Consider the following 60,948-nt stretch of genomic DNA (forward strand, 5'->3'; position numbering starts at 1 on the left):
CCTGGGATGGGACTGTGCCACCACCCTGAGCCCCTCTGGGATGGGACTGTGCCACCACCCTGGGATGGGACTGTGCCACCACCCTGAGCCCCCCTGGGATGGGACTGTGCCACCACCCTGAGCCATCCTGGGATGGGACTGTGCCACCACCCTGAGCCCCCCTGGGATGGGACTGTGCCACCACCCTGAGCCCCCTGGGATGGGACTGTGCCACCACCCTGAGCCCCCTGGGATGGGACTGTGCCACCACCCTGAGCCCCCCTGGGATGGGACTGTGCCCCCCTGGGATGGGACTGTGCCACCACCCTGGGATGGGACTGTGCCACCACCCTGAGCCCCCCTGGGATGGGTCTGTGCCACCACCCTGAGCCATCCTGGGATGGGACTGTGCCACCACCCTGAGCCCCCCTGGGATGGGACTGTGCCACCACCCTGAGCCCCTCTGGGATGGGACTGTGCCACCACCCTGGGATGGGACTGTGCCACCACCCTGAGCCCCCCTGGGATGGGACTGTGCCACCACCCTGAGCCACCTGGGATGGGACTGTGCCACCACCCTGAGCCATCCTGGGATGGGACTGTGCCACCACCCTGAGCCCCCCTGGGATGGGTCTGTGCCACCACCCTGAGCCATCCTGGGATGGGACTGTGCCACCACCCTGAGCCCCCCTGGGATGGGACTGTGCCACCACCCTGAGCCCCCCTGGGATGGGACTGTGCCACCACCCTGAGCCCCCCTGGGATGGGACTGTGCCACCACCCTGGGATGGGACTGTGCCACCACCCTGAGCCCCCCTGGGATGGGACTGTGCCACCACCCTGAGCCCCCCTGGGATGGGACTGTGCCACCACCCTGAGCCCCCTGGGATGGGACTGTGCCACCACCCTGAGCCCCCCTGGGATGGGACTGTGCCACCACTCTGGCAAACGGGGGCTCAGCTCCTGCTCTCACTCTGGCAGTGGTTTATTTTGTATTACTACATTGTTCATTTTATATTTATTTTCTTTCCTGATAAAGAACTGTTATTCCTGTTCCCATGTCTTTGCCTGAGAGCCCCTTAATTTCAAATTTATACCAATTCAGAAGGAAGGGGGTTTACATTTTCCATGCCAGGGGAGGCTCCTGCATTCCTTAGCAGACACCTGTCTTTCCAAACCATCCAATGAGATGTGGTCCTTTCCTTAAGGATGCACCCATGCCTTGGGGAGTGGAGAAAAGGTCTGGAGGCTCCAAGTTCATGGGAGCACTCTACTCCTCCACACACACCAGCCCAAAGGTCAGGACCATCCCAAACCACCCACCCCACCCTGTTTCCCTGGTGAGCTCCACACTCCAAAACCTGAGGCTGTGCCAACCCCCCAGGACAGGAGCACAGAGCCCTGGGAAGGGGATTGCTCCCCCACTCCCCCAGCCCAGGGCTGACTGCTGAGCAAAGGGGGTGTCTCTGCCCCTCCCTTGCAGAAGCAAGAAGTAGAAACAGGGACAAGGCTGCCATTATTATTATTATTATTTGAGGTTTCAGAACCGGGAGGGGTGGGGGAGGCTGGAAAATGTCACAGGCTTCTTGGGGACGTGACACGGGCTGGCTTGTGGGCAAATCAACACGACTGGGAGAGCTGGCTCAGGCTCATCAGGGTAATGAAATGTGATATCCACTGGAGGAAGCAGGGGCAGGCACAGCTCCACTCTGCTGCAGCAGCAGCCGTGCCCTTTAGACAAAAGACTCCCTGGTGGAATGCAAAACAACTCTTGGACAGAGTGTGTTCAAACAGGATCCGAGGATAGCACACCCATAACCCCCCCTGAGCAGATCCCTTCTGTTCATTTCTGGGCTGCACCAGGATGTGCCTGAGAGTGTTTAGGGAGCAGGCACTCAGCCAACCTGCCAATTTCCCTTTCTCCTCCCTAACAGTCCTGGTGTTTAGGGTCCAGACCAAAAGGTCTCACCCCAAAAATCCTTGCTGACTGCACAGGCACAGGCCATGTTCATCAGCCACAGGTTCTTTAAGAATGATTTACAGCAGCTGCTGCACCACTCAGAGGGGCAAATCCACCTGGCAAACAACTCTGCCCATCCAGACACTTCTTTTCTCCTCCAGATCAACCCAAACCTCATTTCCTGTGAGGACAGACACATTTCAGCTCCTTTCACACTCTCCTGTCCAAGACCACTGGCCTGTGTCATCTCAGGACCAGCAAGGAAATATTCCTTGCCAACAACTGGGACTGCCATTCCCACCTCTTCAGAAATGCTTTTTGGGCTATCCCTGCCTCTGATCCCATGGCACATCCTTCAAACAGCTCCCAGCCCTCGTGACTCTCTCCAGGCTCGCAGATGAAGACTTGCTTTTTGAGATATGATAGTTTTTCTCTAAATCAACCTTCTCTCAGGGCCCTCTGCCTTGCCCTTACTTCCCCATCTTCTGTCATTACAACCAGGTTAATTTTTCTAGGAGCAGGATTCCTGGAAAACTCTTTCAGAGGAAATTCAAGGAGATCCTAGGAAAGGTTCTCCAAACTAGATCTACTTTTGCCCTACCATGGCTTGAGCATTGGACACACACATGGAGAAAGAAAATTCCCATTATCCCGTGGATAGCACCACCTGAGAGCTCCTCTGCCAGTCTGCTGCAGCTCTGAGTAAAAGGGAGTCACCAGCCCTGGGGAGAGGGAGGAAAAAAAACAGGGATCACAGCTTTAACTTCACTTTTCACACTTTCCTTCACAGAGGAAATGCTGCATTAAGGCGTTGGGTGAAGGATAACACATCCCACACTCCCCCTCTCAGCTCAAAATGTGTAGCTCCCTCTTCCAAAATCCCAAATTGCTGCACTCAGGCAGGTGGATAATTTGCTAAATCATATCTTTGGTGCTGCCTGGACTTGAATTAATTTTAGTGAATCCATATCCAAAGATGCCAACCCTCGTCCCTGAAAGCCTGAACTGCTGTGACATTCTGTTTGCCTCAAAACCACGTCCTTGATACCAGCAACACACAGAGATATTTTTCTCCACACAGCTTGTTTTGGAGTTTTTTTAGGGCTTTAAATAAGCTGTTGCAAAAACGTTGACTTTGCAAACAAAGTTTCCACACGGAGCAATTTGTCTGCTGCGTGGCACCTTAATTTGGATGTGTGTGTTGAGAAGGGTTCTGCAGGCAGAGGCAGCAGCAGCAGCCAGGCTTTGGGAAGTTACATAAATCAGAGCATTATTCAGGTCTGCCTGTGCTAACAAGGAATGAATGCCTGCCTGCCTCCCTCCCTTCCATTTGTGTGTGCCACAGGCACTGCTCCCTCTCCCCACCGTCTTCAGGACACGAGGACAGGAATGGTCCCATGGAATTACCCTGATCAACCACCCGCTTTGGTGCCCTCTCTCCTGCCATGCCCCACACCAGCTGCCAGGGTGTGGGGCATGGCAGGAGAGAGGGCACCAAAGCTGTGGCATGGCAGTGATGGAACAGCACCAGCACCACCAGGGACAGATTTCCTCTGCATTAGGGGCCCCCTCCTTCCCTTCTGTGTTCTGTCACGTGGATTTTCATCCTGCCTCACGCTTGGCAGGGACGTGGCAGCATCAGCCATGAAGATGTTCTGAGGGCTAGAGCACCTCTGCCACAGAGACCTGGGGTTGTTCAGCCTGGAGAAGGCTCCAGGGAGACCTGAGAGCCCCTTCCTGTGCCCAAATGTGGGTGTATAAAAAGGAGGGAAAGTGACTTTTTACCTGGGCTGATAGTGACAGGACGAGGGGCAATGGTTTCAAACTGACAGAGGGAGGTTTAGATGGGATATTAGAAAGGAACTGTTCCCCAGGAGGGTGGGCAGGCCCGGGCACAGGGTGCCCAGAGAAGCTGGGGCTGCCCCTGGATCCCTGGCAGTGCCCAAGGCCAGGCTGGACAGGGTTTGGAGCAACCTGGGACTGTGGAAGATGTCCCTTCCATGGCAAGGGGTGGGAATGGATGGGCTTTAAGGTCCCTTCCCACCCAAACCATTCCATGATTCTTTAAAAAGAAAGATTTTAAAGCAAAGAGGGTTCAGATTCTCTCAATTTCCCTTACTGGTTCCTTTCCCTCAGCTGAACAATGCATCTACTTGGTTTCCTGCTGGCAAAAAAAAACCCACAAAAATTAAAATCCCATAACAATCTAATCTAACAACCACTCCTGGGATAGTGGAAGGTGTTCCTGCCCGTGGCAGGAGGGTGGAACAAGATGGTCCACCTTTAATGTCCCTTTAATGTCCCTTTCAATCCAGACCATTCTGTGACTTTGGAGTTCTGCAGTCTGGCACATTAACTGTGACTGATTCCTGCACTGCCCCTCAGCTGCAGGTGAGCATCACCTAAACCTCCCAAAAAGAGCCACCTACACCAGGGCAGGGGGTGACTTGCCAGTGTCATTCAGTGACTTGAACACCTCAGGTACTGCTCTGTCTCTTCTGCAAGTGAAATTTGTCTGGCTCTGCATGCCCAAGACACAGCACTGACGGGAATTCTCCATCCCACTGACAAAACCTTTCCTTGATGTCGTGGTGCTTACTCATTGCTTGGAAACCTGCATAGGCTTTGTCCTCCTAATCAATTTTTAGCAGTGGCTTGGTGACATTTGCCTTCCCCTAATCCTTCCCAAAAAAAAGCCATTTCTTCCAAGCTGGGCAGTGCTTTCCCCCTTGGTCCAGCAAATTATTGATAATTGTTTTGAGGACACGAAAGTTCTCCATCGAAATCCCCAGAACTATACATTCTCTTGTGTGTGCCTTGTTCCTTGCAAGGCAGGGAAACATCTTGCTGTGCTGGATCAAGCATTTCACAGCAGAAGAGAAGCACAAGAGTCTTTGTGTCACATTCATATTTTCTGGAAAATCCCTTCACCCAGGATTTTTCTCCTGGGAAGCTGAGAAGCCTCATAGAAAAAGGAAAACAATTCTTATCTCAGTTGCTTCTCCTGTGTTGTGCTCATGTGGAATGTGTTTGGAGACTGTTCATCAACAGGTGATTGTTCTATTGGTTTTTGCTATGAGTTATTTTCACTTATTGGCCAATCAGGGCCAAGCTGTGTCAGGACTCTGGAAGGAGTCACAAATTTTCATTATTATCTTTTTAGCCTTCTGTCTGTATCCTTTCTCTATTCTTTAGTATAGTATAGCATTCTTTAATATAATATAGTATAATAAAATAATGAATTAGCCTTCTGAGAGCATGGAGCCAGATCCATCATTCCTTCCTTCATCAGACACCCTGCAAATACAACATCCTTGCAAGTGGAGCACCCTGAGGAAGGACAATTTAGAAATGGGATGCTTGCAGTGGCAGGGAAGCCTTCCCTTGCCTCTGATCACTGCCAGAGCCCATCTTCCCAACATTCTGCCTGTGCTGGATCACCCTCCCTGCCTGCTGGAGGGCTCCAGCTCCCACTGACACATCCAAGAGCTCCTCTCACCCCAGGGCAAGGAAAGGAGGAGCCAGGCCAGGCTGAGCCAGCTGGAATTCTTCCTCCTGTGCACCAGGCATGCACACAGCCCCGTGACCCAGGTGAACAAAACCCACATTCTGGATGTTGCAGGGGTCCCACAGCAAGGAGGGGATGGGGCTGGGGTTGGGGCTGCCTTGCAGAGTTCAGCTTTCTGCCTCAGCCAGGAAATTTGCAGCGTAATTAAAATGAAATGTTGGTGTCTGTGTTGCACGTTGAAATATTGATGGAGGGAGGCATGAAGCATTTTATGAAGGGAGGCTTCCATTCTGTGATTTACTGCCCCCAAACACAGCTCTCACAGAACCTACTTGGGAGGGAAAGGGGAGAGATGAAAGAGCAATCGGGGTTTTATCACTGCAGAAAATGGGAAGGGAATTGGGCAAAGTTAAATACGATGTACTGAGATAGTCTTTGGCTCTGAACTTCACATCCAGCAGGGGCTCACCCACTCCTGGAAAAGGTCCTCTGAAGTCTGTGGACATTTTTTCCCCCTTCCCTCGTGCCATAGCAATGCTGGGAAGGGGCTGCACTGCTGTTAGCTGCAGGTAAGAAGAGGTCAAGCCCCTGTTTGTGATGGTGCTTGCAGTGAAGTACTCACAGCTGTGTGGGAAGGCACAGGAAGGACCCCCCATCTCCTTTACCTGCCACTCTCTCGTCATTCCTCAGCCCACCAAGCACAGCCAAAGGGACTGTGGCTCCATCCTTGCTTCAAAAAAGGGGAGGAGGACCTATTTGGAGAGTATTTAATTAATGACCTAATTACAGCACAGGCCTTTGCTATAGCTACAGCAGCAGCTAACTCTGCCTGAAGTATATTTGCCACAGAAATGAGTGCTAAGTTTGCTTCCAGGATGAGAGAAATCCCAAATCTGAGTCCAAGATGGGACAGGCACAGAGGCAAGTTGAGTCTGCAGGTGGTGGCACCCAAGCCACCCAGAGCCAGGCACTGTCAGGTCCAGCTGAGGTCAGGGACAGACCCTGGTGGAGCAGCTCAGCACTCCCAGGGTGTGAGATAAGGCACCCAAGTGCTTCACTTCAAGGGTCTGGGCTGGTTTGGGCTCAGCCCAGCTCCCCCAGCTGCAATATTCTCTTGCTGCTCTATGCAGGCATAACCTTGTCTCATTGACTTTAATCCCCTTTTCTTCCAAAAATGAAGTTCATTAGGCTTCAGCTTTACATTTCCTACCTATGCTACCTTCAAGTTCCCTTTCCTCTGCTAAGCTGAAGAACTTGGCTCCCTGAGCTGACTTTAAACCATTAAATTTTTGACCATACCTTTGAATTCAAGTGTTTAGAGGTCCAGTTTTGAACCCCTGGCACAAAGCAGCTGTTCTCCCACAAGCTCAGGCAGAAGAGGAAAAATTCAGAAGCAAAACCAACCAGGTTGAATATTCAAAGCTGGCTGGGAGGAAGAGCCTTTACTAACTACTCACCTTGTGAAAATACATTTCATTTTAAGGTTTGAACCTGTTTTAACATAGAGATGGGATTCATCCAACAGGGCAACTTCCTTGCAAGATGAATTTTTATATTCCATGCTCCCTTTACAAGTAATTCACTCAGAGCCATGCAACAAAACACTTTATGAAGCCCCTCGATTTACTGGCTCCTCAGCAGAAAATATCAGCGAGGGGTCTGTGGAAAATTAAATATATGCACATATTGAGAAAAACAGTAAGTGATAGATACCACTCAATGAAGTTTTATGTGACCAATTGCTGTTGGTGGATAGGTGATTTAAAGGTTGCATTAAACATCTGAAGCTTTAACTAATCACTGTATAAATAACTTACAGTGGTGGCTCCAGGAAAACCACTGATATTTATCTTCTCAGCAGACCCACATCCACAGGGGTGGATTCAAATTAAGATCTACAGGAGGGTGGAAAAAATAGTAATGATTCCAGGAATGCTACTGGAAAACCAGAGAGCAAGGCTGAGTACAGCAGCCTGCAAGGAGCAAAAATACCATTTGTTGTTCATCTCCAACAGCCAGAGTGCCACGGGGAGCAAGGCCCAAAAGGTCTGAGAGGCACAGGGAAATCCTGCACTGCACAATCCCTCCCTGGGATGGTCACCAGGACCCATGGGATGGTCACCAGGAGAAAAATCCACCCCACCCAGGACATTCGTGGGGGTTGGAGGATCACACTGGATAACCCAAGCACAGGAGACAAATTCAGCATCTCAGGAGGCATCACTGAGTCCTTTTAGCTCTTCAGTTTGAATGATTTCAATCTGACAGAAAGAGGAACAGCTTCAGGGCAGATTCACCTGGCAGGAAGGAAATGACACAACTTCCCAACGTGACCAAGTCCTTGCTGTGTTGCAGGAACATTCAGGAAATAACCTCAGGGATGAGCAAGGACAGCAATTCCCTCTGGTTCTGGGGAGCAGGGCTGAGCACACAGTCCCAGGAGAACACCAGATGTTTGCCTGGGTCAGGAAACGCTTCCAAAGAGTGTAACCCCTCCTTCCTGGTGTTGGGGTTGTGCAGGCAGCTTTGGACAATTCAGGGGTACCTGTGTGCAGATGGGGCTCCACCTCTGGCCAAGTTAGTTGTTAGGGGGAGGAAGGTAACTGGGACATGGATAAATATTCATTTTCACTTTCCCTCCTGTGGCCCCAGAGACATTCTTGGATCCCTTACAAGTAATCATACATGATTTACCACCTTTAAAGAGCACCCGGTCTCCTTTTTCCCCCAAGGGTGGTCACTTGGGATGAGGAGAGGAGCTGAAGCTCCTGCCCATCTTCTCCTTCAACCACCACACAAGGGGCAGGGAGGGGAAGAAACAAAAATATCATAACCTTGTCTCATTAATTTTAATTCCCATTTCTTCCAAAAATGAAGTTCATTGGACTTCAGCTTTACATTTCCTACCTATGCTACTTTCAAGTTCCATTTCCTCTGCTAAGCTGAAGAACTTGGCTCTCTGAGCTGACTTTAAACCATTAAATTTTTGACCATAGCTTTGAATTCAAGTGTTTACAGGTACAGTTTTGAACCCCTGGATTAGGAGAGGAGCTGAAGCTCCTGCCCACCTTCTCCTTCAACCACCACACAAGGGGCAGGGAGGAGAAGAAAGAAAAATATCATCAAGGTCAGTTTTCAGTGGGATGAGGAAGAAAAGTGCCCTTTCGCTGTCCCTTTTGGCTCCTGCTCCTGATGTTGAAATCCAAGAGCTAATGAAGATAGATGGGTTCATCCATCCTGGTGGGGTCTGGATACTAATGAATATTATTTAATGGTCAAGGGCTGTCACGGGACACATTGATTAATTAGCAGAGTTAGGAGGAGAGTGACTCCAGCAGCACAAATCAGCTGCCAAGAATAGAACCCAAATCAGCCGGGAAGGATGAGGCAACTGTAGGCTCACAGCTCACCTTCACCACGAGAAACAAAGGCAAAAACCCTTCCAGATGCCTTTTGTGCACCTCCCACCTCCTGCTAGGAGGAGATGGGCTGTTACAGGGCCAGCTGTCCCCAGGGAGGTGGAGGTGACTGATCCACGACCGTGGCTGTGGGAGCTTGTCCTGGAGGGCCAAGCAGGTTGTATTCTGTTTGCAATCTGTGTGGCAGATGTCTTCTGCTCTGTGGGCAGTTTGCCTTGTCTCTTTCACAAGTGGGGAGACACCTGCTGATAACAGGAATGTCCCTGCATGGCTGATAAGAACTGCAGCATCCCATTGGGAGATGTGAGCCCAGGGGGAGGAGCCAAGCATTCCTACCCAGATATAATCTGGAGGTTCTGGAACACCAGCACGGCTTCTCCATGGGATTTCCCAGAGGAACAGCAGCTGCCTCTTCCCCTGGATCTTCAGAGAAAGACTACACCCTTTTCCACAGGATCCCTGCTCCAGCAGAACCAACCTGACACTCCAGGAGGGCTGCAGCCACAATTCCAATGGGACTGCTGCCAGCACCCTGACCCACAGGGTGTCAGGTTGTGTTCTGACTTTGTCAGTGCTGTTTTAGTTCACTGCATTGTTTATTTTATCTTTTTGTTTCCTTCCCTAGTAAAGAACTGTTATTCCTGCTCCCATATCTGTGCCTGAGAGACCCTTAATTTAAATTTATAACAATTTGGAGGGAGGGGATTACATTTTCCATTTCAGGGGAGGCTCCTGCCTTCCTTAGCAGGCACCTGTCTTTCCAAACCAAGACAGAGGTCAGGGAAGGGATGCTCCTTTCCCAAAGGATCTGCTGCTCCTTTTCTGCAAGGGGATCTGCACCCCTTGCAGACCTGACAAGAGACCTCAGCACAGCCTCTCTTTACAATTACCTACCTTGTGAGGATACCAGGTTTTACTCAGAACTGAGTCTCAAACACTCTGAGGTCTCAATTTCTCCTTCCTTCAGCTCCCTGCCTCTACAAAGAAACCTCCCCCACATCAATTTCAAGCATAATCTACTCAAAACACGAAATCTTTTTCCCTGTGTGGCTAAACAGCCTAGGAAAAAAAACACAAACAACAACCCCACACAACAAGCAGCCTGTTGTAGAAGTTTTCTACGCCTCTGGAAAACAAACCAAAAAAACAAATTTACAAAAGTGACCCCTGGGAGAGGAGAGCTGCACTTAAGAGAAGCTTCCCAGGTGTCTGGAGGAGTGCAGGGAATGATGAGGAAATAGCTCTATCACATGTACACACATTTGTTAGAGCACACACTGACACAGCTGGGAGACACTGACAGCTCTGCAGAGTAAGACTAATTTCAAAGCACTGAAAATCATCTTGGTGGAAGGCTTGGGAGTAAAAATTATCCAGCCAATCTGACAGAGTGGTCATAATTTTGGCACCTAACATCTCAGTCATGCCTGAGCCACAAATTATCTTTCTGCCTCAGCAGAAAGCAGAAATCTTCATGGTTTTTGTTGACATGGAAGACTTGACTGCTTGCTACAGAGGCTTGGAAAGTAAGAGAGGTGGGTTTTGCACCATGCTTACTGCCAGCAAACACAGAGGCACCGGGCAAAGAGGGGAAAGTGCCTGGCCTGTTCTCCACTTGGCTGGTTTCCCACAAGCTCTAAAATACCCTTTCTGAAGCTCTGTAGGAAAAACCACAATTCCATACACTAAAGCACAGCTAAATCACCAACAGTGTAAAAGGAACAAAGTGAAATAAAACCCAATCTCTTAAATAAACCTGGAATGTATCTCAGGCTGTCCCTCCAATTTTATCCAAAGATGGTGCCACAAAGACAGCAAAAAACCTTCTCCCCAACTCCTCCCTCCTTCTGGCAATGAACACCCAGGACCACAGCACCTACAGTCACATTTTTTCTGGTTTGTAGCCCAGAAAGCAGCAGGTTTGTAGCAGGTATTTTACAGCATCAATTAACAAAAGCTATGCACCACTAATCAAAACAGGAGCCTGCTGCTGCACTCCACACCTGAGCTCCAGACACAGCAACTCAGATCCCAAATTCTGCTGTGCTGCTGAGGTGGGCTCTCACCCCTTTCCCCTCTCAACAACCCCACCTGTGCCCAGGAGAACTCCAGTGGCACCAGGAGGGTGCCCAAAACTGCCAGTGCTTTTCAACATCACCGTTCTCCCTCCTGCCCTCAGCTGGATTTGCCCACAAAAGCCAGGCTGAATTTCCAAGGAGCTCTCCAGTGTCACGGGTCGGTCACACAAACCCTCAGTTACCTGCTTAAGAAGGCAGAGAGCTGCAGACAGCAGGCTGGAGTGGCTCAGAGGAGACAGCTGAGTTACTGCAGAGCTCCCTGTGGCCTCAGGCTCTGCAGCACCACCACAGAACCTGCATTTATTTCCATGCTGGGCATTCCATGCAAACTGCTGATCAATACCTGGAGAAAAACCCTCCCTTTGCTGAGTGATGCTGCTGCTACTGCCCAGAGGTTGATTTTGGATCCTGCTGGCTCTAGTCCTTGGTGGTCAATATCACATCTCCCACGTGCCCTGGAGCTGTTCATCCTTTTTGTTATCACAACAGGAGCAGGAGTCTGGGCAGAAAAGTTCCTGGGTTTTGTTCTCCCTCTTCCTCTGCCCTTGGCCACTGGGTCTGTTCCTTCTTTGCTTTGCAGGCAGTCTGTCCAAAGGCACTGATGATGCATTAGAGGTGGATTCCCTGGTATGCCCTCCCAGTGGACACTCTCCCATCCCATGGACAAGCACTGTCTGCCCCTGTGGGACACACTCCCCTCCTCTCCTTCCCTTGGTGGGGACCAACCTCTTCAAACACCTCTGAGGGGCTCAGGGCTGGGAGAAATCCTACAAGACACAGAACCCCTGCATGGTTTGGGTGGGAAAGGACTTTAAAGCCCATTAAGCCATGGGCAGGGACACCTTCCACTGCCCCAGGTTGCTCCAAGCCCCATCCAACCTGGCCTTGAGCACTTCCAGGCATGGCACAGCCACAGCTCCTCTGGGAATCAGTGCCAGGGCCTGCCCACCCTCAGAGAGAACAATTTCTTCCCAAAATCCCACCTAAATGTTCCTAACATCTAAACTACACCCTTGCAGAAGGCAGCCAGCCCTGTCCCAGCAGTGTGACCACCACCCTCACTCCCCATGGTGCCTGGGGCAGGCAGCAGCAGCAGCAGCTCCCTGTGAGAGCTCTCTTGGCACAGGACACCAGCTCTGAGATGCTAACACAGGGCAGCTGGTGCCACACACCCCCAGGAGCTCCCAGCACCAGGGATGTTCTGCTCTGGGGCAGAAAGAGCCCCCACCCTTTCTCCTTCTCCCCTCCAGCTCCAACACTTGGGCTTTGCAAGGTCCTGAACGCTGAGGAGTCATTTCCCAGTCATTGCCAGCAGAAGCCCAAGAGCTGGAACGAGCCACCAGGAGTGACAGGTGCCTCCTTTTGATCCCAAAACCCTTCCAAGCAGGACACAGCTGTCACAGGGGGCAGCAGGGCTGGCTGGACTCACACACAGCTCCATTTTGCCTGGCCCTGGCTGTGAATCAATGTCCCTTTGTAGTGTTTCATCTCTCCCTCCTCGCCATGCCTGCCTCAGGAATTCTTTATTCCCTGGATTTTGAAGTGAGCTGCTCCGGTATCTAATTTGCTACCCCCAGCAGGTGAGGCAGGGTGGCTTTTTGGGTTCTCAGGATTGCCACATACACAATTTTGCCATTAATTCTGCTCCTGCTTTGAACAAAGAGTGCAGGCAGCATGGTCCAGTGGTCCTTGCCACCAATAGCAAGAACAAATTCACTCTGTGAGAAGCAGCACAGAGCTCATTAGGCTGGGGAGGAAGAGAGGTGGTAATGTAAATAAGAGAGTAACCTCATCAAAAGAGTATGTTTAATGCTAACAAGGGGGAAAAAAAAATCAGTGCTGCACCTGACATGAATACCATGAGCTTCCATAGGAGGTTCTGAGTTAAGAAAAATGCAAAATTGGACAGTGTGTCTCCAGCAGCTCCATGTACACCACACTCCATGCCTGGATACGTCCAGCAGTGTGCTTCCACAGCTCCCCTGCTCACCTAGCACCCTTCTGAGGTGACCACAGATGAAGCTGAGCACCCAAGCACACTCCCACAGGCACACCCCCAGCCACCAGCCCACCACTTATCACCAAAAAAACCCCACTCTGTCTGCTCTCTCAGCCCTGATCAGAGAAAAAAAAAAACGAAAAAACCTACTATGAAAACCACCCAAAGGCAGATTTAGGAAATAAAATCCACAACTCTACCCTATAGCAAAGCTCCTGGAGTTGGCCCCTGTCCCCTCTAGCACCTCATCATGTGCCATGGCCCATAAACTGCTTCTGTGTCCCCAAGGAAATCCTGCCTTAGCAAATCTTGTCTCCTCTCACCTTCTCCTGTGTGTTACAGCCACTCCTTCCTTCCAAACCACCCCCAGGTGTTGAAAACCTCACGAGTCTCTGAGCAGCTCTTCTCACCTGGCTTTGCAGCCTGACATTTCTGGTTCTGATCAGGGCTTGGTTGCCCAAAAGCTTCTCTACCTTCTCTACTGCTACCCCATAAAACCTTTGTACAGACAGACCTCACCTTTCCATCCACAGCCAGGGCCCCTCTGCTGTCCCCTGGCTGCTTTTGTCCTGCAATTGCAAAGTTGGGAATAAAACCCCAGGAATTCCAGGACTTGAAAACAGAAATGGCAGCCAGATGATCTGGGGACAAGGTTTTAGCTGATAGGGACTTCCAAGCTGAGCAGGGTCTTTTCATCAGGAGCTGGAGTGACAGGACAAAGGGGAATGGTTTTGTGAAAAACGTGTATTTTATGATTGGCTTTTTGCAAATATTCAAAGGAATATTATCTGTGTTATGTGAGAAAGTTAGGCTGTATTAATTTTCTTAAGTGGCGTGTTAAATACAGTTTTTAAATATATTTTATAATGTTAAAATAGAAACTATGCTACGGAAGTTAGTTTTATTAAAGAGAGGACTCACACTGAGATAGCAGCCACAGGACACCCGAATCTTTCAGAGAAAGAGAATTTATTGCTCCATTATCAGAAGAAATGAACTTCTTCCTGCCTCACTCAGCCCTGAAGATGCCCTCAGGATTCAGAGTTAGAATCTGACCCTGCCCAGACAGAATCCTGTGTGTGAATTGGATTTGATGCACCATGGATGAGGTGTGTGAATATCCAACAGGCTGTTGCTTTTAAAGGTTAATCCTCTGTTAATGTGGGGCCTTTTTCGGGCTTATTTTGCCCAGAGAGAGGTACCTGGACTGTCTGTAACTCTTTGTTTTTTGTCTCATATTGTCCTAATCCCAATTGTCCAAATTATTATCACTCTAATTATATTGCTATTTTAATAACCATTTTATTACTATTCGACTTTTCAATTTCTAAAACCAAGTGATTGGTGTTTTTCACAGCTTTAAACTGAAAGAAGAGAGATTTCGAGGGGCTATTGGGAAGAAATTCTTCTGTGTGAGGGTGGAGAGGGACTAGAACAGGGTGCCCAGAGAACCTGTGGCTGATCCATCCCTGGCAGTGCCCAAGGCCAGGCTGGACAGGGCTGGGAGCAGCCTGGGACAGTGGAAGGTGTCCCTGCCATGGCAGGGGTGGCACTGGAGGAGCTTTAAGGTCCCTTCCCACCCAAACCATTCCATGATGCACAGAGACACCCTCAATGCAAGCATGTCCCAGCAACACCACGGGTGTTCCAATGGCTTTGGGACACACCAAAGGATCTGGAAATGCTTCCCGTGGGAAATGATCCCAAAGGTGCAGCCGAAGAGCTGCTCCACAGAGCACTCCACGCTTTCACAGGGCTGCCAGGGCCAGGAACCACTCCTGGTTTTTGGGACCGGGTGGGATGCTGAGAGCCCTCACTCACCCTGTGCCGTCTCAGGAAGATCTCTGATTTTCCAGCATTTTCCTGACACCTAGTGACAGGATGTGGCTGTACAGCAGCCGCTCAACATGCAGTGCCCAACCCTCCCTGAATAAACGAGGAACAAAACTCCTCAATATGGGAAAAGGCTTTCCAGACAAGTCAAGATACTCACCGTGAAAAATGTGTATTTTATTATTGGCTTTTTGTAAATACTCAAATGAACATTATATGTGTTGTGTTGGAAAGTGATGCTGTATTAATTGTCTGAAGTAGTGTGTTAAATATAGCTTTAGGATATAAAAAAATGTTAAAATAGAAACTGTGTATGTGGGATATTTTTTTCAAGAAAGGAACGAGGTACTTGCATCAGAGAGCAGCCACAGGACACCCAAGTTTTTCAGGGAAAGAGAATTTATTGCTCCATTAACAGAAGAAATGAACTTCTTCCTGCCTCACTCAGCCCTGAAGAGGCCATCAGGATTCAGAGGAAGAAGCTGACACTGCCCAGACAGAATCCTGTGTTTGAATGGAATTGATGCATCATGGATGAGGTGTGTGAATATGCAACAGGCTGTTGCTTTTAAGGGTTAATCCTCTGTTTATGTGGGGCCTTTTTCTGGCTTGTTTTGCCCAGAAAAGGTACCCAGACTGTCTGTAACTCTTTGTTTTTATTGTCTTATATTGTCCTAATCTTAATTGTCTAAATTATTGTTACTCTATATTACTCTTTTATAACTATTTTATTACTATTAAACTTTTAAAATTCTAAAAACAAGTGACTGGTCTTTTTCACACTCACTCACCCTCTGCCACCCCTGCAAATTTGCCAGAAAATCCAACGTGTTCAACAAAGAAATTTGGGCTGAAAGTGAGGAAACAAGCTGAATGAATAGAAGGAACTTCTTCCCTTGTGCCAGGCTCCAGCTGTGCCCAGGGAAGCACAGAGTTCCAGGACTAATCCATCAGCAAACCAGGCCAAACAAGGCAAGTTTGGATGGATTGCCCTCCCCTGGGACAAACACATCCTGTTGCAGGACCTGGGTGACCTTGGCAAGGCCACAAACTCTGTGACCTCACCAGTGTCTGCTGCACACCAAACTGCTGGCAAGCAGAAAAGATCTGTGACATGGGTACATCAGCTCCCAGAGCCCTTGTGTTTGGCTTCCAGGGCAAACACAGAATGCAAACCGGGTTGTTCTGTCCCAACTCTGAGTTTCCTCTTCTAAACCGTGCCAGAACTGGCTTGGAATGGGAGGTGACTTCCAGCACCAGTCTGACACAGGAGAAGGGATTGTTAGGAAAATTAATCCACAAACACCAGAGGTTTCTGTCCAAAAAGGACACAGAGGAGCCCTTTTACTTTATTCCAATACAGGGAGAGGCTGTGGGGCATTCCCTGGGATCTCTCCAATTTTTGGAGGACGCAGCCTCCTTTTTAATCCAAATTTCCCCCATTTCCCTTCTGTCTTTCCCCATTTCTGAGGTACCTGAGAGATTCAGACTTCCCAGAACACCTGATACCAAAGATTCCCCTGCAATGTATAACCCTCCCTTTTAATTTTAATTCTTATGGAATTTAGGGGGTTTTCTTCCCCATTGTTTCTTTCATCTCTCAATGTCCAATTTCATTTACCAGCAAACCCAAAGTTCATTTGTAAAAGCAAATCTCTTTTTCCATTCATCAATCAGTGGAATCCTTCCCCATTGTTTCTTCTATCTCCCAGTGCTGGTTCTATCTACCAGCAGACCTTGTTTGGAAAGACAAACCTGCCATTCCTCTCAGGATCCATGGCAAAGCACTTTTGGATACCTTGGACTCAGGTTTGCATCATCATCCTCCTCTGGCAAACCTCAGAAGCAGTCATGAATATGGTGAATCATATTTCTTTATCACTTGTCTTAGGAAAATCAGTGAATTCAGGCAGTTTTAGGAAAATCAAAACAAAACGTGCTCAGTTCTGAATTATTGTTGTTCTGATGTAAAAGCAGGCTCACATTTCATTGTTACATGTGAGCTGCACGGATTTAAGAGCTTCCCAAATACCAGATAATTCATGAGACATCCCAGTAAACTGGGCATGAATATCCCAGCTAGCACAAGGAGTGGGAGCTGAGGATGGTTAAGCAATTTATCCAAAGCCACTTGTAAACTGTAGCAAAACTCAGATTTGTCACAGAATCTCTGGGCTGGGTTGGAAGAGACCTCCAAGATCACCCAGCCCCAACACCTCAACTAAACCCTGGCACCCAGTGCCACATCCAGTCTGTTTGTAAACACATCCAGGGATGGTGACTCCACCACCTCCAGGCAGGCCATTCCAGAACTTTATCACCCTTTCTGTAAAAAACTTATTCCTAATATCCAACCAAGACCTCCCTTCAATGGAACACTGCTCACTCCTCTATGCTCTGATATTCCTGAAAGCAGGAATATCAAAAAGCACCTCACCTTACATGTTCAACATATCAGAAGTGGTTATGCCATTTTATTGCTGTTTTTTCCATCTTATTTTCCATGCAGGGTACTCTGCCTGAGACAAAAGACCTGACACACAGTGTGAGCAGAACAAAGCCCCAGTTTCTGCCAGCCTCCAATTTATTTAGATCAATGCTCTGAGAGCCTCACTGATTTTGATGAAACACTGCTACAAGAGGAAATCTTGCACACAATTAATTAATGATTCATTTCTGTTTATTGGGCCCTTTTGTCAACTTAAACTTGTCACACCTGCCATAAATCCCCTCAAGTGCTAAACAAACCCTTTAATTCAATCTGTTTTGCCATGAGAGCAATGTTTCAGATTGCAGATGATGAAAGAGTTTGGCCCACCCTGATTTAAAACACCCTTTGGGGCACAGCTTCTCTGGGCACCCTGTGCCAGGGCCTCCCCATGCTCACAGGGAAGAATTCCTTCCCAATATCCCATCTACCCCTGCAAAAGCAAATTTTGAGATGGGAGACAAAGCACTGCTCCCAAGCAAAGCAGCTTTCAGGGTCAGGTATGTTTTGATAAAAAGTTATAATAAGAATTTCAGTAGTGAGTGATATGAGACCTCCCTCCAGACATGCAGAGTCCTGTACACATGTGGGCTTAGCTGCCACCAAAACAGCACAGCTGTAAAACAGACAAAAAGGAGAGGGGGGAAAAGAGCAAAAATCTGTTCCCAGTAAACAGGTCCAGCCCTTGCACAGGGTGCAAACTGCTCTGAGCAAACAGCTTGCCCAACTCCCCTCAATTAATCATTAAACACAAACCTAAAGGGTCCCATTTCAGAAGGGGAAATTAAAACTGTGCAGAAGGGGAACTCAGAGGTTCAGGAGGTGGAATCAGCCAAAGGATTGCCCTGGACACAATTCCACACTGCAGAGTGAGGAAAACCTCAATTGCCCTGATGTTGTTTTTTAGGACCAGACCATCCCTCTGCAAGAGACCCTCCCATGAGCCTGGCACTTAAGGCTGGATTTACCACCCAGGAGGGAAAATGCCAGTACAAAGGAGCTGAGCAATCAGAGGGCAGGGTAAGGAATCCTTTTTCTCCTGGTGCTCTCCACCTCCAGGGAGCTGAGGTGGCCACCAGTGGCTCTGCACTGGCAGCACTGGTATGGCCAAGGGAAACAGGATCAGTTAATAAAATCCAGTGAAGGGAAAGCCAGGTAACATGAGGGATTTGCTTCCTGCCCATCTCCTGATCCCTGGGGAGCCAACAGGGGCACTGCCACCTGCCCTCAGTTCACCTGCTCAAACTATTTTATTTACAGGGCTCTTCTGCTGGGCTGTGGTGAAACTGCCAATCCTGCACTTCCAGCCTAGGCCAAGAAAATTTTCTGCTGCCCTTTCCCAGCCCTATGGGCAGCCCCACCTCCTGATTTCATTGCTGGAAACCTCAGAGCACACCTCCTGCTGCCTTCCACAGCAAAGCTTCCAGCCCCAAATCTGCACACAATTATTTTCTTCTGAGGTGCTGCATTGCTGTCCCAGTCTTTTCTTCCTGGACAGACACTCGGGACACAAAAGATCATCATTTTTCCTTTTCATTACCCTGGCAAACAAACCTACAGAGGGAAAAATTTTTAAAAAAATTAAAATTTTAAAAATAATAATAGAAGGATTTTCTTCCCTCTAACTTGCCTCCTGGAAAAACAAATCATCTCTGCAGTACCCACAATCCGTTGAAGTAGAAAACAAAATGTGCACAAGAGAATATACAAGAGATGTATATCACGCTGTACTAAAAAAAATAAATAAATAAATCTGGAATTAGTTGCTTCAGAGGAGAAGACAGCCATGAGGGAATAGCAGGGGGCTGAATTTCTGTCTGCCACCTACAGCAGCACAATAAAAACTGGTCAGCACTGGAAAACTGCCCATCATGTGAGAGGGTTGAGCAGACGACGAGCTGCAGGACATGGGCACAAATCCATGTGGCCTGGAGAGGGAAAATGACAGGGAACAGCACTCAGCATCCATGAACACACGGTTCCCTCAGCAGTGGCAGAAAACGCCTTAAAAAGGCTGGGAAATGTTGAGCGGGGCTTTGCTCCTTCTTCAACCCCATTTGCAGGGCTCTCAGGCATAGAACCCGGGCTGGCCCGGCAGCGCAGCCGGTGATTAGCGCTGATTATCGGTGATTTATCAGTGATTATTGCTGATTATCGGTGATTTATTGGTGATTTATCGGTGATTATCTGAGCACCATCACCCTCCTCACGGATGCTGCCAGCAGCATCCAGCGGTGCCGGCTGCCACTGCCCTGTGAGAAATGACACTCACTTTTACAAATCTTAAAGGTTTATGAAAACCTTATCAAAAATGCAACAAGACTGAATAGAGAAAATAGTACAGTGCTGGGAGCAGAGGGTTTTCCCACCCTGTGCTCATCCACACAATAGAGGTTTCACCTTTTAACCCTTTAGACCCTCCCAAAGTTCTGTCCATGGACTCCTTCATTGTCCAGTGATGGAATTTTACTTCCTTAAATCTTGATTGGAGGCCAGGTGCTGCCATAGTGACAAAACAAATGTCCTCCCAAATGTCCCAAACCCAGGCCAGCCCTGATAACAGCACAAGGGGATAAAGCATACCTGTAAATCTATAAAACTTCTCCTAGCATATATACGCAATATTTGCCTTTTAATTGTGAGAGTCAACCATCACGTTACCCATCTACCACATGCCCCCTCCATCCCACTCTGCCTTCTCCTTGTGCCCCAGGTTAAGTGTGAAAAACGCCAATCACTCGTTTTTAAACTATTAAAAGTTTAATAGTAATAAAATGGTTATAAAAATAGTAATATAATTAGAGTAATAATAATTTGGACATTTGGGATTAGGATAATATGAGACAATAAAAACAAAGAGTTACAGACAGTCCAGGTACCTCTTTCTGGGCAAAACAAGCCCGAAAAAGGCCCCACATTAACAGAGGATTAACCCTTAAAAGCAACAGCCTGTTGCATATTCATACACCTCATCCATGGTGCACAAATTCCATTCAAACACAGGATTCTGTCTGGGCAGGGTCAGCTTCTTCCTCTGAATCCTGACGTCCTCTTCAGGGCCGAGTGAGGCAGGAAGAAGTTCGTTTCTTCTGATAATGGAGCAATAAATTCCCTTTCTCTGATAGATTTGAGGGTCCTGTGGCTGCTCTCTGGTGCGAGTACCTCATTCCTTTCTTGAAAAAAAAATATCCCACATACACAGTTTCTATTTTAACATTTTGTTATATCCTAAAACTATATTTAACACACTACTTAAAAAAAATTTAACACAGTATAACTTTCTAACATAACACATATAATATTCATTTGAATATTTGTAAAAAGCCAACCATAAAATAAGCATTTTTCACATTAAGGGAGCGACTCGCAGGAGTGGGGTGCGCGACTCGGGGTGCAAAACCCATCACGACTTTGTGGTGCGGCGCTTCCCAGAGACCCCGTCCGCCTATGCCCCGGTCCCCGTGAGGCCCCACAGGCAGGTGGCCAGGGCTGGGAAGGCTCGGCTGGCCGGGGGTGGACCCGGTGGCCTCGCCACGCCTCCGCTGGCCCGGAGGAGCCGCGGCCCCGGCGGGACCCGGCACGGCGCGGAGCATCCATCCCGGGCGGGCACGGAGCATCCATCCCGGGCGGGCACGGAGCACCATGGTAAGTGGCTGCTGGGCAAGCCTGCTGTGTGCTGTGCCTTTCCTGAGGCAGAAATGCTCCAGCGGCAGCCGGAGTGTGCGAGGAGAGGCAGGAGGAAGGGGAAAGGACGGAGCGCTGCGGTTAATCAGTAACGCGCAGCTCCGCCGGCTGCTGCTGCTGCATTTCCCTCCTCAGGCTCCTTCCTCTGCGAGGGGGAGGGAAAGGATCGGCCAGCAACGACCCCTCCCCACATTCTGTAGGGCAAGGACGACCCCCGCGTGTGCTCCGTCTGTACAGCCCCGCAACGCACCCCGGCCGGCTGGAAATCGGCTTTTCCACCGCAGCAAAAGAGCTTTGTGGAATACAGCATTCCAGACTGCCCCCTGTGCCTTCTCCTGGCTGGAAATTCTACCTTTCGTTAGGGAAAAATTGTTCTCTGGGAGGGTGGGCAGACCCTGGCACAGGATGCCCAGAGAAGATGTGGCTGCCCCTGGATCCCTGGAATTGTGCAAGGGCAGGTTGGACACGGCTTGGAGCAACCTGGGATAGTGGAAGGTGTCCCTGCCCATGGCAGGAAGTAGAACTGGATGGCCTGTAAGGTCCCTTCCCACCCAAACAATTCCATGATTCTATAAAAGGAAAGATTTTGGAGCAGAGGGTCCAAGGCCAGGTTGGACATGTTTTGGAGCCACCTGGGATAGTGGAAGGTGTCCCTGCCCATGAACTGGATGATCTTTAAGGTCCATTTCCACCCAAACCATTCCATGATTCTTTAAAAGGGAAGATTTTAGAGCAAAGAGGGTTCAGATTCTCCCAATTTCCCTTGCTGGTTCCTTTCCCTCTGTTGCACAATGCATCTATTTGGTTTCCTGCTTGCAAAAAAATCCCCAAAAATTAAAATCCCAACATTTTGGCAGCTGAGAGCCAGCAGAAGAAAACAAAGTAATTTCATTTCCCTAATGAGAAGAATGTGTTTTTAAGGAGTTTTTAAGCACATGAAAGCATTAACATGCCATCCTGACAAAACCAGCAGGCTGGCTGATGTCCTGGGGTGGGGAAGGATGGATTGGAGCAGGATGGAGGGCAGGGGGTGCTCCAGGCAGAGGGTTTGCCCTCTGACACAGCCAGAGGAGTTGGCTCTGGGTGCCAAACCTCAGCCTGCCCATGCCTCCCGCTGGTGCTGGGAGGAGCTGGGCTGGAAAAAGCCCCGGGGGCCATCCTCCCACAGAGTCACAACGGAGAAAAAGAACAATTACACCACATCCCTTTGTTGCTGTGCCCGGGGAAGGCTGGTTTGGAACCCTGCATCCATACCCTTCTGCTCCAAGCTACAACCCCAGCTTTCACCTTTCCCCTTTTTAGCCCTGATATGGAGAGGTTTCAGCCCCTGGTCCCAAATCCTGGTGCAGCCCCTGCCCTGCTCCCTGCAGAGCCCCCAGGGGTGGCTCCCTGCCAGCAGAGCCATCCTCTGTCCCCTCCTTATCCAGTTGCTAAGCTACCTGTGCCCGGCTTATCTCACCATCAGCAGGGAAGGGCAACGGCTCCGGGTTTATTGAGCTCACTCATGTTTGCTCACTGCCTTCCCTGCCAGCACATTTGGGGGATGGGGAGGGGGGTGACACAGCCAGGGCTGCCAGGATGTCATCCAAAATATGCAGAGGCAAGGAATACCCTCCCCAAAAATCCTGCAGCTGCAATGCCAGGGGACAGGAAGCATCCCACCCCCAGTGACACTCTGGCACTCTCTGTTCCAAGCATCTCAAGGGGCTGCTGATCAAATACCCACCAAAAAACCAGGCCAGATTTGTCAGGACTCACATCCAACTTGCCACACTTGGCTCTACAGCACATAAAGGAAAATAAATTGCAAAGAGGTCTTTATCATCACCAGCTGGAAAGATCAACTCACCCAAACCTGCCAGAGCTCAGGGAGTGTTTGGACAATGCTCTCAGGCACATGGTGAGATTCTTGGGGCTGTCCTGTAAGGGGCCAGGAGCTGGAGTTTTATGGTCCTTGTGGGTTCCTTCCAACTCTGAACAATCTGTGATTCTGTGAAAGAATTTTAATTGCCAGAACATGACATTTCAGAGAGCTGTGCCCCTTTGCACTCACTCCTGCCTTCCCTGCTGAGCCAGAGCAGAGCTGGCCCAGGCAACCCCCATCCCCAAGAGCTTCATTTTAGTTTCATCTCTGCCTATAAACACTCCTCAAAGCCAAGAACTCTGCTTCCCCACTATTACCCCTTAAAAACTAAGTACCAGCAGCTCTGCCCAAGGCAGAGCTCAACCACAATCCCTCCCTGTGCCCTTTGTTCCTCACAGGCAGAAACAGCCTCTAAAAATCCATTGTAATATAAAGGAGAGAGGGGAAAAAGGAGCTGAACTGCAGCTTAGTGTGACTCATCTCTGATCCACACTTCTTTCTCCTCAAAAGCAGGTCCCCAATAAATAAATAAATACATAAATATATAAATAAATAAATAAGCCCTGCTGCTTCAGGAACCCTAAAGCAACTCTCAGATCTAGAAATGATCACAAGAGCTTCTGCTTTCAAGTTGTTGATTGTTTTTCTTTTTTTTCCCCAGAAGATTATATGTAAAAGAAAATGTATTTTGGAGTTGACCTTCACACAGGTATCATTTCTTAGTACCTCAGGCACTGTGGGAGGTGTTGCAGGTGAGAGGACAGAGGGGACCAGCTGGACTTCCTTGGTACATGCAGGATGTACTCCAGGCAGGGAGCAGAGGACACTGACATTCCAACCCTCCCACCCACTCCACAGCTGCAACTCCCCAACCCTTGGGATGCCTCATTGCTCTCAACATCTGCTTCATCCCACTTCTGCCACACTGACCTGCTCCTCTTCCCTCTCCAGGCAGGCAAGGCCCACAGGCTGAGCACGGAGGAGAGGGAGCAGCTGCTGCCAAACCTGAGAGCTGTGGGGTGGAACGAGGTGGAAGGCAGAGATGCCATCTTCAAAGAGTTCCACTTCAAGGACTTCAACCGGGTACGAGCACCGGGGGCAAGCAGTTCTGCACACTGGGAGTCCCCTCTGCAAAGCTCAGCCAAAGAAAGCCCTCTGTGTCTCTCCTGAAATGGAATGGCTGAACAAAATAACCTCCCCAAGGCACCCAAGGGCTCAACCCAGCACAGAGTTTGTCTGGGAAACACTCCTCAGGAAGAGGAAAACCCATAGAAACTCCCAGAATAGCACAGGCCTTGCATTTGGGTGGGTTATGTAGACACAGGCAGGGTAAAATTAATAGTAATGGGGGTGAAAACCAATATATGTTGCAGGGTAAGTGGTTCAGAGTTAACTTTCCTTCTTACCCTGCAGGCCTTTGGCTTCATGACCAGAGTGGCTCTCCAGGCAGAAAAACTGGATCACCATCCTGAGTGGTTCAATGTGTACAACAAGGTAAGGAACACAATGGTGGGGACAGAGCAGAACACTTCAGGGAGCAGCTCCCTTTTCTGAGGGATAAAACAGGAGCAGCAAGTGCTGTTCTCATCAGCAGGACCTCTTCCCTCAGATGCTATTCCCATATCACAGCCAGCCTACAGCTACCACAGATCCTTCCCTCCTCCTTTTATCCCGTCCAGCTGAGCAGTAGCTGCCAAAGGCTGGCACCAGCGTTGCTTTTTAAAATCTGTATCAAGCAGCAGCCACAGGAAAAGCTTCTGGGGAAAAGAATGAGTTGAAAATGGGCACAGGTGGCTGCTGTGACCAAGGCAGGGGGGGCAGTGACAGCTTGTGGCCAGCATGAGCTGTAGGAAGGAGAAAAACCAGGCAAAGTGCCAGAGCGCCTCTGCCAGCCCAGGGAACATTGCTAACAGGTTTGGAGCTACTGCCTCATCAGATGCAGCACTGAGGAGAGCAGCCCTGCTGTTTCTGTCAACAACTCTGGGCCTGTCTGTCTGTCTGCCTTAGGTTCACATCACCTTGAGCACCCACGACTGCGGGGGTTTGTCGGAGCGAGACATCAACCTGGCCAGCTTCATCGAGCAGGTGGCAGCTTCCCTCTCCTGACCAGGGATCCACCAGCCCAAACCCCACTGTGCCACTGTGTCCTGCCTCCATGGCTGCACCCAGAGCCTTTTCCCTCTTCCAAGCTAGATCCTGGATCCAGACAGCCCAACAGTATGCCAGCCCCCCCCCAGTGCAGCTCAGATGGATGGAGGCACTTCTCAGGGTGCATGTATCCATCTCTGCTCTTGCAGGTTCCATCCTTAAACCCGTTCCTTAGCCATGTGATCCCACAGCCCCAGCTGCTGAGCCTCTTACCAGGAGTCAGTCGTTTCACAGAGTCATGGGATGGTTTGGGTTGGAAGGGACCTTAAAGATCACCTCGTTCCACCCCCTGCCATGGGCAGGGATGCCTTCCCCTATCCCAGACTGCTCCAAGCCCCATCCAACCTGGCCTTGGACACTTCCAGGGATCTCCAGGGGCAGCCACAGCTTCTCTAGGCACCCTGTGCCAGGGCCTCACCACTCTCACAGGGAAGAATTTCTTTCCAATATCCCATCTAAACCTATTCTGTGTCAATCCATTTCCCTTTACCCTGTTACTACATGGTACAAAGTCCTTCTCCATGTTTCCTGTCGGTTCCTTGAGGCACTGGAAGGCTGCAATGAGGTCACCCCAAAGTTTCTCTTCTCTGGGCTGAGCAGTCCCAATTCTCTCAGCCTTTCCTCATAGCAGAGGTGCTCCATCCCTCTGATCATTCTGGTACCTCCCTCCTGATTCGCTCCAACAGGTCCATGTCCTTCAAGAGTCAAGTTACACCAGTAAATCTGTCCAGAGCCTGCCCCCATCCTGCCCCTGTTGTTGCTCCTTACCTCCTGGAATGTGCTTTCTGCCTAAAATACGTTTTGTGACCCCTCTGGCTTCTCTGTAGCCAAGCAGCAAGGTACTGTGCAGTCTGTCATTGCTGTAACCCCTCTCCAGCAGTGTTACATCAGGCACGTGGTCTTACCCCCACTGGAGCCAGCCTTTCCTAGGATACCAACCGAAAATGTTTACAATAAACATCTCATTGAACCTGATGGCTCTTTGCAAAGAAGCCTCACTGACCAAATGACCCCAATAGGTTTCCCCAAGGGCAGGTACTGCACTGACTGCTCTCAAGAAGGTGCTGCTGCCACAAAAAAGCTTCACACAGAAATGGCAGGTGCCTTCACCTCAGAGTGACTGGGATCTGAAAGACTGAGAGAGGTTTAAAGCCAGGGCAGGTAAAAACTGCTTGTGTAAAATCACAGCAGTGCCACAGCCAAGGCACAAACACAGGGAAAGGACAACCAAAAGGCACAAAAGCAGCAGGGCAGGGGCTGCTTAGGGTGGAATACTGCCCAAAATGAGGTTGTGGGTGGATTTGGTGGTGCAGGATCTTCACTGATACAATGAACAATTTCATGTGAAACCAACAGCATTTGATTTCAGCAGCACAGACTGGGGAAAAACACTACAAACATCCAGTTCGAGCCTTTTTTCTTCTCTCTTTTTAACCCTTTAAAGTTCTACAAAGCATTAATAGAAAATCCATAGCTCTTTTAACTTGCAGCATCCTTGAACATCACACACAAGACGCAGACACGGACACCACCTTCATTTAGACAGAAGGACAGAGCAGCCCTCAGGCAGAGTTAGTAAGATTCATAGACCCTCCCTGCCATAGACCAGGCTGTGCATGAGCAAATTCCAGGAACAACAGGTCTACATTCATTCAGACAAGCACTGAAGCAGAAAAATAAGAGCTCGGTGAGCCTAGATAGCTAAATGCACCATTTTAATTCAAACCAGGCCCATTTTCACCATTTCTCCAGCTATTTCAGCCTCCAATTCAACCAGTGGCAAATCAGAGCAAAGCAGAAAGCTGCCATCAGATCAACTCATCCTGTTTGTCCATTAAAAAGTCCTCATGGATTTATTGGGCAAGGTATTATTGTGTTGTACGCAACCCTTCCGCTCCCCTCTCCCCCAAGTCATCAGAAAAGTGCAGATGAAATCCATGGCATGAAGACACACATCTCTTCTTGGTCCATCCCATTGGATATTCTTCATTCTAGTACCTAAGAACAGGTGAATCCCTTGGGAGTGCTTTGTACAAGCAACAAACTGAGTGTCCCGCTTGGATCACCAGGAAATCCTGCAGGAATTAACAGTGGCAAGGATCCCTCCAGGTCTAAAAGTACCATCCAGTTTCAGAGCATAATCCAGTTCATCAAATTCTTCTCTTTTTTTGTCTTTAAAACAATCACACAGCCTGTAAATCTGTTTTTCCAGGACCATTTGGCATGATAAAGTGGATGCAGATTACATGTTAGGTGACAAGGATGAATAAAAACTACACACCAGGGAATTACAGTGGCCTATTCCTGACCACAGGATTACATTTACACCATAGGACAAATACACATGGAACAATTAAACCCACAAATATTATTAATAAGCAAAGCCCAAAACAGAATACATTGACTTACAAATAACATCTTCAAATACATCCAAAAGTGTGAAATGGAGCACTGATCTGTTAGATCCACCTACCTCCTGGGAGGAAAATGCAATCAGGCAAGGAAGAGAAGGGAGTTTCGCTCTCCTCCAGCCCACCCCAATCCACCCCTTCTTTCTTTTAAAGCAGAAACAAAAAGAGTACCTCCCTTTTTTTGTTTTGTTTTGTTAAATCTCGGTTCCAAAGAGAACCATCACAGTAGCCAGACACTGAAGACTGTCTCCAAACTCAGAGATACAGTAATGGTCACACTGGCAAGACCTTGAGAGAATAGGTCCAATACAAACTGCCAGAGCTGATATCACCATCAAGAGACTCTCAGGCAATTCAATGATTTCAAAAGGGCTCAGAGACTTGCATGAAGTCATCAAGCTCAGGGCAGATGGCCAAATGCCAAACGTGTCTCCTAGCACAGGGAATAAAGCTGTTGGAAAGCCAGGATCCTTCCCACAATGGCTGGACTGGTTTGTGCAGGAGCTGGCCAGTGACCTTCTCATTCCTCAAAATTCCTGTGCTTCAGCCAGGTCCAGCTTCAGGCTAACAGGCTGGAGCAGAGAGATGCCTTCAGATGCCCTGCACAGGACTGTGCAGACACGGCATGAAGTCTTCACACCCACGTGTGGGATTCTGCCTGAGAAACTCTGCTCCATGCAAAAAGCTGAGAGGAAACATGGGAAAGCCCTGCAGGAGTAACTCCAAGGCTACTTGAGAGATTCTGGCTTGTCCTTGAGGCCACAAGGCTGCACTGGGAAAACACTCTCACCCTAAAAACAGCAGTGAAAAACAGGAAGGCTGAGCCACGTGCCCAACGCTGGAACAGCTCCGACTTGCTGCATCCTCCCCTCTGCTTCTCCCAGCATCTTTGTAATACTGTGAAGGGACTTGGCTCATTACAACTACTATCCTACCTAACAGGCAAGGGTGCTTCTTCCTCTGAGGCCAGCCTGCCTTTGAGGTTTGTTTTCAGAATTAGTACCATAAAGAAACGACCACAACCAAGGTCGTGGTCAAACAGCTGAACCCTCCAACCCTCCCTGGCCTGCCACAAAAAAAAAAGCCAGAGAAGCATCAAGGCACAATGGTGAATGCCCTTTTGAGAATGTGCCTTAAAAGAATCAGTGCAAAGAGCTGAGATTACTGCTATTACAAAAGTCACCTTTTTGATACTAAAAGACCGTGGTAAAAAAAAACCATCTGCGCACGACGTCCCTGGCTGTGACACATGCCAGGGCCTGGCTGGCTCTGCTACAGCATCGTGAGGGGACAGTGTAAAACCTTCAAGTTCTGAACAGTGAAATGAGCTTTGCACCTCCCTCCAGGTTTGTGCAAGGGAAAACAGCACTCCTGGGTGGTCAATGCATGTCTTCTACAAGAGGCAGGGGAGCAGAACAGCCACGATGTACCCGGGGTTTTCAGTACCTTCCAGTTCCTCTCCCTACACCACCTGCTTGGTTTCTGTTTCTGCTGTTGTTCAAGAGATTCCAGAAAAGGACTTTGTGTTGTTTTTTCCTCCCCCTCAGCAGATATTGATTGCAGTCTCACTCAGATTTCAAAGGGAGGCCATGACTACCTTCCCTCTGCCAATTTATCAGCTCTGCATTACACAGATAGAAGGCTCCCAGCACCGTCTGTTAAAAGCAGCAGCTTACAGCAATAGTCAAGAGAAAACAAAATTTCCAATTTACTCTCTGCCATTAACTTCCAGGAAGACTGGAGCCTTGGAACATAGTGTGAGAACTCAAATTTAACACTTGGCTGGACACTGGCTGAATACCAGGTCTGAGGAGGAGAGACAACATGGAATGAAGGGACATGCAGAATACCTGAGGAATTTGGAGCTGTGGAATGGGCATTCAATTCACCATCAACAGCCATGATGAAAACAGGCAGGGGGGAGGGAGGAAAAGCCCTAAAACTGAAATTGGGCATGAAAACAATGCAGATTTCAGAACAGACTAAGACAGGGAAGGAATTCTTCCAGATCAAGCCACCCTCGGACCTGCAATTGTAGGAACAAAGGAACTGCAATCTCTTTCCCTAGGAAACCTTTGGAACCACCCCAGTGCTGGCTGGCAAGGCACAGAGTGTTTTACTACAGTCAGTGGTGGCTGGGAGAGCCATTCATGTGCTTTTCAGTGCTGAGAACATCCGTGCTGTAGAGGCCATCCAGGTAGGCCTGGGAAATCTCTGCCACCAGGCTCCTGTCTGGGACGGACTGCGCCATTCCATAGATGGCTCCCTAAGCAGAGAAGAGAGGCTGTTACACAGGAGAAACACCCTCAGCCCAAAACACCCCCTCACTGTGTGCTGGCCTCCTCACCATGCCCGTGGTCTTGGCATTGAGGTCCTTCATGATGTCCTGGATGCTGTCCCTGACATCCTGCAGGAACTGCTCAGCCACGCCAGGCTTGGTGTGCAGCTGCGTGATGCAGAGATGAATGCTGGGCAGGCAGGGCAGAGGGCAGACATTAACCACCTCCAGTACACACAGCTCCATCTTTTCTGAGCCCCCAACAGCAGCTGAGCCCTTCTGTGGCCAGTGATAACTGTGGATCTCCTTGAAACAGCATTCCCACTAAGGGTAATCCCTGCAAAATGCTTGCTAGAGCCAGCTCCTTCTTCCTTCCTTCCTGACTTCACAATTAGGTTTAAAGTCTCTCACCTCATTCCAGGTAACTCTGGTGAGAAAAATGCAGCTGCCTGCAAGCACAGGGACCCCTGCCATCATTTCCCTCTCCTTCCTCTGCAGCTTCTAAGCCATCACCAGAAGGAAGCACCCCCCTCTGAGCTATCACCTCAGGCTCCCTGGACTTCACTTCCCACAACCACTCACAATTTTTTTCAGTGCAGTGCAGTTGCATTTGGGAACACTGACCCCTTCTGCCCACAAAAGCCCAATTTCCCACTTAAGGAAAGTCTCTGACATAGATTAATTTTCCATTGAAAATGATCAGCCATTCACTGTTGTTTTTTTAATTTCCTTCATCTTCAGTAGGCAGGAGGAAGACAGAAAAATAAACCAATCAATCTACAAACCCTCAGTTAACTAAACATGAGATAGAGCCTTGGTTATTTACATTTTTCTGCATGTATTAGAGGTAAACAGAAAGTCCTCTGCCAGGCTCATTAAAATTACTATACAGCAGTGAAGATAAAGTAATAATGGCAATTACAAAAGTGATTCCTGCTCTGCAGTGGAAAATTCTACATACAATTTATCAGCTATGGACAACAGTACTCAGCAAATCATGAGAGCTACATGGCCTGAAGTTGAGCACCTTGCCAAATACATCACTCCCTGGTCTCCACACACTCACCTTGGTGGGAACTGTAGGACGTTCAAGTTCCATCCTTTTGCAGATAGAAAATTAGATAATCGATAGATGTCAAAAGTGTCTGAGCCAATGGAGAGGACAGACACCTCTGGCTTCCCAAAAATGAAGATGCTGTCGATTTTTCTCAACCTTGAAAAGAAGGAGGAGAAAAGAAATGACTGATCAATGTTACAGGGTTCAAACATTCTGTCCACCCAGCTGGAGTCTTAAAGGAAAAGCTTCAGGAGGGAACAGATGGCAGCACATGCCCACCCAAAAATCATGCGCCCAGCCCAGGCCATTGGGACTTGCCAGAGGACCTGGGTCATTACACACCCTAAAGTCAAGGAAACTCAGGAAAAAATTGAAAGGAGAGAAGACAGAAAGGCAAGAGAAGACAGAAAATCAGCTTATTTTACATAGCCACCCAAGCCACCCAACAAGGAGAGTACAACCCTTCTTTTGTCCTCCCCTCCAGATTCCCCCTCAGCCATGGCTGAGGCAGAAGGAATTCTCAAAGCCAAGCTGAATGAAGGTGCCTGTGTCCCTCAGCTCTCTGGGCAGAAACAAATGTTCTCCTAGAACTGCCCAGCAGGTAAAAGGAAAAAACAAACCAAAAGCAGTTTGGGAGGAGGGTTCCAGCAGGATCCAATCCCTGAGGCACCCACGTACTCAGACTCCAGGAAACGAGCTGTTTTAATGATCCTCTTCGTAGCCTCAACGTAGCCCGACTCTCCGATGTGCAGCAGGGTTGCCCAACATGCAGCTATGATCCCACCAGGCCTGGAGCCTGCCACGGAGGGGGAGGCATAAATTCCTCCTTGCCAGTCAGGGGCTACGAAGAACTGGTACTTCCTGTACTCCTTGTCACTGTAGAGCACCACCGAGGAGCCCTTGGGAGCATAGCCATACTGCAAGGGGCACAGAAAAGGTTAGAAGGCAGCAAGAGGGCACAGGAATGCATCCAGGTCCTCACCAAGATCCCATCTGTTGATCTGCTGGAGAGCAGAAGGCTTGGGACAGGCTGGATCCATGGGCAGAGGTTCAGCAAGGCAAAAGTGCAAGGTCCTGCCCTTGGGTCACAGCAAGCTCCAGGCTGGAAAGCTGGAAAGGGCCTTGGGGTGCTGGTGACAGTGGCTGTACATGAGCCACCATGTGCCCATGTGGCAATGGCACCTGGCCTAGATCAGGAATAGTGTGACCAGCAGGATCAGGGCAGGGATTGTCCCTCTGTGCTGGGGACCCTTGAGGGCTGTGCCCAGTTCTGGGCTCACCCTGGAGGGACTGGAGCGTGGCCAGGGAAGGAGCCCCCAGGAGGAGCTGAGAGAGCTGGGAAAGCAGCTCAGCATGGAGAAAAGGAGGCTCAGGTGGGACCTTCTGGCTCTGCACAACTCCCTGACAGGAGGGCACAGCCAGGGGGTGTCAGGTTCTGCTCAGAGTAAACAAGTGACAGGACAAGAGGAAACAGCTTCAAGTTGTGCCAGGGGAGGTTAAGGTTGGAAATCAGGATAAATTTCTTTGTGTAAGGGGAAAAATGGGCTGTCAGGGTTGAAGGGGCTGCCCAGGAAGGTGGCAGAGTCTCCATGCCTGAAGGTGTTCATGGAATGACTGGATGTGGCACTCAGTGCTCTGCTCTGGTTGATAAGGTGGAGACTGCTCACAGGTTGGACTCAATCCTGGAGGTCTTTCCTAGCCTGAGGGATTCTGTACAGCCCCTACCCCTGCACCTCAGTGCTCCTCCACACAGTAGGGAAGAAATGCCTGAAGGCCAGGATGTCAACAGCAATCACATCTCAAAAATGAAAGCCCTGGAAGACCCTTCTCCTCACCTTGTGGGTGTCAGCAGAGATGCTGGTCACACCTTCCACACGGAAGTCAAAGGGACGCTTCAGGGGGAACCCTGCCTTGTCCATGAAAGCAATAAGGAATCCACCCAGGCAGGCATCCACATGGAAGGGGATTTTGTACCTCACTGCAAGCTGTATGTGAACAAGAAATCAAAATTATGTGGCTGGGACACCCCAACTCCAGTCACCAAAACGTATTTGGCATTTCAGTTAAATGTTCACTGAACCCTTTGAGAACATCACACCACTATCAAGTTGTGAAGGACAGGAGATGTGGAAGGGCTGGCTGGCTGTGGGATGCCTTTTCCTGCCTTCCACACACAGGAAAAACAGTGTGGCATTTTGGGAGTTTGCTGTGTTTGCCAAAGGAATGTGACAACATTGTCTGAAAGGAGTATCCACAATAAAATAAAAGGGTGTGAGAGCCAAATGAACAGAAGGTCAGAGGCCCTGGCTGGTCACATACACAATAAATAACTGGAGCACAGAGAGGAAAGAAATCAAGAGGTTGTGTTCAGAAAATAAGATCCCAGCCCTTTGACTCCTACTCTCTCCACACATTTTTCAGACTTCCACACCAATTTTGCTACAACCAGCAGTCCCTAAATCAAAGCCTTTTCACCAGTTGAGCCATTTACGTGTTCCTTCCTTTTAGGTAGCAAAGCATGAGCACTTCTGGTTGGTCACACATTCCCCCTCAATCCCAAACTGCATCCCACAAACCCTGCTGTTGGCAAACACCTCATTTGAGGACAGTAATGCCCTTCCAGCCAGTGGGATCCTCCCACCAAATTCACTGCTCAGCATCCTGCAACCCCTCCAACCCTTCTTGTGCTGGTTTTACTGCTACAACACACAGATTCCTACAGGTAGGGGTGCCTTACCTCTGCCACCTCTTCAATGGGGTCCATAATTCCATGTGGGAACTGGGGAGCAGAACAGACCAGCATGGCTGTGTTCCTTGAGATGGCTCTCCTCATTGCCTGAAGATTTAAAGAGAGAAGATGCTCACATTCCATTTACCAAGTGCCATCCTGCCAAAAAAGATAAAGGGTGAGAACGTGCAGATCTGGTCTTAAAAACCAAGGCATGAAAGAGTACAGAGAGGAAAGCAACGAGCTACAACCACTCATCCACTGGGAAATACCATCATTTTTTTTGTTCACCCTCCTCTGAAATCTGGGGCTATTTATGAAATACATAAATGACCTGAGTCTAAATGAACCCCACGGGACAAAGGGATAACATCCAGTTATTTCAAATACAACTTCATCTGCAATGACACTTACTCATGCTGCTTTTCACTGTTTCCACAAAGCATTCCTCTCTCTTTATCCAGTGACTCGCTACCTGGACAGGCAAATTTCTTGCCTAGCTGCTGTGCAATGTTAATTTCCTCACAGAGAGAGACTAAAGTGATACCTGAACATCCACTTCCATAGCCTTGGTCAGAGGTATTTGGATCAGCTTCATCCCAAAGTAGTGTGCTGCCTTGTCAAAGGCAGCGTGGGCACTCACAGGGACCAACCTGGAAAAGGAACAGATCAAATGAAAGCAACATTTGCTGATTCCCATCTCCAGTGGCAGTGGCTGAACAGCCTCAATTAACCCTGTTTTCTGAGGCCTCACATCATTATCAGAGCCTTAAATGCTGGAGAGGGAAGAAAAGAACCACCAGTGTTTCATTTCCTTTAACATTTTCCCCTCAAAGCAATTAACTAGAAAAATATTTCCCATGCACCATCTAGAAAAGAGGCAGCACATTAGAGACAGCAAATCCTCTATCAGCAGTGTAATGATTAGCACAATTCCTCATTTGAGCTCCAACCAGCCCAACTCCAGCCTCAGAGTTTTCAGGCTAAGCCTTCTTTGATGTGAATAAATCAAACCCCTTGAACACTTCAAAGGGCCTGACAGTCTCTGCTCAAGTGCAGAGCTGATCCAGGCAGGCTGTCTGGAGAAGCAGACAGGTATTGCCAAAACACAGCTGCCCCAGCAACATCTGTGCCCCCCAGGCTGCTTGCTTTAAAACGTCCTGTGCTTTTGAACTCTTCTTTCCACACAGGTTTCTCTCCTCCAGACAGAGATGGACAAGGAAGAGGTGGCACTGTGCTATGAAATGAAGGATTATTGAGGTCCAGCACCATCTCAGCTCAAGGGGACAGTAAATCCCACAAGCCCCCAAAGGAAAAAGCTGTGGTGGCACCACTCACATTTCTGGCTGCTTGATGCCTCTCTCATAAGCCAGGTCTCTGTATGCCTTGCAGGCCATCAGGATGCTCTCAGTGCCCCCAGATGTCATCTGTCACCAGAAAAGAAACAAACAAGGAAAAATAACAATGGGAGTTACAGGAGGGAAAAGCAAAAAGGGGATGCAGGAACAGCATCTCTTGCCTCTGCTTCAAAGTGCAAAGGACAACTCAGGGTTTAAAGGGCAGCAGAAGTCACTGAACAGCATAGGACAGCTTTCTGACACTCAGCTCAAAAATGCACATTTAAATGCTGAATCCTCTATTTAAATGGGATGGGGGAAAGGGAAAACAAACAAAAAGTATAGATCTCCAGAGCCCAGCAGGAGGGAACCACATTGCACAGTAACCTCACAAAACTACTGGTACTTAAGCTCTTGATTACCTGGGGATTGTTTATCTGCATTACAGATTAATTATGCCACGTATACAGAAACAACAAAGTTGACTCTGTGTTAAGTCAGCTGCAGTCCAGCAGGGTTTATTAGGTCTGGAGCAGTGCCACACTGAGGCACAGAGTTAGCTCAGGGTTGGCACCACACCTGAGCTGCAAAACCTTCCCAGAACCTGGAATGCTGCAGGACTTGGAACTCTCCCACCTCCTCCCTGCTGAGACCAGCCCAGGTCTGCTCCTAAGCCCTCAGGGACACAAGGAATTTTACACCAGGAGGAATTGGTGCATTCCTGTCCCCAGCCAGTCCAGTCAGCACCCACACCACCCACTAAGGCTGCTGTCCCAGCCCTCTTCACCCTGACCACGGGGTTTGCATCAGGAGGTGGAAGAGAGGGAGGCACACACAGTTTACTGTTGCATACTTGAACTCAAGAGCTGGTGCAAATACACAAATTAAACTCTTTACAGGAAGGAATTCCTCAAGTGGAAGGTCTCTTGTAGGTCAGCTTCTATGAGTTCTGGCATGCAGGGGACACTGAGTACAGCCTTCCCCAGTAAAATTTTAACCTGGGAGAACGTGAGGTTGGTTTTTCAAGCAGTCTGAAGGACTGACTTATTGGGTGAGCCAAAACCTGAGGATATGGAGTAGCTGGACAGTTATACAAAGGCTCACATAAATCAGGAATCAAAACCTACTTATATTGCTTATGGGGGGCAAATTTTGCTCCTCAGACCTGCTGCACCAACTGCAACTTCCCTTTTTAGCCTCTTTCCTCTCAAAAATAAACATAAGAAGGAGCCAATGACATTTGTATGCCTTATGACATTTGGGTTTTCCTTAGGTTTTTCCCTGCTGACATGGCTGCAAACTCTGAAAATGCCAAGAAGTGTGACTGTGTGGCAATGACTAAACATGAAATAGAGATAAGGAACAAAGTTCACAGCCTGCCAGGATTTGTTCCTAACACAATCCAAGCCAGCAGCAGCTGCTGCCACAGGCAGTGTGCAAGCAACTGTCACACCATAGACAATTCCTGCTTTTTGGGGGAAGTTTAAAAGCAACAGCTGTCAGAGATAAAACCTAACAGAGCTTCTCACTGGATAAAGACATCTCTGCATTAATTATGGAGCAAATGGATGGCAGCAGGAACATAATGTTTTAAGGGTTTTATGGCCTGTGCCACTCACTTCTCAACACCCTTTATGAATAAAGATCTCTCAGGTTGTGATTATCTTTGGAGAAAAAAAAAAACCAGCTGGTGATAGACTGTCTTCCTACTGGGTGGGAGAAGAGGAATGGGATTATTGCATACTTGTACCTATCCTTGCAACACTGCTTAGGATAATGATTGTGAAAACTTTGCTAGGAAGGACGTGGGGATCTTGGGATTCGTGTTACTGAACACCAGGCCTGCTCCTGGTTGGGCAGCATTCCCCATGCTCACCTAGATAATCTGCTCTTGAAAAAGCAGACTCTGTACACTCTTGTTCCCATTTCAGTCCTAACACCAAAACACCAACATCTTGCCTTCATTTGTAACAAGGCTTTCCTCTAAGTCTGGCTCTATCATGGGAATGCTGAGCCACACAGTTTTTGGTAGGTCAGATCCGACACTTGTCAGCAGCCAGTCACATGCAGGGGGTGGAGAAGCATCCAGGATGAATCTTTTCCCAGACACCCAGACTGGCAGAAGACCACACAGAGAGCTTGTTCAGACAGCTGAAAATCCACCCAAAAAGCTGCATTTCAGCCAGCTCAGCTTCCTAAACTGGCCCACAGTCAGCACACTGTGAGTCTCAATTACAGAGGTGCCCAAGCCTGGAACAGCACCTTTAGCCCAGCACAGCTCTAACACCTAAATCCTCTTGATCCACATGGATGATACCTGTGCATGGAGGCTGCTCCTTTACAGGAGGCTTTGTCAGCTCAGCCACTGACAGCAAACTCGTTCTGCTGCAGCCAGAGCCTGAATCACTGTCACAGGATCCAACTTCCCCTGAGGCGCCCGGCCAAGGCTCGGTGATTCAGCACCCGCCCAGGGCTCACGCACATTCTTCTCTCCCCTCAATGAAGTCCACAGGCTTTTCCATGCCATGGGAAGAAGGGCTGGAAACAGGCATTGTTTAAGCAGCTCTGCAGCCCTGCACTATCTTCAAAGGCCAGGCAAAGTGTGGGGGAAAAAGGAAAGTAAACAGACATTTTGTGTTCTTGATTTATTTGTTGTTTTGTGAATGGGAGGGGAGAGGAGAGAGCACAGGGAATAAATATCCCTCCTGCTTTCCAAACTCAGTGTATCACTTCCATTGCTCCCTCCCTCCAAATCCCAGTGCTCTGGAACCTCAACATTACAACAGCAATAGGAGACATGGTCCCTATTCCAGGATTCCTTTGGCCACGTCACTGTCAAACTGTCAGATATTAAAGAACCACTTTGGTTCCATTTTCACCTAAAAACATCCATTCAGATCCTGGAGACAAAGCTAACCAGAAGTTTCACTGAGCTGAACCACACCATGAATTTTAAAAAAAAAAAAAGCAAACAACAATTTATTTCTAGGGTAACACAGTAAAAAACCACACCACAATCCACTGCATGGTCATAATGTTGTGGCAGCCTCCCATTAAACCCCTGGAAACCTGCAGGTTGTAAAATTCCACACCTTGTGTCTCTCAAGGTGACCTGCTCATCAGTACAGATAAAATCTGACAGACCTGCACAGTTTACACCCCCCTCAAGACAGATCACTCACATCTCCCTACTTCAAATGTGTAGCCAAAGTTTGTAAGCCACAGAATTTGGGGAGAAGACACAAAATGGGTTTCTACAGGAAGCTTGGGCTTGCATCTGCTGATTTTGCCTTCTCTCTCCTGTCCTCAGCTGTAGAATAGGTGGAAGAAGAGTTCACAGAGAGATCCACATCAAATACACACATGTCTCACATGCACACAGAATTTTCCCCTACACTTCAAAGCTGCCCTTTCTTTTTAAAGTTCAAAAAGCTACTAAAAACCAAAAATACTGCAGCTTGCATAAAAGTGTTGATTTCTCCTCAAATTACAGGGGAAATCCACACAGCCAACACTGCAAAACAAAGCACCTTGTGAACATGAACACATCAGACAAGAACAAACTCCCCTGTTCCCCTTCTATGTGATGAGCTTGATTAGTCCTTCCAAATCATTGCAAGAATGTGATTAGAATCTTCCAGGCACCCCAACTCACTGATTCCTGTCTCTTTGCACTTGCATAACACAATTAAAATAAGAACAATAGTAGTAATTACTGAGAAATAGGAAACATCCATCCACTGCTGGAAATGATTACTTTTAAAACTGCTTAAAAACTTGAAGCATCTCCCAGAGCAATTTAAGGCAAAGGCATGACTGAACCTCCCCAGCCACCAGGGCACTGTTAGAGCTTTTGTGCCCATGTCAACAAAAGGAGAATTACAGCCCACATGGCTCAGCTAAAGGCAGCTCCTGTAAACAACACAAGCTGCTCATCTGATTAAACATTCAGAAGTGTAAAAGACACAGTTTTATGAAACACACCAAAAACTTTCAAAGAGGAAGCTCCCCAGGGATCCTGCTGAGGGAGGTGTCCACATGACACAGGACAGGACCACACAGAGATCCCAGGCTGCTGAAAACCTTGGGAACAGCATGGATGTGTCACTGGGCAGCTTCTCCCAGGCTGAGCAGCAGAGTGTTACTGCCACAAAGTGCTGTGGAAATCAAGCACAAAGGAAGTGAAACTGCCTCACTGAGAAGTCCAGACAGAAACCTTTTGGTGCTTTCCATGCAGCACAGATGCAGACACCCTCTGCAGAAACACCAATGGGTTCCATCTGCCTTCAGGAACCACCACCAACAATTTGCTCAAGCAGTCCCTGCTGCTTAAACCAGGTTAGTAAATCCAGTGGACAGGGCCCTGGCACTATGACACTCTGCCTCTCAGAGGTGGCAGTGAGGAAATTCAGGGGGGAAAAAAGCAGTTGTTCTAAATTTCAACACTGCAAAAGTTCAATCAAGTAAACCCAGAGGCCTTCTCAGTAGAATGAGCCAGCAGCCCCTCTTGAGCAGATTAAAGATAACTCAGAGCATTGCACCTGCCCTGGTTTAGCATTAAAACCTCTCTGCTTTACAGTCTCACCAGTTCTAGAAGTATAACTGCAGCACTGAGCCATCAGCTGCACCAGGGCCTTCCCAAGACAGAAAGCAAATCATCAGTTTGAAAAAAAAAAATCCTCTTTTTAATTGAGTTTGCAACTGTCCAAGCCTCCAGAAATTATTCTGAAATGTAATTCAGTTCTGGGGAGAAGAAAAGCAAAGAAGAGAAGCCTTTGAGCCCAACTACTTAAAGAGCATGTGACCTCCATATACCCACCCACATCTCTCCATCAGTGATCAGCAACTCTGACACTTCACAGTCAGGAAGAGCAGTGGGAGGAAGACAAGAAGTCCACCGGAAACACTCACTCAGACATGGTAATTACAGGGGTGCAATTCATCTTCTGTTTCTGGCTGATCAACTTTGCAGCCCTCTCCTTCTCCCTGCCAAAGGGGCTGTGTTCAAACAGCTAGGACAGAACTCCACAGCAGGCTGAGCCCTTCCTTTGCTGTGTGGCACCATCCTCAGGAGTGAGAGGAGGACAGAAGGAAAAGCAGGGTTCCCCAGAGTATATTCATGCAGGTCTCAGCTTGGCTATGCAGTTTTTAACCTGTTCTGACCTTCTCTCAGGCAATCCCACTTTTCCATTTCAGTGGGAGAGCACCCAAGGCCAAGGCTGGCACCTTTACATCGTGTTTTACATAACAAAACCCCAAGGTTCCCCGTGCAGGCTTCAGCAAGCAAAGTTCCCCAAGCACCCACCAGGGGCACAGAGCTCTCTGCCTGCTGTGCCAGCTGATGTCCCAACTGCTGACAGAAACCAGTCCCAACAGCTTCATGCCCAGCCCCTGCCCCAGTCCGGGGATAATCTCAGCTTTTCAAGCCAGGAAGCAGCTGAGCTGAGGTGAAATGGTTTTTGTAAGCAAAGAGGCACATTCCTCCTCTAAAACTTGTGAAAAATGTGTGTTTTCTGATTGGCTTTTGGCAAATATTCAAATGAATATTATATGTGTTATGGTAGAAAACTATGCTGTATTAATTTTCTTAAGTAGTGTGTGAAATATACTTTTATAACATAATTTTAAAAATGAAACTATGTATGTGGGATAGATTTTTACAGAAAGGAATGAGGTAGCAGCCACAGGACACACAAATCTTTCAGAGAAAGAGAATTTATTGCTCCATTATCAGAAGAAATGAACTTCTTCCTGCCTCACTCAGCCCTGAGGACACTGTCAGGATTCAGAGGAAGAAGGTGACACTGCCCAGACAGAATCCTGGGTTTGAATGGAATTGATGCATCATGGATGAGGTATATGAATATACAACAGGCTGTGGCTTTTAAGGGTTAATCCTCCGTTAATGTGGGGCCTTTTCTGGGCTTATTTTGCCCCAAATGAGGTACCCAGACTGTCTGTAACTCTTTGTTTTTGTTGTCTCCTATTTGTCCTAAATCCAAATTGTCCAAATTATTATTACTCTGATTATATTACTATTTTTATAACAATTTTATTTCTATTAAACTTTTAAAATTCTAAAAACACGTGATTGGCGTTTTTCACAAGCTGAAGGTGTTACCAGGAATACAGTCCTGAGAAGAACAGTCAGGTCAGAGGATGTCACCTCCACCTCCTCCAAAATGCAATCACATCTTGCACTCCCACACAGCTGAGCTCATCTTCAAAACCACTGAGACCAACTACACCTTCTACAAAGCTACCCCAGTACTCAACTCCTTACCACAAGCAAGCCTGCAGCTGACAGGGAGAGCCCACTCAAGGCCAGCTCAGCTTGTAAGCTCTTGTGTCAACACTGCTTTCCATCAGTTTAAGAACACACATTTGGACTCCTGCTGGGAATTTTACCAAGACTGTACAACTGGTTTGCACAGGAAGGCCACATGAGGCTGGAAATGCAGCTTTCCAGCTGGACAGCTGACAATCCATGCCCATGCCTGCTTGTTGGTGAGTAGCCAGCCAGCCAGCTGGCCTTGCCCTCGAGCTCAGCAATCTGGCAGTCCTCACAGATCTCCAGCTCAGAGATTAAAACTCAGGGCAGCTTCTCAGAGTGACACTTCTCTGTTCACAGTTCCCCACTGACATCCAGCCAGGCTGCATTACACCAGTTCTCTTTTCCAACTGCCATCAAGCCTGTGTCACTTAAGAGAGGGAGAAAAAAAGCTGAAGTAAAGTTTAGAGAACTGTTTCTCTGAGTGAAATTGTGTCTCTCAAGAAGAGGAATTAAGCAACCTCCACACACAGCTGGCATGAACACACCAGAATGAGCTTACCCTCATGATGACCTGGAGAGCACAAGGTGCATTTGCACTTATCAAAGTCAAAAATACCCAGAATGTTCAGGAGGCAAGGACAGGCTACTTACAGCACCACAAGATTTGGGGCCCCCGTGGAAGAGCGTGCAGGCAATCCTCACCACTTCTGCTTCCATCTTCCTCAGACCAGGGAATATATCTGGATGGAGAGGATTACTCCAGGCAAACTCTTCATACACCTTCAGAAAACAAAGAGAGAAAGTTAGACTTGCAGATGAGGCTTTAAGAACTCCCCATGTGCACTCTAGAAGCAAATTAGCTGCATTTTACCCTAAATATATTACAGGACTTAACTGCTCCTGCAAGTAAATGGCACAAGCTGGGAAGCTGAGGAGTAAAATAAAGAAAAAATAAATATTTTTCTAAGGCATTCAGATCTCTGCAGTAGATTCTACAGCACAGCAATATCTCTTGTTGTAAGCACAGATCTAATAGTTTCACTGTTTTTAAAGAAGAACACGTCCTGCAATTGCTTTACACAAATCAGGAGAAAAAAGTGACTTAGCAGAACTTGTTTTCAAATTTACTTAACTATTCTCTTACTGTTAAGAGGGGATTCTGAAGCAGGCAGTAAAGCACAAATGCCCACCCACACCACAAGGAAAGTGGCTGTGGAAACCAGTATTTCATTCCACAACTGTGGACTCAGAGGATACAAGGCTGGAACAGGCCAGCCCCAACCTCCTGCAGTCCAGATCAAAAAGCAACTGTAGGGATGTTAAATAAAATACAGCAAAACAAACCAGTGAATAATCTGCACAAACAAAGGGAATGTTTCCACAAAGTGATCCAAGCCAAGGCCCCTCCAAAAAGGCCGCTCTGAGCTTTGTTTCTCCAAAAGTGGCACAGAAAATGTCAACATGAGGAAGAAAACAGCAACAGGAACCACCAAACAGAGCCTGCTACAAAAACTGCTGCTACAAAAAAATGTTCCCAGGAACAAGAGGGCCAGACTTCCCTTTCTAGCAAAACAACTCTGGAAGGAGATGTACTTGAAAACAAACCTTTAGGCTGTTTAGGTTATTTTGCAGCATTTTCAAAGGCAGGAGTTCCTCAGCAGGTAAACAGACCTCACAGGAACACCACTGAAGCCTGCCAGTGCTCCATTGTCTAAGATTTGGACCACACGACCACACCAAAAAGCATTTCCCAAACCTTCTCTTTTGCTCAAACCAAGAGGAGCTTAGCTTTGCTCAGTGAAAGCTGTTCCAGTACCAGTCTCCAGTTCACCTGTAATTACTAATTACTATCTCGCTCAAAACAGCACCTCATCTGATTAGATCCAGTTATCTCCACGAGGTGCTTTCACAGGGACAGTTAGCTGGCCAGAGTCACACTGCCCAAATTGCCACTAATTCCCCTTCCCAGACTTAAGTTTTAGATCTTCCCTATTTAATCTGGGATGCTGAAACAGCTCTGAGGGGTTTCTGGTCACCCTGAAGATGCAAAGTTGTCCTGCTTGCACCTTACCTTGACCAGCAGGTGGGTGAGTTTCTCTTCACCACTGTACACAGTCCCTGAGACTTTCCCATCCTGCCAGCGTACATCTCCTGCAAGAGAGGGAAGGACACACTGCTCACAAACACAGCCATTCCCAGTCAGGCTGGAAAAACCCCTCAGTTCCACAGAGGAGGGCTCAGCTTTTGAGATCTCCCTGAGTTTTGTGGCCCAGGGACAGCTGTGTGTGAAGCTGAGCCCCTGCATGGTGTGAAGTTAGCAACCAGCAAGTAAATGATAACTAAAGAGTCAGCACATAACCAACATGTAGCTGGAGCAAGCAGTTATATCAATAAATAATCCACTTAATCCCCAGCAGTCTCCTCAAACTGCTGTTCAACCAACTGGACACTAAATTAAAGCCACTTTCAAAGAGCACCCACCACCACAGGAAGCTGGGAAGAGATAGAAAAGCCAAGTTTGTACTGCTAAAATCCACAGTGCTGGCACCTTAATTAAATTTTGCCTAAACTGGGACTTCCAAACAACTTCCAAAGGGGTGGGGGGTGAAAATTTTTTAGAAAATAAAAAAGAACCCAGTGAAGGAAGGAAACAAAAATTTAAGAGAAAATACAGACAGAAGCAACATTAGCAATACAGCAGTAAAAAAGAAGGAAATTGTTCCAGGATACTGAATCATGAAATTGTGTGTTTCTGAATTTGGAGCAGATGCACTATTCTAGCAGAAAATGGAAGGCATTTCTCAAATTTGGGATAGGAGCAGGGCAGCTGTATCTTCTCCCCTGGACAGGAAGTCACCCAGATTTGCTGATTAAGAGTAAGAGGCACACAAATCAGGGGGAACATGTTTACATGAGAGAGGCAACTCAGATGAAGTGTCAGACACTGCTTGTGTAGACTCGAGCCAGGAGAACATCATCATCACTCTCCCTTAAAAGGCTTTTTCAAGGCACAAACCATTGTCTCTCTTCACTGAGGTCACAGTCTTGGAAATTCCCTAACAATTCTACTTGGAAATTGCTTTTTTTGACTGTGAGTATTTTCTGGGGCTTCACATTTCTGGTAAAATGAAACATCAAGGCAACTACTCTGAAATGGAATCCAAAAAGAGAATTTCCTCCACATTTCTCCTCTCCTCAGCTCTCCCATCTCCCCATCAGCCTAGGAAGGAACAGAATTTCCATGTAAATACCTGAACACAGCACTAGAACTCATGAATCTCAGTCACAGCCACAAGAAAAACAGACAAAAACTTGCAAGGGGACAAAATATTTAAGCTGAAACCACGAGCAGGAGTCACTGGGACTCATTTAGGAGAGGAAGTGTCATGTGTGGTGTCTGCTGCAGTACAGACCCACCTTTTGAGCTGTACTCTTTCATCTTCTGCAGCACTTCAGGCTGGCTCATGCCTTGTTCTGGCAGTGCTTTGATATATTCCCTTTCATCTTTCAGGAAGGATAAACTGGAAGTGACATCATTCAAGGCTTCATCAATCTTCTTTTGAATCTAAAAAGAAAGAAAAAAAATAAAGCCTATCAAACTATGGCACTGGTCAAATTTTAAATAATTGCTGAGTGTGTGCAGGACAGGACCTGCTGCCTGCATCTGTGGTGCTGATGGAGCAGACAGGAACTGCTCCACTGGGAGCTTTGACCCCTTTCCTTAGTGCTTGAGAAAATAAAACTCAAGGAAAAAATCTGCATTTTTATCCAGCAAACCTTTTCAAGTCAGAGTTTTTAATTTGTAGAGGTCTTCAGGAGCATTGGTTTGTACTCTGCCTCCTCTACCCCCACGCACACAGCTTAGAAACTCAACTCACAAAAACAGAGACACAATAAAGAAATCTCCACAAGAGGAGATTTTCTTTCTTCCCACCCACACCCTGCCCTCAGGAAACCCCAGACTTCTTCTCTCAACACATTCTAAAGGAAGGATTCTTCTTCCAGGCAACACAGGTGTTGGGATACTGACTTTTGGACATTGGAATGCCTCAAAGTCAAGGCCTCTTGTGAGCACCTGATAAGTTATCAGGTATCAACCTACCAAAGAGCAGGAAGAGGACACAGATAGGACACAGCAGGAGTGCTCTGGCACAGGGGAGCAGGGTCAGCCCTGGGAAGGGAAGTCTGGACACAACAGGGATTGTGTCAAGTGTCCTTTTCTAACAGGCAGGCAAGAAACATAAGCAGAAGAGAATTTGCTTGATCTTGAGATTTGCTACTGAGGTTAGCAGGTAAAAGCTGGGGCACTTCACAGGCCAGGAGGGGATTTAGTCCCTTCCAGAGGGATGTGAGAGAAACTGGAGAACCCCTTCTGTCTCCACAGCAAAAAGAAAAAAACTCCTGTGTGTCACAGTCACATTTTCTGAAAAATATCTTGGCCCAGGATTTTCTCCTGGGAAGCAGAGAAGCCTCAGAGAACAAGGAAAACAAATTCTTCTCACTTGCTTCTCCTGTGTTGTGCTCACATGTGGAATGTGTTTGGAGATTGTTTATCCAACAGGTGATTGTTTCATTGGTTTTTGCTGTGAATTATTCTGTCTCATTGGCCAATCAGGACCAAGCTGTGTCAGGACTCTGGAAAGAGTCAGGAGTTTTCATTATTATCTTTTAGCCTTCTGTCTGTATCCTTTAGTATAGTATTCCTTCATATAATATAGTATCATAAAATAATAAATCAGCCTTCTGAGAACATGGAGGCAGATTCATCATTCCTCCCTTCATCTGGGAACCCCACAAATACAATTCCTCTGTGCTGCTCTGTGGATAAAACTGCCTGGAAGAGATGTGACCCCCGGAATCAAGGTGTAAATACAGCAGCACAGCAAGCGGCAGGAAGTGCAATCAAGTGTGATGCCGTGGTTTAGGAGGTGAAATAAACCCAGCTGTGCATTTCTTCAGCCCCAGTCCTTAGCCTGCTAAAACATGCTGACAGTTGTGGTGTCAAGTTTTTATGGACAAATAAAGAAAACAAAACAAACAAAATAAAAAAAAATTTAAAAAAAACCCAAACAAAATAAAAATAAAAATAAAATTTAAAAAAAAAAAAAAAACAAACAAAACAAAGCCAAAACCAAACAACCAACCCCCCCCAAAAAACGTCAAAAAAACCCTCAAAAATCAAAAAAAAACACCAAAAGCCCAAAAAGAACCAACCCCCCCAAAAAAACAAAACAAAAAATAAAAACACAAAAAAAAAACCCACCATAAAAATATCCTAGAAAACCCCAAAAAAAAAAACCCCAAAACAAAGCAAAAACCCAAACACCAGCTCCCAAACACAACAGCACCTGGGTCATTTAATGATTACACAAAGTGCTGATATCCTTCTGCTAACTTTTGCTAATAGTTATCTGAGCCTTGAACAAACCATGGCCAGCTGCTTGGTTAAAATAAATACACACTGCACAACAGTGTGGAATTGCTGTCAATGGGACAATTGCTGTCTCACACTCCACAATGCTTCAGAAGCATAATTCCAGTTCAATCCTGTCCCTTCTTCCAGAATGAAAATCATTTTCTTAAAATCTAAAAATGAGGAAATGTTACTGGAGAATTCACTCACTCTTGGTTAATATAAACAGCTCAAAAGTTAAAAAGAGGTGGAACCCCCTTATTATGGGAGTGGTGCTATGACATAAAGATTGGGTAGAAATTACATCTGTCATTAAACCAGGAGGCAGCAGAACATATTCCAGATGTATGTCCTGGATCATTAGGATCACAGTGACATGACAAAGATGCACTGAACTGTATATTCTCCAAAAAGAGCTGAAAAAAGGACCTGGAATAGTCCTGTAACACTTGTTCAAATACTTACTATAGCCCCAACAAATGGCATTTTTCTCAGCAGTTTAAAGAACTGTTTTTTAGTTCGGGATGTCAAACCTGAAAGACAAAAGGCAGAAAGGAACCTAAGAAATAAAAAAACAAAACAGAAACTTCTGATGCAGCTCGTGATCCAGGCTCAGCATTCCTGATCCAAGCTGAAATAACACAGGGTGAGACAGATGAGTGGATCCAAGAGCAAGGTTTTCATGGATGGACCATGCCATGGAAACATCTGGACTGCAGGAATCAGTTATTTGTTTCTTACTTCTTGGGAATTCACACCCACGTGTGGAATTTTAGAGGAAAAAGAGGGATTTCAGGGTTTGCTAAAGGTGAGGAATTATTAACATTTCCTACCTCTTCAAAGCAGAATAGTTACTTAAAAACGAAACTACTGAACAGTGTGAAACAGGCTCCCAGACCAAAGGAGGGAACAGGGACATTGGTGACAATGGATTTGCCCTGTTTGATGCACTGGGAAGTGACTCAGGTGAAGGGGAGGGACAGAGGGAAGGGCAGAAATTCCACCACAGCACAGACTCAAGTGAGAGAAGCCACTGATGACAAGCACTGGAAAACTCCTTGGGTAGCTCCAAAGGCAAAAATGAAATCTGGATGACACAGATGCTTTATAGCCACCAAAAATGCCTTCCCAGTCCTACCTGCACAGCAGCAGTTACAGGACAAACCAAAAAATAACTAAATGAAGTTTAAAAATCAACCATTTTAAGACTTTGCAACTTTATCTACACTTCATACACATTTCACTTCAGATATACAATTTGAAAAGCTACCAAGGACACTAATTGGCACATTCTGTAGTAAACACTTGTTAGTGCCCTGTTAATAACATTTCTGTTGCACATCTCAGTGTGCACACTGTTCCATCAATAATTTTCACAGCAAGAAAAGACTGCCAACCCCTGAAAAATTCTGACAGTCTGATCAGATCTCCTAAGAGCTAGTCCATACTTAAACAAAATACATTGGGGAACAGTACAAATACTAGCTAGGAAGATAACTGTCCTGAACAGAAGTTTCATTCCAGACATTCCCACTGTTCAGCTGCTTCAGAAACAGAGACACAGAAGCAGACACCAAGTTAAAAACTTGGCTGTTTTTAACAAGCTGCCACCACAGTGCTACCCCAAGGCCTGTGGGAACTGAAATGCATCTCAGAGGGCATGGCCTGAGTGACCTCAGGCCATCACACAACCAGAGAAAACTGCAGGTTCTGCAGAAGTCAGCTCCACTGAAGAGCTGCCAGTACCAGAAACCACTCAAAACAGGAGGATACTCCAGAAATACATTATAAAAAAAAAATTTCCTCACACTATCACATGCAGTTGTATCTTGAACATTTTGAGGATGAAATGTGCACCCAACATGGCATCAAGACCACATCTCCTCCCCCAGCAGGAAGGAAAACAACCAGGAGTTATCCAGGCACGCTGCAGCAGTGACTAAGCTCACAGGAACCCAGCTATCCATAAATCTCCCCAGGGTTTGGGCAAGAAGAGTGTGTTGTGACAAGCACATGGTTTAGCAAAAGGAAAAAGGGAGGGAGGGGAAAGGGAAGGAGACAGAGGCACATTCCATGCACTCTCTGACAGAATGGGGGAGCTTCATTTACCAGGCAGGCTTTGACCTTAATTCAGAAGAATTTGGTAAATATTAGGTAACAGCAGATTGGCGTTTTTCACAAGACTATCACTTGTTTTTAAAATTTTAAAAGTTTAATGATAATAAAATGGTTATAAAAATAGCAATAGAATTAGAGTAATAATAAATTTGGACAATTGGGATTAGGACAATATGAGACAATAAAAACAAAGAGTTAAGGACAGTCCAGGTACCTCTTTCTGGGCAAAATAAGCCTGAAAAAGGCCCCACGCTAACAGAGGATTAACCCTTAAAAGCAACAGCCTGTTGCATATTCATACACCTCATCCAGGGTGCATCAATTCCATTCACACACAGGATTCTGTCTGGGCAGGGTCAGCTTCTTCCTCTGAATCCTGACTGAGTCTTCAGGGCTGAGCAAGGCAGGAAGAACTCGATAATGGAGCAATAAATTCTCTTTCTCTGAATGATTCGGGTGTCCTGTGGCTGCTATCTAGGTGGGAGTCCTCTCTTTAAAAAAAACTAACTTACATAGCATAGTTTCCATTTTAACATTATGTTATAACCTAAAACTACATTTAACACACTACTTAAGAAAATTAATACAGCATCACTTTCTAACATAACACATATAATACTCATTTGAATATTTGGGAAAAGCCAATCACTAAATACACATTTTTTCACAGTCTGCTTTAACAAGAGTTTACCCAGGAAGAGCTCTGGGTCACCTCCCCTCCCAGCAAAGGGAAGAAAACCCCCCATATGCCCCACACTTACTCTCAGGCTGGCAGAGGAAGCCATGCAGCCACACACTTGCCAGTGTGGAAGAAAAAGTCAGCCCGATGAGCTGCCAGGGCTCCAGTCCATCACAGCGGGCGTTCACAAAGCCTGTCACTTTCTCCCAGTACATCTGGAGGATTTCCTTGTAGGGAGTAATGGCATCCTGGGCAAAGTTGAGGAAAACACAAATGAAAATAAGCAGGGCATCAAAAAAACTGTTGATGAAAAAGGGGGGTTTCTGGTATGCAGACCCCATGCTTTCCTTAATTCCTACAAAAATTAGTTAAGAGTCCTAGAAGTGTGTGTCCTAGAGATACATTTCAGCTAAACTGGTCATCTTCTCATTTTTCTTCAAGGAAATATTCTATTGGCCTTTTAAAGAAATCAAATTATTCCAGCCATTTTTTGGAGTGGCAGATGATCTAAACATTCTAAATCAGTGCTATGGATCCTAGATACACCATTCAGTTCTTTCTAGAAATAATTTTAAGCAAGTATGCTTTTAGCTGTTTATTTCTGAAAACTGAAATTTTGTTAGCGAGGGTTTCATTTTTTGGAAGTTGTATTTTGGATCACTGTTTGTGGTACAAATTTAGAGAACTGATATATGAAGTCAAGCAGTCTGCCCATGTGAGATTTGAGATGAAGATGAAGAGGAGGAGAAAAGTGAGGAACTCACAAGTGAGGAACATTCCTACTCTGTGAGGAATCAGAGGATTTTGTATCTGAGCTGCCTAAGGCCATTTGTGAGCTGCAGACCTCACTGAAGGATCTGTGACATAAAAAGGAGAGGTAGGAGATAGCTTTTATTTCCTTCTACTCAAGAGTCACAGATAAAACCACACACCTTCAGACACTCCAGATACTTAGAGAGAAGCACCAAGAGCAGATGAGTAACGTTCTCAGCACAGTCCCAAGAACCACTGCCCAAGAGAAGGAACTGTGTTAATTTTTTTCCAAGGAATTCTCAGGTGGTGAGTGAAGGCACCACCAAAACAAGTCTATTAAGTACCTCGGGCTGGATTTTCAATGAAGATGGAAGCACTCAGCAAGTCCTTAATTTAAAGATCTAATTAGCATGTTACACACCAAGGGGGGGATGGGAGAGGAAAACACTCCTGCTGCCAAAATAACCCCCAGAAAACGGTGATGCAAGCACAATTACAATGTCAAAGCAGGAATTACTGTCGGGACACAGCCCAAATTCCTAATCAATAGCTTCAAACCAGATGCTCTTCTAGAGCGTCAGAAAAACTGGATGTGCACAGGAGAGAAAGGGCATTTCCCCCTGAGCAGGGGTCTTCCATCCAATTCTCTGGGAAAGGGTTTCAGGAGATAAGAAGATTAAGCAAGAACTGAGCCCTGTTCCAAATCCCTCTTCCCTTTTGACCAGCCCAGTTTAACTGGAGAGATCTCCAGCACTTAAGAGCTAGAGAGCACCCTCCAAACAACAGGGAAAATACAGGGGGCTGTTCAAAAGATTTGTGACTAAACCTTGGAAGGAATTAATCCTTGATTCCTGTGCTATTGGATTTTGGGTGGGAATAGAGCAGTTTTTTCAACAACCACTAAATTAAAAACCACTAAATTAAAAACTTCCCTTCTCAGGACCCTTCACAGGTGTCACTTCTGGGTCAAGCCAACAACAGAAGCATCATTTAATTAACTTTTTTTAGGTGGCAATGTGCTATTCCACTACAGCTGGAGAGGCTACTAACAGTACTAAGAAAAATGCAAGTTTTTCCTAATAATCGAAGGAAAAAGGAAGGTTTCCCGACCAAAAAGCAACACTAATGAATACTCACTACATTGGAAAAGCAGTAAAATGCATATAACATGGCAGAGTTTGAAAGTATTCAAGCAACCCAAAAATAATTTTTAAATTAATAAATAAATTTTACCATTAAATAAAATTAATAATTAAATGATAAATAAATACATTTTAAAACAGAATTAACAGCGTTTACCCTTAACAGAGGAGGGTTTTCACCCATGTCCCAGCGCAGGCTGAAGGGACAGGGACTGAATTGGGCAAAAGCAGGCAGCACTGAGCTCTGAGAAAGCAAATTAGCACCTATTCACTTGGCAAAGGGCAATTTAAAAATACATCAGAGCCTTTCAGCCTCCAAAACGAGGCGGCCACACAAATCCAAACCGCTGCAATTAGGCAATGTCCCAGCTAATGAATGCCCCGTCCTCCAAGCCACTCACCACAAAGCCGATTAAACCCCCAAATTCCAGAAAAGCCACCTTTTCCAGCTAACCAGAGGTGCTACTTAAGTTTCAGCGAGTTTGCACAGTCTTCAATGGCAGAGCCCTGGAAATGAGGGTTTAACCAGCAGCAATGACTTTGGTTCTTTGCCTAGGATGAAATTCCAGGATATCATTCTGGTTTGGAGCTGCACTTGAAGGATAGAAATGGAGCCACTAATGGGCTGCTGCCTCAATAGCTGTTCTCAACTCATGGCAAGAAAATGCTGCAGCATCAAATATAAAGTGCGTTGTGCTCTTTTTTTTTTATTTTTTTTCCTGAAGATGGAAGACACTGTAAGCTCTGAGTCAAAATGGAACATGACCTTCCTGACAGAAGTCACCCTAGTCAATGGCCGAGCCAAAATAAATAAATCTGGCAAGAGACTGACCTCAATCTTTCAGAAAGTTTGGGACAGAAGATCCCAGCTGTCTGCACATTTTGTTGTCACTGAAATCCCTGAGAAATTACATACAGGAACTCAAAGGTATATCCAAATTTTGAACAAATGAGAGAAGATTTTCACTGTGTTCATTCCAAGACATCAAAGAATTTCTTCCCCTTTCTTGCTTTAAAAAAGCCCAATCTGAAACCAATCCACAAGTGTTACAGCTTGACCAGGTAAAGTTCTCTGTATTTCTCACTTTCTTTCTTCACTCATTTCATACTTAGATGAGTTTGAAGGATGAGGTTGATCCATTTAGGAGGTCAATAAAAACTGGATTTAAAAACCCAGTGAAAATTGGCATGGAAGATGAGCTAGCAGTGAATTACAATTTCTTAGCTCCCTGGCTCAGTTTTTCCCAAATGCTCCTTTTCCTGAAAGTATCCAGCACGACATCAGAGACCTTTACATTCTGAATTATTCACTTAATCCCACAGAAACCAGAGGGCATTTAGAAGGTTGTACTCAAATGTCTTTATTACACCCAGGAACACGCTGGGTTAAAAGGGAGCTTCTAAAAAAGAGACAGAGTTACTTTTTACAGGAGCAGAATGACAGGACAAGGGTGTGTGGCTCCCCACTGACAGAGGGATGGATGTCAGGAAGGAATCCTTCCTTCTGGGCTGGTGAGGCCCAGGAAAGCTGGGGTTGCCCCTGGATCCCTGGAAGTGTCCAAGCCCAGGTTGGATGGGGCTCAGAACAACCTGGGTTGTTCTGAGTAGAAAGTGGCTGGCACTGGATGATCTCCAAGGTCCCTTCCAACCCAAACCATTCTGGAATTCTCCACTACTTCCTCATTTGACAGGGAGGGGGCAGGGGGAATAATAAGCCTCTGGGTAGCCCAGCCATCAGAATCCCTCGCCCTGCAGCCCTGGAGGTGCTGCTCAGGGTGAAAAAAACTTCCTGCTTCCCCAGCTGGGCTAAAGACAACAGATTGACCTGATTTTAAACCTGTCTACAGGACAGAATTTCATGTAAGACAATAAACTGCTTATTTGTGAAGGCATCAAAAAGTAAAGGTTTCCCTTCCCATTAGAAGGGAGTAGATAAGCTGCTTTTATTTCTGGAAGAGAACCTTCCCCACACAAAAGCTTCACAAGCCACAGGATTATTTCAGCAGCAGTTTAAAAACCTGACTTATGAGCACACTAAAGAGCAGGGAGAAAAAAAAAACTCCACTGGAGGATTTGATTTTAATTCTCAGAGCAGTAAGACAGACCCAGGTATCAGATAAAATACTAATTGCTATCATTAGGACTTGCAGTGCTCATTTGTACTGATATTAATGCACTCAGCTACCTAAGCAGTTTACATATTGAATTTTTAGCTGCACAGATTAGGAATACATCCTTAGTACTTTATTTCTAAAAGTCATTAGCTAGCTGAGCTGGTTCCAGGGATAGCATTTATGCCACTACAAAAGAGCACAAATTAACTGCAGTAATGCTCTTCTGTCCCAGATGATGGAAAAGGGAGGGGGGAGGAATGCCAAAGCTAATGAGAGCACATTTTGCATTTCTGCCAGAACAGCATTTTCTCAGCTGCAAGTTGTAGGACACAAGAAAAGCTTAAAAAAAAAAAAAAAAAAAAAAAAATAAAGGAGAAACAGAATGGCAATAAACTGGAGAGCCTCAGACTTTCATTAGAAGTGCCTTCTGTGGAAATTGAAACATAGTCTGAGTTTACCTGTGAGAAAAACAGGAAGAAAGATTTTACCAGCTGAACCTTCCTTCCTCCAAAAGAACATTTAAAGTGAGTTTCAAATGGGGCCACAGAATAAGGGTAGCTTTTAAAGGCAAGCTTATGTTATGCAGTACCATGAGGCTGACTGTCCAGGGAGGAAATGCTAAGATCAAAGAATCACAGAAAGGCTTAGGCCAGAAAAGACCTTAAAGAACATTTTGTTCCAAACCCCTTGCACTACCCCAGGTGGCTCCAATCCCCACTCAACCTGGCCTTGGACACTTCCAGGGATCCAGGGTCATCTTCCACTATCCCAGGTGGCTCCAAGCCCCACCCAACCTGGCCTTGGACCCTTCCAGGGATACAGGGTCATCTTCCACTATCCCAGGTGGCTCCAAGCCCCACCCATCTTGGCCTGGGACACTTCCAGGGATCCAGGGACACTTTCCACTATCCCAGGTGGGTCCAAGCCCCACCCATCTTGGCCTGGGACACTTCCAGGGATACAGGGTCATCTTCCACTATCCCAGGTGGGTGCAAGCCCCACCCATCTTGGCCTTGGACCCTTCCAGGGATCCTGGGGCAGCCACAGCTTCTCTGGGCACCCTGTGTCTCCACCCTCTCAGGGAAGAATTTCTTCCTAATATCCAATCTAAACCTACTCTCTGTCAGTTTCTACCACATCCTCAGCTTTCACCTGAACCCACACATGTTCCCAAACTAGGGACCCTCTGACCACTCCCCCACACACCCTAACCTGAACATTTGTGTCTGCCACCAGCTTCCCTCATGTCCCCAGAGCTGAGAGGCAGGAGGTGGCTGTCACACAGTAAATCCAGGCCAAGGGAGATGGCTCCAAGAGCCAGAGTCAGGTCAGCTCCGATTACTGGAGCAGGCAGAATACTGGTACTGCCCCTGTAATTAAGGCCTCTGCTCCAACACAACGAGTTCTCCCGAGGAGAAGCTTCTTGACTGAAAACAAACCACACCAAGCCAGCAAGGACACAGCAGCCTCGCTTATTTATTCTGCTCCTAAGTGGAAGGAAGACTCCAATTAGCCCTGCCTTCGCTGACACCTCGTTGCCTGCACGTGTGCTGGCCACAAAAGGCACATCTGACCAGAGTAACCAGCCTGGACTGCGAGGCACCAGCCTGCCCAATTCCTGATGGAGAGCCAGCAGTGGGATTGAGCAACACCAGCCAAGCCTCAGAGCCACTAGCCTGCCCACTGGAGAGCCAGCAGTGGGATTGAGCAACACCAGCCCAGCCTCAGAGAGCGCTGGTTGCTGCCTGTGCCTGCGGTGTTTTGGTTCGCACCCCGGTAATGACTCTGCTCCTCCCGCCCTCCCTGCCAACCCCAGCCTGACAAATTTCTTTGCATAAGCAGCAGGCAGGGAATATTTGTTAGTCAGCTCCTAATTACAGCTCGAGGTTTGGACCACGTGCTGCCCAGCAGGACCAAAGGATGCGGGCAGACAGAGCGACACCGGATGCGTGATCGCTCAGAAATCAAAAATCGTGAACTTTTGGATGCGTGGGCTGAAGGGAAATTAAAAACACATTCAGGACACATTCATCTCACCACAGCTCCCCAATACCACCAGTTTCGTCTGCATTGCATTTATTTCCACCACTGCTATACTGAAACTTTTTCTTTTTCTCTAATGACAGCAGCTGGGGGGGGGGGTTTGCCACGTATAGCGTCTGCAAAATGAATGTATACATACTGTACCACCCGCCCTGAGAGCTCAAGGGGAGTGGCTAAACAACGGCTAATTATAGCTTCAGCACAAAAACAAACAAGGCAGCAAGTCAGAGTAAGTACAGCAGCATTCACTGTGGAGATGGAATGTGAAACTACCAAAACAAAATGGGAAAAGACTGATGGGCGGCTCAAAAAAATTACAATTTTACAGGAGCCCAAAAGACTCCAAAAATCAAGTTCAAATTTAATTTAACCCAAAATACACACAAGGTATCACGTTCACATTGCTCTCTTAGGCAAACCAATTTGTAGAAGTTTCTGCACACATCTAGGCACACTCCAGGCAGCACAGACCTCACAAGAGACAGGATTCACCCAATGCTGAGCTCACCATGGATCTCGGTGGGTCACCAGCTCCAAAAATGTGCAAGGAAACATCCTCTGGTGGCACCCACGATAATTAGGGTAAAAGAAGTGCCCAGCTCCCTGCATGCTGGGGCTCATCTGGACACATTTCATTCCTCCACACCTCAGATCCTTGCATACCTTGCAGAGAATAAAATGGGCATTTCTTGGAAATATTTAGTGAGCACCTGGGTGCCACTGAGAGGTGCCCACAGCACTGCGACACGAAGCCTTGGCAGGAGCTGTCTGGAAGCAGAGCCCAGCATGGCAATTGTTCTGGGAGCAGGCATCCATGAACAAAGGCAGCAGGGAGCCCTGGCACAGCTCCCCAGCAGGGTTATGCAAGCCTGGGACAAAGCCCCCAGTATCAGCACAAACTGAATGCTGCTATTCTACACTGAGGGCCCTGCTCCTGGGCAGGTCCAACCACAGGGCACAATCCTCAAAAATTATCTTATCAACATCCACACACAGAGCCCTTCGACCCCTGCAATACCCATCACATGCCCTTCCTGATATGGCATGGATAAATCTTCACGAGCAAAGAGAGGCAAAGGAAACAGAACACAAAGGATTCTGAGGGACTTCTACACACAGATTTCTAGGAAATATAAATTTTTCCCTAACACAGAAAACTGTATCACAATCACCACAGCAAATGGACCCAGGACACCTGCTGCTACATCAATTGGTGGAACCCTAAATCTCAGTAGAATCCTAAATAGGTAGAATCCTAAATCTCAGCTCATGCTCTAAGGGCAGTGCTAAAGCATGTACTAGGCCTGCTAGTACTTGAAAGTAAATGTCTTTCAAAGAATAGGAGCAACAGAAACACAGGATCACAGACTCATTTGGTTTGGAAGATCATGTCATTCCATCCCCCTGCCATGGGGTGGCTATCCCAGGTGGCTCCAAATCCCTCCAGCCTGGCCTGGGATACTTCCAGGGATGGGGCAGCCACAGCTTCTCAGGGTTCCCTGTGCCAGGGCCTGCCCACACTCACAGGGAGAAATTATTTCCTGATATCTAACCTAAATCTAACATTCTGTCAGTGTGGAGCCATTCGCCCTTGTCTCTTGTAAATAGCCTCTCTCCACCTATCTTGAGTCAGCCCTTCTTGCACTGGAAGGCCACAGCTTGGTCACCCCAAAGCCTCTCTTCTCCAGGCTGAACAATCCCTCTCACCCTGCTGCCTCCTCCAGACACTCTCCAGCAGCTCCAGGTCCCTCCTGTGCTGGCTCCAGGGCTGGAGGCAGCTCTGCAGGTGGGGTCTCACCTGAGCAGGGGCAGAATCTGCCCTCCCCTGCTGGGGCTCAGCCCAGGGCAGGGCCAGCTGCCACCCACAGCACCCCCAAGTCCTTCTCAGCAGCTCTGTGGTGGAAGCAGCTGGTCAGAAGATCAGATGGAAGATGGAGACAACTTTTATTGGCAAAGTCGTGTATTTGGAAAAAGAGACGAGCAGAACCCCAAAATCCTTACTCAGAAAGGGGCACGGGAGTCACAGCCAGGCTGTGATTGCTGCCACACCAGGCAGACCACACACAATAAAGGCTGGGATTGGGGTTATCTCCACACCACCAAGCACTGCTGGAGAAACCCCAGGCAGGAAGTGAGGGAGGCAGCAACTCAGCAAACCCTCCCCTGCTCATTCACACACAACTCTCAGGGTAAGAAGAGGGTGGGAAACTCTGAGCAGGCTGGACATGAGCAGAACATGGAAAAAGAAAGATTTTACCCTGTCTAGGTAAGAAACTTCCTGCCTTTTGCTAAAGTCACAGGAAGGATGCCAGAGTGAAACCACAGTTTAGGGAAAATGTTGTGTGTCAGTGTTTCTCCTCCTTCCCCGAGCACAAAGCCAACTTCCTAAGCTTTCCAGTAGCCAGGAATCCCGTGTAATAGCTACTGCCCAATCTAGTGAATAAAGAGCCACCTGAGCAGGTCTTTCAGGTGCAATAAGCAGCAATTTCCTGTGCAAAGCTTTGGCACAGAAGGGACTGAGGTGAGAGCAGCCTGAGCGCACAGCGGGGCCCCAGCAGCCCCAGGCCAGGCTGGACAAGCAGCCAAAGATTTTACCCAGTGCCAAATTTAGGCAGCTGAAAGCAACCCCGACACAAGCTGTGCTGGCTCTTGGTGCTGTCCCACGCCAAAGCAGCAACAGCAGCAGCACTTGGGAGCTTGGGAATGCAACAACCAAGCGGGACAAAGGAGTGGGACAAAAATAATGCTGCTTCATTTATCACTCAGCAGCTGTGATTTCAATTCCCCTTGCTGATAAGGTGGGGGGGGAAAAAGCCAACCAAACAACCAAGAAATCTAGCGTCCCTTCCAGGTTTGAGGAATTGCGGGATTCATGCCGTGCCAATGTGGGCTATACTCCAAGCAATCCCGAAGTTTGCTTCCAGCTAAAAAAAATAACTGCCAATTAGCAAACAGCGACTCTGAAAAACACAACAATCTATCAGCGAACGCGATTTCTCTCAGCCAGATCAGCACCTTCAGCAAAATCATGAGGAAAACATCACAGTGCCCCACCCAAGGGAAATTAACCAGAGACGGGCAAAAACACCGTTCCTAATCCTCTCTGCCCCGAAACCAGGTAATTGTGGGGAACGAGGAAAGCAGTGTGTGAATAAAAGGAAATATTTACGCTCAGGGGAAGGGTATGGGCCTCAGATGGCGGCCAAAGAGAGGACCCGACCACAAACCCTGGGCCACGCATCCCCTGAGGCGCGTCCGGGACCCCTCAGCCCGCACCCAGCCCCGCCGGACAAGGCCCGGGCCTCGCTGCCTCACAGGCCGCGCCGGGACAGCGCTCCCCGGCCCACGCCGGCCTCACAGCCCCCGCTCACCATCGCTCCTGCGGCCGCCAGCTTTTTCGTTCCGTCCGCCCTTCTGTTCTTCTTCCCCGCTCCTCCTCCTCCTCCTCCTCCTCCTCCCGCTCCCCGCGGGGTCCCGGCCCGGACCGGCCCCGCTGGCCACGCCCCTCTCGCCCCGCCCACAGCGCCGTGAGGCCACGCCCTCATCGCATGGGGCCACGCTCCTCTAGCTCCGCCCACATCGCGGGAGGTCACGCCCTCTCCGCATTGGCCACGCCCCGTGATGACAGACCACGCCCCCTCAGGGTGAGGCCGTGGGAGAGCAGCGCCCTCACCTGGACGGAGGCGGTAAAACCTTACGGACGGAACTTTTTTGTTAAAATACCAAAATAAACCCAAAAAAACCTCACAAACAAACAACAACAAACAGTTTGTAAACCCGTCCTAGTTATTAATATATGGGGATGGAGCTCCTCTGCTTTGGATCCGGCTTGGGAAAGCTCGGGGTGTCCACCTGGAGAAGTCCCCGGGAGATGAGACCTCAGAGCCGCTGCCAGTGCCAGGTGAGCTGGAGAGGGATTTGGGACAAGGGGGAATGGTTAGGCGGGATATTAGGAAGAAATCCTTCCCTGAGAGGGTGGAGATGCCCTGGCACAGTGTGACAAATGTATATTTTATGATTGGCTTTTACCAAATATTCAAATGAATATTATATGTGTTATGTTAGAAAGTGGTGCTGTATTAATTCTCTCAAGTAGTGTGTTAAATGTAGTTTTAGGTTCTAACGAAATGTTAAAATGGAAACTATGCTATCTAAGATACTTTTTTTTAAAGAAAGGACTAACAGTGAGACAGCAGCCACAGGACACCCAAATCTTTCAGAGAAAGAGAATTTATTGCTCCATTATCGAGTTCTTCCCACCTCGCTCAGTCCTGAAGATGCCGTCAGGATTCAGAGGAAGAAGCTGACACTGCCCAGACAGAATCCTGGGTTTGAATGGAATGGTCCCAGGGGTTCAGAGGTCCTGAGAGGTCCAGGGCAGGGTCCTGGAATTTCCTGGGGGGTCCTAGAGAGGGTCCCATGGGGACCTTGCAGGATCCATCCCAAGGAACCCACATGGAAACCCCCCAGGACCTCCAGGGACCATCTGGGAATGCCCAGGGAGGGGGACTTGGAGGGGGTGGCTTTGGGATGGAGGGAGGGGACTGTGGGATGAAGAGGGGAACTATTATTATTATTATTATTATTATTATTATTATTATTATTATTATTATTATTATTATTACTATTACTATTACTATTACTATTACTATTACTATTACTATTACTATTTTTATTGTTGGTTTTATTATTGTTATTGGTAAAGGTAATGTAAATGTTAATGTAATAATAATAGTAAATAATAATAATAATAATAATCATAATCATAATCATAATAATAATACCAGCAACTGAGGCCTTGAGAGGCTATGTGGAACAGCAGCTAGGCAGAGTTAAAAATAAATTAGTGGTTTATTAGAAGTCCCCAAATGCTGCAGCTTGGGCAGTACAAGAGTCCAGCCATGGCCACACCCAAGATGGACGGTTTGTAAAAGTTTGTCACGAGTTTATAAAAGTTCTGGTCCATTTCCACCTTGGGGTTGATTGTCCAATTCCAGCTCCAGGTGATGCAGTCTCATCCTCCCAGGTTGCTCCCCTCCATTCCCTGCTGTTTGCACCTTTTGGGCCTGAAGCTGCAGTGGTGTCCTTGGTTCTGGGCTGGACAAGGATTGTTCTGTCCACCTAAACTGTGCAGAGAACGTGGTGGCACTTTATATGAACTTCAGAGTTATACACTAATGCAGGACAGAACCTGGAAAACAGGAAAGCTAAAACTTAATCAAAATTATTTTTATTAATATTATTCTAATTATAATTAATAATAAGGCATCGTGACTTCCCCCCTCCCGCCTGGATTCCCACATTCCCCTCCCCACCCTGTGCTCCTTTCCCCTCGGGAATCACCCTGGGATGGGCTCCAGGGGATGCCAAGCATCCACCTTGGGGAGCAGCCTCTGCCCAGGACAGTTGTAACCTTCCCGACCTGTTGTAACTCCTGCGGAGGTGCCGGTACAACTCCGTGACTCCCTGGAGCAGCTCCGCGGCTCTTGTACTGCCCAAGGTGCATCCTTTGAGGACTTGTAATAAATCCCTCCTTTATCCTTTAATTCTGTCCAGCAGCTGTTCCACGTAGCCTCTCAAGGCATCTGGAAGTGGTTGTTTATTATTATGATGATTATTATTATTATTATTATTAGTAGTA

General features: G+C 47.4%; 2 protein-coding genes across 2 annotated transcripts; one reads left to right on the top strand and one right to left on the bottom strand.

Annotated features, from left to right (window-relative positions):
* The first annotated feature begins 20,786 nt into the window (after positions 1-20,786).
* Positions 20,787-25,935, top strand: PCBD1 (pterin-4 alpha-carbinolamine dehydratase 1). Its single transcript, XM_018923920.3, has 4 exons — positions 20,787-20,909; positions 23,764-23,895; positions 24,226-24,306; positions 24,820-25,935. The coding sequence occupies exons 1-4, from the start codon at positions 20,907-20,909 to the stop codon at positions 24,916-24,918; spliced, it is 315 nt and encodes a 104-aa protein (XP_018779465.1). The 5' UTR covers positions 20,787-20,906; the 3' UTR covers positions 24,919-25,935.
* Positions 25,936-26,658: 723 nt separating this feature from the next.
* Positions 26,659-58,830, bottom strand: SGPL1 (sphingosine-1-phosphate lyase 1). The gene is made up of 14 exons (XM_018923914.3): positions 58,679-58,830; positions 49,338-49,503; positions 46,924-46,991; positions 44,463-44,610; positions 43,117-43,196; positions 41,697-41,825; positions 34,773-34,861; positions 33,982-34,087; positions 33,444-33,542; positions 32,542-32,691; positions 31,385-31,623; positions 30,716-30,862; positions 29,719-29,839; positions 26,659-29,637 (listed from the first exon to the last, which is right to left on the bottom strand). Exons 1-14 carry the CDS (start codon positions 58,679-58,681, stop codon positions 29,497-29,499), a joined length of 1,686 nt encoding a protein of 561 aa, XP_018779459.1. The 5' UTR covers positions 58,682-58,830; the 3' UTR covers positions 26,659-29,496.
* Positions 58,831-60,948: the final 2,118 nt, after the last annotated feature.

The sequence above is a fragment of the Serinus canaria genome, chromosome 6, assembly GCF_022539315.1.
Source record: "Serinus canaria isolate serCan28SL12 chromosome 6, serCan2020, whole genome shotgun sequence".
Classification (NCBI taxonomy): Eukaryota; Metazoa; Chordata; class Aves; order Passeriformes; family Fringillidae; genus Serinus; species Serinus canaria.

What these genes read in the sequence shown, in the direction of transcription:
- PCBD1 (XM_018923920.3), top strand. An exon ending in ACTTCAAGGACTTCAACCGG is followed by an intron (nt 23,896 to 24,225) that starts GTACGAGCACCG and finishes CTTACCCTGCAG; the next exon opens with GCCTTTGGCTTCATGACCAG. An exon ending in GGTTCAATGTGTACAACAAG is followed by an intron (nt 24,307 to 24,819) that starts GTAAGGAACACA and finishes TGTCTGCCTTAG; the next exon opens with GTTCACATCACCTTGAGCAC.
- SGPL1 (XM_018923914.3), bottom strand. An exon ending in GAAAGAGTACAGCTCAAAAG is followed by an intron (nt 43,197 to 44,462) that starts GTGGGTCTGTAC and finishes CCTCTCTTGCAG; the next exon opens with GAGATGTACGCTGGCAGGAT. An exon ending in CCATTGAAGAGGTGGCAGAG is followed by an intron (nt 32,692 to 33,443) that starts GTAAGGCACCCC and finishes GTTCACATACAG; the next exon opens with CTTGCAGTGAGGTACAAAAT.